This window comes from Juglans regia, chromosome 1, assembly GCF_001411555.2.
Source record: "Juglans regia cultivar Chandler chromosome 1, Walnut 2.0, whole genome shotgun sequence".
Lineage (NCBI taxonomy): Eukaryota > Viridiplantae > Streptophyta > Magnoliopsida > Fagales > Juglandaceae > Juglans > Juglans regia.
Window position 1 is genome coordinate 20,516,251 of NC_049901.1, and position 72,089 is coordinate 20,588,339.

The window sequence follows — 72,089 nt, forward strand, 5'->3', positions numbered from 1 at the left end:
TTGAAAACTATGTGATACCATGACAGACTGTAAGACCATCCAGTATAGTGGATTTCGGCCACAAATGACCCGCAGACATAAACTTTTATGACGAACTACGTAAATTTATGTGTCTCTCTTTTTCTTTATAATTTATATGTTTTATTTGCTATTTATGTCATAGATACGTGTGCAAGAATCGTGTCAATACCCAAGCCATCATCATATTGTTGGGCTCCAACCCTATTGGGAAAATGCCAATAAACACTATGCTTAATTCCTTCAAGTACATTACTCCTATATATCTACTTTATTCTTATTGTTGTTATGTGTGTAATTATGATTACTTTTTGTACTTAGTACTTAAAAAATGACATGAGTACTTTATGCATGTTATAAATGCTTACATGAAATTGGTAGATGACCATTTATATTCCATCACTTAGAATTCTGTCCATTCATGTATCAACTCTTGGAATTCTTAAATCATCAATATATCTCATTAATTCATATATCACCCTTTCATACTACTTATCATCTTATGCTTATAAAATGTTGTATTGAGTATTATTTGTACAACACAAAAAATTTGAATTAAATGATAGTTGAGCTCCTAGAGAGCAAGTTTTATATATTGTAATATTTCAATTCTCTTGCTACTTTTCTTTAATTGCACAACACATTATTAACGCGAGATTTTAGCCAACCATTATGTTCTTTCGATCTTTAGAAATATATTTGCTTAACATTTTCTAACCACTATAAGTTTCTCTTCTATAAATATTAATATCTACTTATTGTGGTATAAGTCATTTTATAAAATATTGGTACAATCTATATGATATTATATAGAGTAGAATATTATCATATCAATGTGATGAAGATTCTTATTTTCTATATGTCAGTTTGATTTTAAATACTTTCTTTATCATTCAATACATAATATCTTTGTTATAGATCTTGCCAAGTCTTACAAAACTTGAATTTTTGCCCACGATGTTTCTAACAACAATTATTTATCATGGATCATTGATACTGAGATTCATGTTGATGCAATCAATCCTGAAAATACTATTAAGACAGGAAATAAAGCATTCCTCCAAGATCGTGCTAAAGTAATTATTTTCTTTCACAACCATCTGCATGGAGTATTGAAAACTAAATACTTTACAATGGAAGATCCATTGATTTTACAGATAGTTTAAGGGAAAGATACGAGCACCAGATGACCATAATCCTCCCAAAAGTCGTTATGATTGGATGCACTTAAGGTTGCAAGATTTCAAGACTGTTAGTGGATATAACTCTCTACTTGTAAAAATTAGTTCACAATTGAAATAGTGTGGAGAAAAAGTCACTAATAAGAATCTGTTGGAAAAAACATATACTCCATTTTATGCCTCAAATGTGCTTCTACAACAGCAATATCGAGGGCGGTAGTTCACTAAGTATTCTGAACTAATATATTGTTTATTAGTGGTTGAACAAAATAACAAGTTATTAATAAAAAAATACCAATCTTGTTTGACTAGTTCTACTCCATTCCCTAAATCCAATGAAATCTTATTTAATCATAATAAAGGAAATTGTAGTCGTCCACGTGGATATGGTAGAAAAAACTATAAAAATCAGTGAAGCATACTCAAAGTTTTTCAAAAAGAAACACTACATACTACCATAAGTAGAACCACACAGTGACAAAGTAAGATGAAAATAAAGGCTTGTAGAATAAGCTTATAAAGAAATATGAAGTTAAATGTCATAGGTGCGGTACGAAAGAGAATTTGTCACTTATTTGTCATTCATCTAAACATTTGGTGAACTTATATCAAACATTTATAAAGGAAAAGAAAAAAATGTCAAAGTTAATTTTTCCGTCCACGAAAATTAGAAGATCATCTAAAATATGTTAGTAATCCAAATAGGATGAACTTAACTCATCTCGAGATTTCTGATTTCTTTATAAACCCTAAGGATGACAATAATCTTTTGATTAGTAACTCATACGACTATAACAATTAATTTTCTCTGTTTATAATGTAACCACATTATGTTCGAGTTCTTATGTTTTAATAAATCTTGTTAAACTTTATTTTTTATTGATCAATTCCAAGATGATTAGTGAAGATCTATATTTATTAGACAATCATACAACATACACAATTATTAAGGATAAGAAATATTTTCAATATTTAACATTAAACAGTGTCAACATCAATACAATATCTTGTTCATCAAACCTGATTAACGTTATGAAAATATCAATATTATGTTACTAAAAGAAACAAAATCTTGTATTGACAATGATTTGTATTCTTCGAAATCTAGTAGAAATTTACTCTATATTAAAGATATTTGACATAATGGTTATTAGGTTGAAACTACTAACGAAGACATTGATGAATATTTTTACATTATAGCAATAAAATTGGACTCGAGTTTCATATTAGAAAAATTGTCAGCTTTATCTTCTAAGTTATATTATATAACAATGAAAAAATTGAATAACATGTTGTAGTACACAAGAACTAGTCTGACTTAAATATCTTTATGCTTTGGTATGATCATTTTGGTCATCCAGGATCAATCATGATGCATCAAATAATTGAGAATTTAAATGGACATATCTTAAACAACCAAAAGATTCTTTTACCAAGTGATTATCCATGTGTAGCATGTTCCAAACGAAAGAAAATTATCAAGCCATCCCCTTCCAAGGTAATTATAGAATCTCTATCATATCTACAAAGAACCCATGGAGATATATGTGAACCTATACATCCAACATGTGGCCCATTTAGATATTTTATGATTTTAATAGATGCATCAACTAAATGGTCACTTGTCTACTCTACTCAAAATGCTGCATTTGATAGACTTCTTTAATAAATCATTAGATTACAGACTTAATTTTTTTATTATCCAATTTAATTTATTCAATTGGACACGCAAAAGAATTTACATCCAATTGGATTAATGTTGAACATCTTGTTGTATGTCATTTGGATTAATATTGAACATCTTGTTGCTCATACGCATACTCAAAATGGTTTATTTGAGTCATTTATTAAACATTTACAATTAATTGCTTGACTATTACTTTAGAAAACAAAACTACATATCTCTGTTCGGGGACATGCAATTTTATATGCTCCATCATTGATTCGACTAAGACCAACTGCCTATAATCAATATTCTCTAATGCAACTTGCATTTGGCCAATCACCAAGTATTTTTCATATTTGTACATTTGGTTGTACTATATATGTTTCGATTGCACCTCCCCAACGTATTAAGATATGTCTTCAAGGCATATTGTGAACATTGTCATTTTGTAAGGAACGGTCTTCCCATGATTAGGGCAGAAAAGTAGTCAAAAGCAGTAAAAATAAATAACATAGAACACTTTGATGTTATCTTATCTTCATCCTTGTACAAATAAATGTGAACTAGAAGTTTATATGACCATTCCTTTATAAGATATTGCAAATCAATTATCAAATGTCTTTACTAATAATAAGAATATAGTGAAGTTTCATATTTCGGCTGCCAACATTCTAGCGAAGATTGATGTTCATATAGGACAATCAAATAATACAACAGTTAATAAGTCTAAGACAAACCTAAAGTGTGGAAAACTTCTTGATGATAAGGATAAAACTCTACAAAAGAGAAAATTACAAATAAAAAAAATTGGTGCTCCTAAAGAGGCCATAGCTACAAAGCAGGCAACAAGAACATTAGATCAATCCGAAATTTCTGTACAAAATTCTTCAAGCATAGATTTCCTTGAAGCATAATCTCCTAAAAAGTTATCCCTTAAGGAGGACTAGGTACTTAAAAATAACGAGACCGTGATACATTATGTAAGTACGAGAGAATTATGTATTATAAATAAAATTGTTGACGACAATATATTTTTATATAAAGTTTATCTAAATATAACAAAAGTGATGATGAAAATTAACCAAAATCTGTTAAAGAATTGATTGGCCGAAATGGAAAGAAGCAATTCAAGCAGAATTAATGTCCTAGCAAGCTTGAAGTATTTGGCCCTGCAATTCAAACACATAAAGGTGTGATGACGCCTACTAGATATAAATGGATATTTGTATATAACCATAATGAAAAAAATGAGATTGTGAGATACAAAGCATGACTTGTTGTACAATGTTTCTCGCAAAAACATAGTGTTAATTATGAAGAAACATATTCCTTTATAGTGGATACAATTATATTCATGCTTTTGTAAGGACAAAAAATCATGCCGACCATCATTTTATGAGTGTAGAGCCAACACAATTGATCGACGAGGGGAGAGAGAACTGGCCGGTCCAGTTCTAGTTGATTCGGCAGTTTGGGCCACACATTTAGGTTTCAAACAATGTATTTCAAGCCTTTTGTTAAGGCTTAATTAAAATTTGGTATAATGACATTTTAATGGTCATTTTTAATATTAAGGTCTCATTTAAAAAATTTAAATCTATTTTTAATGTTTGGCTAACAAGAATAACAAATTAAAATAGTAAATACAAATTAGATAATAAAAATAAAATAAAAACAATTTCACAAGATGTGTAGTACAAATTACAAACCAAATTATTTTAAGCACCATACAAATAATACTAAATAAAAGCTTACAACTCTAAAATATAAGATAAATAAATATTCTTGATTCTTCACTCTTGATGCTTCAGTTTTCAACAGTTGTGGATCTTTGATCCCACTTATCATACCTATCATGTCTTTGTATCGCAATTACCATCATTTATGGTTGTAAATCTCAAAGGTGGCTCATGTTCTCAGTGAGTTGTGGTAAAACTAATTGTCACATTATACTCTGTATACAAATCCACTAATATTTGTCTCATACTCGATAGCAACTCTACAACTCAAGTCTCATAATGAATTTTCTTCCGAAAAACTAAGAAGCCTTAACTTGTTATGTGCATTAATCACAACTACAATGGATATCAACAAATTCAACCTATCTAATGACCCCCCAATATTTATCATATTTTCTTCCATCTCCTATGGTCATGTTCATTAAACAATAATTATTGCTTTGAATCAACCTAATCAACTCTTTTGAAAATTGGTATTGGTCGTGACATGCAAAGACTGAGAAAATTTCTTAGTTGCAATATAAAATATTTTTAAAAACCTTACAAACACACTCATACTATCTCCCACTCCTTTGCTTTTGAAAGCCTCGTGTGAATAAAGTAAAAGACAAAATTCAAATCCTCACTCTCCATTTGCTTAAACACCTTTTCAAACTTCTTAGTTGTTTCCAACATCATGAGAAAAGATTTTCTTACAATCAATATTCTTTTTTTTTGTATATCTCTTAAACTTATCTAATCATGTAGGAGATGAGTGCACATATCTAACTGTATTTCAAACTATTGTAATTGCATCATCACATTCTCTTAAACCTCCATTCACAATATGGTTCAAAATATGAAAATAGCATCTCATATCCATATATTTTTTCCCCCAACACATTCCCTGCCAAACGATTCAACATACCTCCCAATAATATCCTCTTGATGATTAGGAGTTGAATAAAAATTAATGCATTTTTTTTTTCTTTTTGCAAATTCCAATCTCTATCAATGAAATAGGCGGTGAAACACACGTTATTAGTATTTTTTACCAATGTTCTTATATTGATTGTCAATAAACACCTCATGCCAACAACTTTAAACAATTTTTTTAGCTTTCCTATTTTCAATACAAACAACTTCATACAATATCTTGCAACCATGATGTGATATGGCACTTTAAATCGAGGCCAAGAGACCATCACGCCTAAAACCCTTGCTCTTCAACAACTCTAAATTGAAATTCATCTATAATTATCATCTCTGCAATCGCTAACCTTACAACCTCTTCACTATAGTTATGGGATACAAGGGTTCTCATCATACTAACAACACTCTCTTCAACCCCTTATCAGTTGTTTCTTCACCCACCAAGTTATTTGATACCTATCCAATAGCCTATGTTTATGAGAAGTTTTAAGACATGCAGACATAGTTTTGCATGATTGAAGTCTTGTTTCTCTTTAAATGGCAAACACATATTTTGCTATAATAGTTACACTTAGCATTAGGCTAATCCACGAAACCACTCTTTACCATTTTAAAATGGTTCCAACAAACAACAGATCATCATTTGTTCATTTCTTAGAAAGTGGACAAGTACTATGACTAGGGGCACTGAAGGGTCATAATGTTTGAATCAATATCAATAGAAGTTGGCGAAGAATCTATTTAACATGTGAAAGAAAAAAAAATAATTATAAAACACATGTCCCAAACATGAACATAAGAACTACAATTACACAGAAGCTAGTTTTTAACATGAGAAATATCACAAGTCTAAAACTCTAAAATTTAGATTATTGTTCACTCATCTTTTCGAAATTCACATCAAAACAACATCACAACAAAACCACAACATATTCAATGAACAACATCACATTAAATTTTCTCATGCGAAAAAGTACACTAAAACGAACATGCAGATAACTTACATTGGGAAATAGGCTATCAGTTACTATCCATAGTCTCAAAAATTTGTTCTACAAGTTTCAAAATGCCTACACATATACATATAAAAAAGTTAGACATAAAATAATAGGAAAAATACATATCAGTTACGAAACACCACTAGGCAACTTGGAAGACAGGATGTGCGAGGAGAACCGACGAGCGACGACTTGCAAATTCTGGACCGTCGGTGGCCAGTTGGATCGAGTGGAGGGGGAGTCAGGAGCCATAGAAGCCTGTGTGTGTGTGTGAGAGAGAGAGAGAGAGAGAGAGAGAGAGAGAGAGAGAGAGAGAGAGAGAACAAGGTGAAGATTTATGAAGATGAAATTGAGGATAAAAGGGGAGCTCAGGTTAGGGCTTCAGTCCAAATCAAAATGATGCCGTTTGATTTATTAAACCAAATAACATCATTTCAATTATTTGTTTTTCTACATCATTCTAATGAAACAACGTCGTTTAACTTAAGTTAAATCGTTGTTTTATTCTAAATAAAATAAAAAATAAAAATACATATAATCGGTCGGCACATGTTCAAACCGAAACGAACGTACCAATGTCGGTATCTGCCACTTTGGACTGTTGACAGATCGGTTCTCTACTGATTTTGGTTGATTTCAGCATATGCCAGCTAGTTCTGGTCAGTTTAATCCTTTTTTCTCGATTGTTGTTCCTCTTAGATTTTTTGTTATCTTGATAGTCCAAAAAGTTTGGATATGCATTTAATAAATGTTGTTACAACATATTTATATAGATCACTGGATCATGATATAAATATATATATATATATATATAAATCCCTAAAGAATATAAAGTACTTAAAGTATATAATTCAAAATTTCAAATATTTTTTCTATCAAGCTACATAGATTTTTATATGGGTTAAAACAATCCAGACGCATGTAGTGTAATTGTCTTAGTGAATATCTAATAAAAACATATTTGAAAATAATCTAATTTACCTATGTGTTGTCATTAAAAATTTATATTCTAGATTTACTATTGTTGGGGTATATGTCAAAGATTTAAATCTTGTTGAAACTTCAGAAAAGCGCATAAAAACCGCAACTTATATAAAAAGTGGACTTGAAATGAAAGAACTTTGAAAATGAATATAATCTTGTCTTGGTTTTCAAATTGAGCACTTTTCAAATGTAATTTTTGTTGTTCAGTCAATATATATAGAAAAAGTCATGAAATACTTTTACATAGACCAAACTTATCATTTAAGCACTCCAATGAATGTTTGATCACTTTATGTGAAATATGATCAATTTCACCCTCAAGAAGATGGTGAATGAATTTTTAGTGAAATTAGTGTTTTAATGTATTTTGCAAATTGCACACAATTAGATATTACATTTCAGTCAACTTAATAGCAAGATATAGTTCTACAGTACCAACTTGAAGGCATTTGAATGTGGTCAAAAATTTTCTATACTACATATGTGGAACAGTTGAGATGAAAATTGTAAACTAAAGAATAATTTAAGTGTAATGTTTAATCAAATTCATATATATATATATATATATATTCACTCTTATTGATCTACTTTATGTCAGATTTATTTAGACAGTACTCACATGTGCATTCATAAGTTATATCTTCCTTCCATTATACGTTTTATAACGTAAAGCCAGAGACTACATATATATAATCTTCATTCAATTATATATTGTACAATATTTTATGCGGTGGGTATATATGCATGAGAATATTATTAATGAAATCAATATTAGACGATCGATGGTCACAATAACGATCGGTTATAAATATGGCAATATTATTGGGTCAAATCCACACGTTAATTAAGCTTTCGAATCGAATCAAATCTAGTGCTATATATATATATATATATATATATATATATATTATATGTGTGTGTGTATGGTGTACCTCAATTAAATGATATATGAATTAAGCATGCAATATTAATATTATGGTATCTCGATCATGTGCTTTACAGGACTGCATGGACGGTAAGGAGTCGTAGTACTTTCTTTAATCAACTTTTTCATGAGGTTCTTTGATAAGGATGGCAGCTTATAGTTGGCAAAAGTAGCATATATGCATCAGCATTTTGATTTTTCTTTTATTGGTTAGTTCAGAAGTTCAACGGTTTAATTAAGCTTTTATGAAATTTTTTAATTACTTAAATGGATGAATATATAATTCATTAATCCTTATAAAAATCGGTTAATAAAGCCGCTGATCTCCTTTATCATATACTTTGAATATTTGTTTTGAAACAAATAACTGACCTTACGAAATTATATATCTCTTTATATATATAAAGTGTCTATCTAATAAAAATTCTTGTTTTAACGATTTTTATTATTTTTCCGTTAAAGTTAACACCGTTTGGCCAACTAAAAATGTTTGCTGCCAATAAGTTTTGTTTTAATATCTGACCCTATGCATTAATTGAGGTTTTAGGGATCAGTATGTAGTCATCTAAATATTATTTCTAATTTATTATTATTATTATTATATGCCCAACAAGCCCATAAGATCACTTTTTAATACTGATTTGCATTAACATTAACAGTCCTATATACTTAATTAATAATGCTCAAATTATGAAGAAAACAAATAATAAAATAACTATATATCATGTATATATTGTCAATATTTATATATTGTATGTACATTATTTGATTTGTTTATGACTGATGATCTTATATATGTATATATATTATATACTTAATTAATAATGCTCAAATTATGAAGAAAAGAAATAATAATAAAAGAACTATATATCATGTATATATTATCAATATTTATATGTTGTACGTATAATATTTGATTTGTTTATTATTTTACTAAAATTTAGATTTTTTTTAATCTTTATTTTTTTTTTTATCTATTTTTAACCTTGTATTTCCTTTTCCTAGACAAATAAGTAGTTATCTAACAGAAAATCTTATTTTAACTATTTTTTATTATTTTTCTGTTAAAGTTAACGCCGTTCGTCTATATGTATATTATCAAAGTGCAGTAATTAATTATATAGGTTAAGAAAAGTGGGCTGCGGAGATAATCATTATGACTAGGACTAGGAATCCGAGTTTAGTTTTTGTGCCTCAAAAAGATCAAACTGCAACTCATCACGCGTATGTACATGTATGTATGTATATGATCATGATGAATTTCGTGTCCAATTAAGTTCTATCTATCTATCCTATAAGAAACGTACGTACGTCTGCAAGAACTATCTGATGTATTTGTCAGTGATTGTAATTAAAGCTCCAATTGGACTTCTTTAAAACTATCTGATGTACATGTCAGAATTATTTCCTACAAGTTGGCAGAATATGCCCTCCCAAACTTAAAATTACCTGTGAGTGATTGTAATTAAAGCTCTAATTGGACTTTTTAAAAATATCATAACGTGTAATTATTTATAAATTACATAAATATTATATTGTTATTTAATTAACCGAAAATATTACATTTTTATTAATAAAAAATTAGTTCTTAACAAAAAAAAATTTAAATATAAACTAAGTAAACGTGCATTACACGTTGCTTTCATCTAGTAATATATATATATATATATATATATATATATATATATATGTGTGTGTGTGTGTACGTGAACTAATCCATGCATCATAAATAATTATATTTCTATATATATAATATAACTTGCTGGAACCATAGATCATTCATGTACATGGCCAGATCCAGCTTCCTGCTACGTACACATGATATTTGTCTTCGAGCGGCCGACATTAGCTAGGGTTGAGAAGGGCTGGCCACCTCGAGCATGAGAGGGCGTGTGGGGGGTCCATTCATGAACTTTGAAACTTTACTTTCTCCATCAGTTTTCCAGCTCATGATCTTCCAAATCCAATCCACTGTCACTGTTCTTGTGTTGTTTATTTCTGATGATCTATCTTATGAATTAAAGTGGACGGTATACTAGTACTACTTGGGTATATTGCATGTTACCCATCTTTACATAAATACATGACAATCCGAGCAAACAAAACACTTTTGTCCTCTAATTATCATAATTCTATGAGAAAATTTTGTAAAATAAAAAAAAATTAAAATAATAAATAAAAAAGAGAAATTAAAATTTACATTTCATAAGCTCAAACTACAGAGTTTCCACGTTTAAATGGCAGGAAAAATGGAAAGGCTGTAATGCATATATATATATATATATATATATATATGTATGTGTGTGTGTGTGTACACGACAGTATATTAATGTCCAGACTGTAATGCATATAAATAGCTAGAGGCCGCTCAGAGCTGTCTGCATATATCAATGTACCATGGAAATTATAACTTACTAATTCTCAATTCTCGAGTCATACACACACAAATGATACATATAAACACACACACACACACATATATATATATAAACCACGTGCGTCTTTAGCAATTTTGAAATATTATTCGAAATTAATTTCCGTACCATAAATTCGTAACAGTTGTCTAACTTGGCAGTACTGTCCTACTGACTCATCTGGTGCATGCTACTTTCTTTTCCATTTTCCTTTCCTTAGTTTCCTCTAATTATAAAATGTTATTTCGTACGAGTCTTTTTTTTTCTTTTAATTTGTTAAATATAAAGATGAAATGGGATCGTACGAATATATAAGTCAGCTTTTTTGGCATTGGTGTAAATCGGTGGGCCAGATTTTTCTTGGTACGTACAAAATTGGAGGACTTGGTTTATAGTCTTGAGTGTGGATGACAGATTACGCCGTATTGGTATTCCTTTGGTATCAAAATGTAATTGCTGTAATCATGGTCATATTGAGGATATTAATCATGTGTTTTATGAGGAAGAATTTCCATTCATAGTGTGGTCTTTTTTTGGAAATCTTATTGGTATACCTCTTGGTAGAACTTGGAAACAGAATGTTGAGATTTGGTTTAGGAGGGCTAGCTCATCCTCACAGGTGGGCTTTATTGTTGGCATTATTCCCATTATAATTACTTGGCGCCTATGGAGAAGAAGGTGTCTTGCTCGAATGGAAGGTATTGTGGAATCGCATAATTCTGTTGTTCATTCTATATGTGTGTGGTTAGGGTCCATCTCACAGGCGGCTAAGCAAAATAATAATCTGTCTCGTCGAGATGGTATGATTCTGGATGCTTTGCGGATAGTTCCGGTGGTTCCGAAAGTTCAAAGTTGTAAAGTGGTGAGGTGGGATAAACCGCCGCTGGGGTGGTTTAAATTGAATACGGATGGTAGTAGTATGGGTAACCCGGGCTCTTGTGGTATTGGTGGGGTTATTCGGGATGCGACTGGTGGTATGGTTCAGGCTTATGCTTCTTATATTGGGTTTGGTTCTAATAATAAGGCGGAGCTTATGGCTCTCCTTTATGGGTTGAGAAGATGCAAAACGCTGAATATCTCAAATGTGATAGTTGAAATGGATTCTATGGTAGTTATTTCTTGGTGGAGTAAAGAGAGATGTGGAGTTTGGTATCTTGAGGATTTTTGGAAGGAAATTGTTGAGTTAGCTTGCACGGTTCATTGTCGGTTTCAGCATGTTTATCGTGAAGGTAATAGGGTGGCAGATTGGTTAGCAAAGGCAGGGGCCTTAGGATCTGAGTGGGATTTTTCGAGTAGTTATAATTTGCCTCGGGTTCTTAGAGGCTTGATCCGTTTGGATTCTTTGGGTTTTCCTTCTTTGAGATGTTAGTTTGTAAAAGTTGGGGTTATTTTGTAAGCCTTGGTTTTTGGGTTGTGGTGGGTTTTGTTTTAATAGTGGTCTTTTACTTTTGTTCTAGTTTGTTCTTGATTTTGGGCCTGTTTTCCATGGTCCTTTCTTGTAATCACAGTATTCCTCCGCCATAAGTGAGAGCTTTTTTAATAAAATTTGGGAGGGGTCAGTACTATTGGACATGTGACTTCCTGCTCTTCTAAAAAAAAAAAAAAAGAAAAAAGAAAAGCATCCATCGGATCAGGTACTATTGGGCACAGAGAAAGTAGTCCGTATAACTTGTAATACTTCCACAAAAATGTTTCAAATTCAGGAAGCAATTAACACTAGTACTGAATCACTGATCAGTGCAAGTTGAGGTAGCTAAGGTCACACGCAGACATGATCGCTCAACTTGATGCCAGCAAATTTGCATGCGGTTTAATGCACCCAGTTTTGTACCCATGCATGCTTGTTAAGTTGATGTTGGCCCCCCGCAGCTAGCTTGACTTTTCTGTCATTTTTACTACATAGAGCCAACGGTGGATTTTTGTTTCCAAGTCAAACTCAGCAGCTGGCGCCGCGCGCGCGCATTGAACTCGATAACACAATAATGCTATCTTCATTCGTCACGTCGCTGGTTCCCTTCTTCTTTCTTTATTAAAAAGGACCATTCTATAGAGTCTATACATGTGGAGATCGAGGGCTGTGGACCAATATTGCCTGTACGTACGTGTAGCATTAGATAGCTTGAATTCTCGGCCTTTTACGTTTTTTGGATTTTGTTTTTTTTGTTTTTAATACCACAAGGATATAATATTTTTAATAATTTTGTGCTACCATTGTTATCAATTTAACTTGAAGTAGAATGATAAGAAACCATGGGTGGAAAACCGATCGACTCTAATATTCGGGCAAATATTTGGGTAAGCTGGGAAATGCATATTGAACTGATCTACCGATGGTTTGACCGAGGCTTTTTTTTTTTTTTACTTAATGATTAAATAAATGAATAATTTATGTATTTTTTATAAAAGAAAATATTTAAAAATGTTAAAAAAATATTTGAAAGAAAAGAAAAAAAAAAAAAAAGAAGAGAAAATGCATGCACTGCATCGGTTCACCATCGGTTGGGACCATCGGTCCAGGCCAGTAGCATTATCCAACCAAGCACAGGCTCACTTCAATCAAATATTATCGAGAGGTGATATGACCCTTTTAAATTCATAAAAAAGGTGTTAAATTTATTAAAAAAATTAAAAAAAAAAAATTATAAATTAACGTGACTTAATACAATACATTACATTTATTTTATAATAAAAAGAATTTTATATTTAACATATTATATCAAACTATTTTAATACATTTATAAATCAAGTACTATTTCTCTTTCATTAAAAAAAAAAAAAAAATACGGCCACACACCAAACCTAACATATCAAGGTCCGATCAAACGCGATCAACCTGCCAATTAGTTAATTAGAGAAGCGATAGCGCAGAGGAATAGCTAGCATCGAGTGGTTCAAGCCCTCGACAGTCAAATACGCTCAATCATAGAGGAACTTGTGCATAGAGGCCATGCGTTGAGGGCTGGGGGTAGTTTAGATATGATTGAAGTGCGACTCTTGTCTCTGGATGTCGAAACGACGTTATTTCATTTTATCTTATCCCTATAATTTTTTTAAATTCTTATATAAAATATAATAAATAATTTAATTTTTTTAAATTTTAATATAATAATAATATTAAAAAAATAATATTTTTTTAATTTTTAATTTTAATCTAAAATTATTTCGTTTCATTTTAAATGAACTTAAATATTTTAGTAACACGTGTTGACAAAGGACTCGCATTGGCACAAAAGGAGCACATGTGTGGGCCATGCAGCAGTTCAGTCTCAGACTCTCACGTGTTGATTGTTCTGTGAAGCTTCTTAATAGAATTGAAAAGTCGTTAATTAGAAGGTTGAATACAAAAACACACGTGAGTCATAGGGAAGCTGGAAGAGGTGGCAACGTATGTCGTCTGATAGCTGTGTATCAATGATCTTCATGAGGTGGTAGCTCAATGCTTAAGCAAGTTAGCTCAATATTTCATTTTCTTTATTCGTTTTATTACATACGAAAATGGAAAATTAATTCGTACGGACTCGTTTAGAGAGTGTGATTATATAAAAATTTTATAAATAGTAATAAAATAGTTTGTAAATAATAAAAAAATAATTTGAGTTGAGTATTTTTTAGATTTTGAAAACGAAAAATTTTATATACCAAACTACCATTTCACTTTCATCTTATTAAGTAAGATGTGATATATTTATCATCATTAAATGATTATTTATTGCATACTTTTTTATCATCTAATAGTAATGAATATATTACATACTATTTAATATGATCAAAATAAAATAAGAGTGTAGTGTATAACATTACTCATTATTTTTATTTGAGAATATGAAAAAAATTGAATTGTTTTTTTATTTTTTATTTAAAAGTTTGATAAAGTTGTAATGATTAACTTGAAAATTTTATATTTAAATTATTTTTAAGAAGGAGATGTGATGAAATAAGATAAGAAATTGAAAATGAGATGTATTCACAAACAACCCATATCCGAAACTTTTTTGGAAGGTGCCTACGAAAACATAAATGATCACTTTGATCTCTCTGTTTGTTTCAATCGTAAGCTGTGCTTTGGAACCTTTTAAGGGTGCAGAGATTGAGAATTCTTAGGAGTCCCTGGTTGCTAGTGCACCTAGGTGTCTTGAACTGGCTCATTGCCGCCCCATTGCCTATGAAATGATCCAAAATCTTCTTGAATGTTCCTCTCTCCACAATGCAAAGCTCAAGTGGCCCAATTGAACTTGTTCTCCTGGAAACGACATACCCATAATCAACAAAAGAAGCATCCATTTCCCGACAACACTCCCCAAGAATACTTTCATCCACTTCTCCCTTAATCTCCCAGTAAATTACGTAGTGACCGGGCTGTTTAGCTATATTAGCATGGCTTGTAAAATCAACCAGCTCCGCTCCAGCCTGACTCAGCAGCTCAGATCCCCTCTCAACTACCAACTGAAGATCCTTTTCAGTGTTCTTGTCTATATTTACTGTCAAAATTAGCTTTCGCCTGCATATAAAGCTCAATTTAGGTGTTCCTCTGTGAAAACCAGCCACTTCCACCACATCCCCTAATCGGTACCTATATAGCCCTGTATACATGAATTACACAGATCATGATCATGATGATGATCAGTACGTACTCATCAACATTTATGTCATGATCATGTTGCATATTCTTGTAAGATTAAAATATCATATAATAAGAAAAGGAATTAAAATATAATGATATATATATATATATATATATTATGGCTTTAAAGTTATCCACGTACGTATTCTTTTGTCTAACTCTACTTTCTTCAATCGTATTGCTCTAACTTATCCACCTGTCGTTTTCTAAGAGCCATGACAATGATAGTAATGCTACATCTTTTGGCCTGTAATTGGTCGGCAAGTTCTATCCATGCCAAATCTTGTTGTAGCTAAGATAGTATACGCAGAAATAATTCACAAGCATATCCAATATTCACGGATGGGAAAGTAATAGCTAGGATAATATGTCATTTCATGATCCAGACCAGATGTCCGTAAAACATTCATTTGGGATAAAGCAGTTAGGAATTTACTCATGAATAAGATACATATATATATATATATATATTGAATGACGTAATTTATATATATATATATATAGTAGGTATTGATCATATCATGATGTACTCGATCCAAAGGTTTTATTTTTTTCAAAAAATAAAATAAATAAATAAAGGAAAAGTACTTATTAATGGGAGGGTATATTTAAAGAAATAAAGAAAAATGGCTCACCAGTAAAAGTAGTTAGTACAAGCTCATACTCCTGCCCAACCTTGACTTGGGAGAGTGGGACTGGTTCATCTTCAAACAAGTCATCAATCGCTGAAATGCAATCTTGCTTCCTTCTATAAAGTGGTATGAACTCGAAGTATGAAAAAGTTGGTATTACAGAGAACGTGACATTCTCTGGGGGTAAAGAGGGATCCACATTCACCCCAATCCAGCTCTCAGTTGACCCATAATCAGCACTCACTAGTGGCAACTCTCCAGCATAATGCCTCAGTTTTTTCAAGTACGGTTGCATCGACCCCGTCATGATTGAATAAACATACTTAGCATTTGGCCAAAGCTTTGGAATCAGACCGGACCAATTCAAGTTCTGCAACTCCTCGCAACTCGATTGGATTTTAGATGCCAAACATGGGTTCGGGGTAATGATTTTCAAGACAGCTTCTCGAACTTTGGGTGAAGTGATTCTTGGGCTAAGACTGCCTTGTTTGATGTCATTGCATGTATCTTTCCAGTGCTCTTCGAACCCTCTAAATGCCTGCACCATACTGTAGGCAAAGGTGGACGATATAAACTCTACTTCTTCAGAAAGGAAGAGGCCGAGGAGGAGATGGCAGTAACTGGATTGCTTGTAATCTCCACTTGAAATTACTTCTTCTGGGCTGCAAGTGAATGACTGTGTCATTTTCTGTTTGATCTTGAACTCTTCGCTTGCGAAGTAATGTGTTGTGGCTGTTCCAACTGCTAACCCTCCCTTTGTTTTGAACTGTTTGCCGCTGTAAATGAATTCAAGGATCCTCCCTCCTTCCCTTATTGGATAAACCCTATAATTAAAAAATATTCTTGAAAATAATACATAACGGAATAGAGTTGGTACTACTGCTATACACATACATCTACTGCTATACACATACATAGGCAAGTATAGGACTCATGATTATAATCAAGTTCGTGATCAAAGAAAATAGATACAAATATTAGGGAGAGACTAGAGAGAGATGAAGCTAGACCTTGATCTGTAGGCTGCTGCCAGCCTAAAAATCTGAAGAGTGGTCTGGGCACTATGGCGTGTAAAAGGCACGTACTTTTGCTTCCCTTCTGTTGTTCCGGAACTATTAAAACCATGACCATAAATAACGTTAATTTCGTCAGGAAGTTGGGAACGCAGAATTATTTTTCACGAACTTCTTTATAAAGTGAAAAAAAAAAAAAAAATAAAAAAAGCTAGTGGCTATCACTCAAAGGGAAGTGATAGAACTTTGAGATATGCCATAAAATCAACAGAGACTGGAACGAAAGGGAAGACCCAATTAGAACCCATCACTTAAAATCGATATACATACAAAATATATTCTGATTCTTTTCCTCACTCGACAATCCTAAAAAGATAGGATAAAAAAAGAAAGAAAGAAAGAAAGAAATAGAAGGTACATATTTACCTTAGAGAGAGAGTGGTTATTGGTTGTTGACTGAGTGAAGGACCTGTATCCCCATCTGCGATTCTCTGAATATAAGGCTCAAAATCTGCATGTGAGGCAAGAGGCACCACGGATGTGAAAAGTGATTCCAATGCACATGCATCCATGTCATGGATGTTGATATCTCCCAACCATTTTCTGAGATATTCCACACCATAGTTGAGCTCAAGAATCCGGCGAAGAGTTTGCGTTTGAACATGACCGGCGTTCTCAGAGACACTCTCAAACCAGTCGATGATGTCATGGTCGTACTTGCCATTGCTCTTGTTACTGTTACTCATAGCTGTTTCCTTAAGGGATTCGGGAGCTATCGGTACCCAGAAAATGCAGAAATGAGAAAACAAAGAAGTTAGTGGGGGTGGGGAGGAACGTACACTGGCTGGCCACCGTCTGTCTGTCTGTCTGTCTGTCTCTCTCTCTCTCTCTCTGTGATATATGGAGGAAGAATCGGGGAGCCCACAAATTGATCTATGCTTCTCTTGAGTTATGGTTATCCATCGAGAGAGCTTTGTCTCTCATCGAAAAGCTCAACCAGAGCCTCTTAACATTTTTTCAGAAGCCACTTGTGATGGTACGAAAGTTTATGCACCACAAGAATATAAATATTTCAAGGAAAATGTTCCTTCTACCCGTATCTTGGACAACTTTGTAAATTCAATTAAAATTAATTATGTTACACACACACACATATTCGGAATGCAATCCTTTTCATTCGAGGGAGAAGAAGGAGATTCTTCTTTGGAAAGATACGTAGGGAAATGTGGCCCCCAGGGGACCAAAACCCACTGGCTTTGACAGCTTAGCATCAAGAAAAATTTTCCCTCCAATTTATGTGCATCAATTTTGATACTGATGGGTGTTGGTTTTATTCTACTCTTGTCTCGTATATAATTCTAATTCTATCTGTCAGTTTCATTTCAATGGAACGGGAATGGCTATGTAGTGCTTGGTTAGACACATATACATAATGTTATTATAATTGTTATTATTCTATGATCCATGATATTTTATCAATTTTGATATGTATGTTTGCTAGCTTTTTGTTGAATAAGTTATATGTATCTTTTTTTTCTTTTTTTTTTAATCAAACATAACTTTGTATTTTCATCATAAGCCAGTGCTATCAATACTTCTATTTTCCTTCTCAGCACTTAGTTTAATATAATCTGGTATCTCTTCTATCCATACTAATTCAAAATCTATGTGTAAAGCTTCCTTAGCTAGCTACTTCATTTGAGTTTCTATACACAAATTGCACCTTCCAGCTATTTCTACCGGTTAACAGTCTCTTTGCATCTTCTATGGCATTCCCATAAAAAGAAAGTTATTCTTTATCTTCATTTACAACATTAACAAAGGCTTGAGCATTACCTTCAAAAATTTCTCTACTAAAGTTGAGATCCTTGCACACTTCCATTGTTCTCCAAAGAGCAAAGCTTTCTGCTACAGTTGCTTGATTAACAAACCTTCTTTGACCACAGATGGCAGCCAACACTTGCACTTCCCCTTCCTCAGCTTTGATTATTATCCCTAATTCCATCTTCCTTTCCTTCTGGTCTATGGTAGCATCCCAATTGGCCTTCACATAACTCTCCATCGGCTTCTTCCACTTCATATTCCTTGTAACTACAGTACTCCTTTGATTTCTCATTAACAGTTTTTGAGCCAACTAGAATTCTTTTAACTCTTCCCTTGCAATACTGATAACTTGACAAGGCTTTTTAAACCTACCTTGAAAAAAAAAGCTCATTTCTTCTTGTCCATAAAACCCTCGTAATAGTGGTTATTTCCTCCATACCAGACTTCGATAACTTCAACATAAACTTTTCCTATAAAGCCAACAAATTATCTTCTGCAGTTCCCCATTTCTAAACTCTATTTGAAGTCTCAAGCCATACATTCAATTCCCACGTCTTTCCATTTGTTTTCAACTTCTCTTTCTCTAAGGTTTCCCCTTTGATGAATTTTTTCCTGTCCACTTTCACATAATAGACACTTTTGACTAAAAAAACCCCTTCTTAGAAGGGCCCCCACACAACTTTTTTTTCAACAACCATTTTACTCAAAGGAATGCTTAAAATTTGTGCAACTTCCTCTCCATTAAACATTCTTCTGATAAGTTCCTCATTCCCTTCCCCACTGTCTAGCAATATGAGTTCCCTAACCTTTGCCTTATTATCCAAAATCAAAACAAGTGACTGTACTGAAAAAAAAATTAGGAGAAGACAACCATTTATAGCCCCATATCTTTATATTTTTTCCATTCTCCATTCTCCACCCTCCATCTCAACCCCTTTTTTAAGAGTTCTATAGCATGCTACACACTTCTCCAAATTAGAGAAGGTCTGAAGCCCAACTTAGCATCCAATAGAGATGAAGACCTAAAATATTTTTCTTTATAGATCAAAGCAGCTAAGTTGTTGGTATTTTGCATGAATCACCACCCCTGCTTAGCCAGCAAAGCCACATTAAAACTCTCCACATCTCTGAATTAGAGAATCCTGTCCCTTTTTGCTTCCCCATCTTCTCCCAACAATTCCATTGCATACCACTATTTTTCTAATGATTATCCCACCAGAACTTAGCAAACATTACATTTAATTCTTTGCAAAGCTTTTTTGGTAGCTGAAACACACTCATTATGTATGTTGGCACAACTTGAAGAACTGCTTTGATTAAAACTCATTCTCTGCAGAAGACAAAAAGGTATTTTTCCAGTTATTAATCGTGTTCCATACTCTCTTTTATGCTTTTGAAAGTATAATACTTCAATCTTCCCACTACTAATGGTTTTTCCACATCTCATAGCTTCCTTCCATCATTGCCCCTCCTGCTTCCCTGACCTTTTCTTTGTCAACCTCACTTATGTTTGAACTAAAGAAGATTACATATTTTTCCTTATTCAAGACTTGGCCAGAAGCTTTTTCATACTTCAATAACAAAGCATGTACTCTGAACCATTCCTCCACATTGGCTCTACCAAACAAAACACAATCATATGTAAATAGCAAATAATTCACTCTAATTCCCCCTTAGCCACTGTAACCCCCTTATTTCACCTAGGGGTGGGCTTCGACTCCGACGGAGTCGGACTTGTCGTTTCCGACCTTCGACTCTGACAAAAGTAGGAGCCGAATTGCCCCTCCGACTCTGACTCCGAACTAAGTCAGAGTTCGGAGCTCCGACCTCCGATCGGAACTTCAAACGGAGGTCGGAGCTCTAAACTCCGAACTCCGATCGAAACTCCGAACGGTGGTCGAAGGGAGTTCCGAACGGAGGTCGGAGCTCCGACTCTGAATTAAATTTCCGAACTCCGTTCAGAAATAAATTTCTAGTTGTTGTTTTCTGTTCTTTTTTTTATTATTTAAATTTTGTTGTTCAATTTCGTTTCAGATAGTGAGCAACATATATTTTTTTTTAAAAGTGAACCATCTACAAATATTTGGTTTATTCAAGAGTTTTCAATAATTTAAATATTCCTTCTGATTTTGTTACTGAATTTTGATTATATCTTTAATTTGTTTTATGTCCGCCTGAAATTTAGTATTAAAAGTGCTCATGACTCATGAGTCTAAAATTACACAAATTTAAAATTTTATAGAGAAGAATGATGGTACAAATTTGTATAATTCGATTAATTTCAGTTGGATAATAAATTATAAACGTTTGAGAGAGGATGGATAAATACTAATAGAATATTAGAAATTATAGAATAAAGAGTACTTATCCCACGTCTTTGCTCGGGATATAACTACATAAATATAACTATATAAATAGTTTAAAAAGTAAATAACATGTATGATATAGCCATAAGTTATAACAGTCTCATTTATAAAGTAATAACAATATGACTCAGCCTTGAAATATAACTACATAAAAATTAAATACGGATTTCACTCAAATGCTTTTTGTTCCATTGGTCATGCCTGAAATGAAGATAGAAAGTTGCAATCAATAGATGAAAAAAAATTGATAATAAAAAATTGAACACGGTAAAAGAATAATTTGATTCTTACCAAGAAAGTGGGTTCTCTCAACTCCATCCCAACTCTCAAGTGGCGTCTGTTCCAGACTCTCAATCATCGGTAATTATGTTAGGGTTCATAATTAAATCTATAAAATCATAAAAAGTAGAAGTTAGAAACATTAAAAATAATTAAATCATCATTTAAAAGCATATAAACTTACCCGATTCAAGCCTATAGCTCTCGGCATCAACGCCAACGGTATCTAGTCCAATGGGCGTTTCACTTATCCAATTCTGTGTGCAAACGAGGGCCTGCACGGTTGACGGTGGCAATGAACTCCGATAAGCATCCAACACGCGACCTTTAGTGCTAAATGTCGACTCTGAGGCAACCGTAGTGACAGGAATGGCTAGCACATCTCAGGCCACACAGGAAATGACTGGATACTTGGTGGAATTAACTTTCCACCAAGTTAATAACTGAAATACATCACTAGGTGCCTCGACAGCTTCCATAAAATATCATTCAACCTCAGATGTACAATGCATAATATTCCTTGTTGACATGAGTTGATGATACTGCCGTATAATACGATGGCCTCTAACCCCTACAGATGGGTCAGTATCACCTGAGGAAACTGTTGATCCTGTCGGCCTCGAATGTGAGGAGCTACCAGCTACGGATGAAGGCTGAGCACTAGTACTGTAGTGATTATATAAGTCATCAACATCACTTCTTAGCAATCTAATAAACTCTGCAGCCTTCACTACCCCAAGGACGGAATTTACCCAAAATTCTAGAACGGTCAACTTAACTCGAGGGTCAAGGATCACAGCCACAAATAGCAATCTATTTATCTTCTCAATATTCTCCCAATATTTATCATATTTGATCTTCATCCTCGTAGCCATAGCAGATAACAATCCAGCAGAGTTAGTACAACTATTTTCCAACTAGAAGTGAAACTCCGAGAGCTCGCTGAAAAATGAGTTTGCAGTCGTATATTTGGATCCAGATTAGCCGCATGGTTATCTCATAAAAAGTTCTTAAAAATTCAACAAAATAAGTCACACTAGTCCAATCATGTGCGTCCGGCGCACCAAGCCCCTATCTTGTTGGCTCCAACAAAGCATACCTCAGGCCCCCATCCTCGACCTCCATCCGCTCGAATACTTTTTGGTACTTCTGTGCCACATCCAACATCATGTATGTAGAATTCTATCGAGTTGAAACGTCCAAGCATAGCATACTAGAACATTCAATCTTCAGATCTTCTGCTATTGCCTTAAACTTGGCAAGGCTTTGAGGGGAACCCCTCACATATCGTACAATGTTGCAGACTCGGGTTATGGAATCATCAACCTCTTTTAATCCCTCAACAACTATGAGGTTAATGATATGAGCACAACATCGAATGTGAATAAACTCGTGGGCCTGAATGACATCATCTCTCACCGTCGTGTTCCGCTTAAATCAATCAATTGATGTTTCATTCACACTGGCATTGTCAACTGTAATACACAGCACTTTTCGAATTCCCCAGTCCTTTAAACAATCATCCATCTTCACCCCAATGGATGCACCTTTATGATCCACAATTTCTTTAAAACCAATAATTTTTTTATGCAAAATCCACTCATTGTCAATGTAGTGTGTTGTGATTAGGGGTGTAACCGGTCCGGTCCGGTCCGGTTTAGGATAAAATCTAGGACCGAATCTGTATGTACCGGTTTTATATTTTTCAAAACCGATTACGCACCGGTTACCCTCCTAAACCGGTACTTCCGGTTTTACCGGTTTCCGGTCCGGTCCGGTCCGGTTTTCCGGTTTTTTAAAAATATAAATTTCACAATTTGTCATTAAAAATTTGTTTATAAAAAAAAAAAATTGATTTAAAAAAAACTGTTTTATACTTTTATTAATATATTAGACTATATAATAGTATTAATATTAGACTATTGGTATAGTTATAAGTTATATATTAGTATTAGTTATAAACTTTTAGTGATTTAGTATTAACATTTTATGTAATAATTTATAAATTATAATAAGAAATTATTTCATATATGAATATATATGTTATATATAAAATTTCACATAAACATTTATAATTATACATTATATATAAAACTTATATATATTAATATTTAATATATATAAAATATTTTGTATAAAACTTATATATAAAAATATTATTTTTTATTTTTTTTAATCAACCGGTCCGGTCCGGTCCGGTCCAAAAAATTCTGGAACCGGCCGGTTTTTACGTTTTAAAAACCGGTTCCGGACCGGACCGGTTCAAAACCGGTAAAACCGGTTCGGTTCGGTCCGGTCCGGTCCAGTTTTCCGGTTTTCCGGTTTGAGTTTACACCCCTAGCTGTGATACACATGTAGCAGACGTTCTGTATGGAAGTCCATGTGTCAGTCGTAAACGACACTCTCTGGCCAGTGGTAATAAACATCTTCCTCATCTCCTCCTTGTCCTTCGCATGCATCTTCATACAATCTTGCATCACTGTATACCGTGATGGAATTGGAAATCGTGGCTCAACAAAATTTAGAAACTTTTGAAAGCCTCTTTTCTCGACTGTGGTAAATGGCATCTCATCAGTAATTATCATCTCTGCAAGCATGTCCCTCAACATTTTCTCAGTGTATTGAGGGATGACCAATTTCTTAGTCTGTGTACCATTAGTGGCTGTAGAAATTTGGTAACTGAGGTTGGTCTGATCAGTGGCTTGCAATCCATTCGCTATCTTATATCGTTGGCAACCATTTAGATGTGCTATTAACACACTGGTACCTTGCTTTTTCAAATGGCATCCACAAAGTGATCCACAGTAATGGCATCTTGCTACCGGGTTCGCAATATCACCAGGAATTTTGATGAAATGCTCCTATATCCACGACCTCTTTTTAAAAAGCTGTGGTGGTTGATCTTGCTCAATGGACATCTCCTCCTCTTCGTTGAACATATCCTCATCCTCTATATCAACTGGGAGTGGGAGTCGACTACTCGCACAAGATATAGCTGCTCTAGATGTAGTTGCCCTAGATGTGGCTCTAGGGGTGGAAGTACCCACCGGTGTAGGAGTTGTTGCATTGGCATCCACCACATCCCCATGTGGACGATCATCTCCACTATGTCTAGGATCCATATCACAATCAATGAAGCTGAAAAAATTAAATTAGAAGCAAAAAATTAGTTTAAAAATAAACTAGGCTATTGTATTATTGTATAGGACATGTATTATTGTATCATAATGTATTATTGTATCGATGTATTATTACATCGAGGTTCGGTTGACGTGCGCTCGACTCAGTGGAACCCATCCAGAGAGGTTCGCTTGACGTGCGCTCAAAGTGGCGCTCGAGCAGAACCCATCCAAAGAGGTTCGCTCGACGTGGCGCTCGAGCAGAACCCATCCAGAGAGGTTCGCTCAAAGTGCGCAAGACGGCTTCACTGGATGGGTGAGATGCGAGAGAGAAGGGAGAAGGAAGAAGGAAGTAGAAGAACGAAGAAGAAGGAAGAAGAACTAAAGAAGGAAGAAGAAGGGGGGTGACGCGTTTTGGACCCCCTTTTTTAATATGAAACGACGCTGTACGTCGTTTTACAGCTGGGTTTTATAAAAAAAATTTTGGAGTCGGAGTCGAAGCTACTTGTAGCTCTGATTCCGACTCTGACTTCGAATAGTTATTCAGAGCTACTCCGAATTCCGACAACTCCGACTCCACCGGAGTCGGCGTCGGAGTGGAAGTCGGACGAAGTCGGAATTTTCAGAATTTTGCACACCCCTAATTTCACCCTTCATGCCTGAATTATTAAGAAGGGAGGTTAAGCCTTCTACACAGAGAATAAAAAGGTGGGAGTCTCCCTGTCTCAACCTTCTTGAAGGGAGTATCTTTGATCCTAGGTTGCCATTAATCAAAATAGAATATGTAACTGATGACACACATTTCATAATCAACTCAGTCCATTTACTGTGAAAATCCAGCTTCTTCATAACTGCTTCTAGATAAGGTCACTCAATTATGTCATAAGCCTTGGACATGTCAAGCTTAATGGCCATATTCCCTTTTCTGCCTTTCTTTCTTGCCTTCATTGTGTGCAAAATCTCATATGCCACCATAATGTTATCTGATATTAATCTCTCTGGTATGAATGCACTTTGGTTGGGGGAAATAATAACAGAGATTACTTTTTTCAACCTATTAGCCAACACTTTTGACATTATCTTATAAGCCACATTGCATAGATTTATAGGTCTATACTCACTGACCAACCTAGGATTCTTTACTTTTGGTATGAGTACAATATAAGTAAAGTTTACAAAGGGGTAAAAGAAATTACCATTCAACCAAGACAACACAGCACTACTGACTTCATCTCCAATAATATGCCAGTGATTTTGATAAAAACAAGCCTTAAACCCATCTATTCAAGGTGATTTCAAAGGGGCCATCTGCTTTATTGCTTCCTCTATCTCCATTATGGTAAAATTCTTTCAAAGAGCTTCATTCATCTCATTTGAAGTCCGAGCTTCCATGTTCTTCACAAAATCATCCAAATCATATTGGTTGGGTTTAGAGGAAGTGAATAACCTCACAAAAAATTCATTAAAAGCCCCTTCCAAGCTTGTCTGTTCGAAGATCCCCCCTCTTTCATACTCTTTACCCATACCCATACCTCATCATAGTCTTCTTCCAAAGCCTAGTTGACTTAAAACCGTTCCACCTTGAATTGGCCACTGCTCTATCAAGTCTCTCCTTAGTGAATGTCTCATCCTAATGCTTATTACTCCAGATGAATTTGTCACCTCACCACCCCAAGTCAAACAAACCCCCCCCCCCCTCCCAACACTTTTATGAAACTTGTCATTTGCCTTTCTTGTCTCTGTCTCCCACCCATCTTCTCATCATGAGTCACTATTTCAATGAAATCACCAACCACACACCAACCATAATTATCTGTAGGCTTCAGTGAGGCAAGTACCAAGCTTCTTCCCTTATGCTAGTTTCTAGTTGCCCATAATAACCTGTCAACAACCATTTCTCATTTCCATCATCATTTGTGATCCAAACACTAATGTGTCTTTGTGAATAATTCACCAATTCTGGTTTCACATTGTGATCCCATAACATGATCAAGCCCCCTCTTGCCAACGGGTTCAACCACAAAAAAACCATCACAGTTGAGCATTTTCTGATTCTATCCCAGTTCCCTTTCTTCAGCTTGGTTTCCATCAAGAAATTTACATTGGACTTATTGTCCTTTACCATTTGGTAAAGATTTTGATGTGTTCAAGGGTTCCCAAGCCCTTAGCAATTCCAACTTAGTATTTTCATTGTGTTTGGTGGGGTTGTTTAACAACCTCCACCAATTCATTTGTTTTTCCATCCATCCCTTCACAGCCCTGCTTTTTGAGTTTCTTCTTTTCCCTCACCTCCCCCTTCCCCTCTAGCTCTTTACCCAAGCTTTTTTTTTTTTTTTTTTTTTACTGTGTTAAGAAAGAAGATTGTTCTAATTTCTAACCTTTATCTCTAGCTCCTCTTCCATGCTCCTATCACCTTTCCTTTGTTGAATGTGTAACCATTGGTTAGGGAACTTAGAGTTATATCCCCCACTTCCTTCTCTATCTCTTCTTTTCCTTTTCCATATTGAACTTCTCCCATAATTTTATTACAGCTCCTCCATTCATTATCTCTACAATATTTTCCTCCTCTTCCTCATCAACTCTCATTTTGGTCCCCATCCCATTCCCTTCTACTACATCTTCTACCCTCAGATCTTCCAACTCCTTCACCATAGAGTCATTTGTTTTTTTAGTCTCTCCCTCCTCGCCTCTCATCCCAGCTAAAATTATTTTATTATCCCAATTCAACTTTCTAAGATCATCTCTTTTTTTTACTCTTGGTCCTGCTCTTAACCATACACCAAACTGTTCATCAGCCTCCCATTTTCCCTACACGTTGAATCCCCATGAATAATACAACCACATTTAAAGTAGAAATGTGGTAATTTCTCATACCTTAGAGTGATCTAGTGAGCCTTCCCTTTGACAGTGATGGTTCTTCCTCCTGCTAGTTGTTTTATCAAGTCAATAAGGACCAAGACCCTTAGAAAGCTTCCCCATCCACTCCCATCTACCAATCATAGCACTATTGAGTTCTCCTCTTGCTCTGTTCATACACACCAAAGGTAAATCATGTATCTGGACCCAGATTCTTTCTTGCTTGAAATACATCCTCTGAGGTGGAGTATAACCATCGAATTGCAATATAACAAGCAGGTGGTTGTCTAAAAGCCATGGTCTACCATCCATCACCCTCTGCTTATCGGCTTGGTTAGCGAACATTATCACATAAGTGTTCAAACCCAATTCTTGGAATTTAGCTCTCTTACTAATCCTTCAAACTTCGGCCATTGTCGCTTCGATCATTGCAGGGCTTATATTTCTCTCCACCCATGCCTTCCCTACTAAGCTTCGATCTCCTCTGTATTTTAGCTCCTCTGATATCTCATCTCCAACCTCTATATTCAAAGCTTCCTCCTTCATGAGCCTCAACTTCTCCTACATTTCTTCTATCTCGTTAATCTTTCACCCTCCGTATGCCTCTGCAAATTTTTCCATCTCCACCTCTATTCAGTTAACTGCTAGAGCCACTGCACCACTATCGCAACCCCACAATTCCTCAACCACCTTTAGATTCCGTTAGAATATTTGTGGACCCCACCCTTCACCTCATCCTTCCCAAAGAGAGAAGACTTACAAGAAGAACCTCTAAGTTATATGCATTTGCATAAATTTTTTTAAGGCTCAAGTTTCATAATTAAGATAAGGCATTTTATATTTTAAAAAAATTATAAATATCTTTCAGCATAAAATATTAAGATTTGAATATAAAATCACTCTTGATTGGTAGTTCACTTGTTAGTTATTCAATTGAATCTTTTTTTATTCATTATTAACAACATTTTTAAAGCTTCTCAATCTAATTTTTTTTTTCCAAACATTTCTTAACCATTTCATTCTCTGAAAATTGGGGAGACAAAAACCTATATTATTGAAGATATATGTTAACAATGTAAATTCAAAGGTAGCGAGAACCATAGCCTAGTCTTCAACCATAGACAAAGACCTTTGTCAGAACGACGAATGAAGAGGGTCGGCGAGAAACCATATAGGTTAATTTTCCAAACCAAGAGTGAGGGGCTTGCTTAAGACCACAGAGAGCATGGCGAAGGCAATAGACCATGGCTGGTGGATGAGAGAGACCAGGCGGAGGTTGCATATAGACCTCTTCACACAAATCACCATTTAAGAAGGCATCTTTGACATTCATCTAAAAGACTTCCACTTACGAGAGGCCGCAACAACCAAGAAAGTGCGAACAGAGGAGAAATGGGCAACTAAGGAAAAAGTCTCCTTATAGTCAATGTCATATTCCTGTGTGAAACCTTTGGCAACAAGATGAGCTTCATACCTCTCAATAGAACCATCTGAGAGAGTCTTGATCTTAGAGATCCAGTCACAACCAATCATAGACTTTCCAGGAGGCAAATCTACCAGACCCCATGTATGGTTCTTAAATAATGCGTCAAGTTTCTTAGTTATTGCATCTTGCCATAAGGATTAGTGGATGCCTTACAATATGAGTGAGGCTCATGCAAAGTAGCAAGGGCAATATAATAATGAAATCATGTAGATGAATAGAAAGAGACCTTACTCGAGAAGAATAGTGAAGGGAAAGGTCGGTTGTGTGATCCGCAAGCGAGGAAGGTTTAGGGACTACAGCCAGAGAGGGAGTCAGCTCAAGAGACAGAGATCCTAGCCTTGGAGTGTCCAAAGAGTGAGTAGGTGGAATGCATGGAACATCGAATACGGACACGGGCGGAGAATGATTGGATTGCTCATATGGAAAAAGCTCTAATGCAGAGGATTGAGAAATAGAGGGACTAAAAGAATATACCTCAATAAATAGGTGTAGACGCAAAAGTTTGGCTAGAACTATGTGACTAAGTTGATAAGTTTTGAAAGGATTAGGTGACTAAAATGATAGAGTTTATCCTTAAGTTGAAAATTTTGGATGAATGTAAATTATTTAATGACTTTATCTATAACAATATTAAGTTTATCTAAGAGGTATTAGAGGTTGTTTAGATAAGTCATAAGTGGAAAAATCAAGTCCCAATGAATCTGCACTTATCTAGAGAGGAGGTTGATCTGAAATCTGTTACTGCAGTGAAGAGTTATCACAAAATGTCAGCATTCCGTTAAGAGACGACTTTGTGACCGTCAGCAAAGTCCTACTGCAGATCAAATTCCTACCAGACTCATTTCATCAGCAGAGTTCTATTGCAAATCAAACTCCTAACAGATTTTTTCCATCAGCAAAATCCTACTGCAATTGGAATTGATTTTCAGAATGTTTATTTAAAGGATCATATTGATTAGGATCTGTAGAGATTCAAATCTATATATTTTCTAAAGCACTTTTCAGAGAATATTTTGGTGAGAAAGTTCATTGGAGAATTTTCATATTATTTCTCTCAAAGAGTGTGATCGTCCTCCATGTTGGAGATTTGATTGGTTGAGTTTCAATCATTGGAGTTCTAGGAGAAAAGCCAATGTTTGAAGATCGTCAGAGGTTTTGGCTGCTACTACAGTAGAAGACAAATGGGTCATTTGTCTTGTCAAGTAAGAGTGTCAATTGATAAAAGTTTTGTAATTGAGCTTTACTTGTAAATTGATATTCAAATAATAAAATTGACTTTTCTAGGTTTGGCTGTCTTGTAGGGTTTTACTTTTAAAGAGTTCTTTAAAGGGTTTCCCTTCGATACCAATCTTGGTGTTATGCAATTTATTTACTTTACGTTATTGCTTAATTATTAAATAATTGCATGATTAACGACTAACCAATTTGTTAAGTGAATTGGTAGATATTTTCACTGCGTTGCAGGGGTACTTGAATAATTTCAATTGACATCAGAGCGTGGTTCACTCATTCGAGTGTGATCCGTTCCCCTGTTGACCATGTCATTATATGTCCCCCCACACTTTGATGGAAAAAACTATGCATATTGGAAAGTTCGTATGAGGGATTTCCTTAAGTCTTTGGATGAACATGTGTGGTGTACAGTTGAGCGAAGGTGGACTAAACCTGAGACAACTATTGATGCTTGGAAAAAAGATGAGATCACTAACTCTAATTGGAATAGCAAAGGATTTAATGCTATTTTCCTTGCTGTATCTCCCAATAAATTTAAAAGAATCTCAATGTGTGAGATTGCTAAAGAAGTATGAAATATTTTGGAGGTTACATATAAAGGCACAAGAATTGTAAAAAATTCAAAATTACAGTTGCTAACCTCTAAAGTTGAGGAGATTAAAACGCTAGAAGATGAGAGCTTTAATGATTTTTATGCTAGACATAATGATATTGTTAATTCCAGATTTAATCTCGGCGAAAAGATGGAGGATTCAAGGGTCGTGAGAAAGATTTTAAGGTCATTGCCTGAAAGATTTCGCCCAAAGGTTACAACCATAGAAGAAAGCAAGGATTTGGATACAATCAATGTTGAAGAACTAGTAGGTTCTCTACAAACCTATGAATCTTCTCTTCCTCAAACAAAAAAAGGTAAGTCCATTGCTTTAAAAATTATGAAAAGATCGAGATAATTTTTCTGATAAAGAAAATCTGAACAATGAGGATATAGATCTCATTTCAAGAAAATTCAGAAAATTCTGGTTTAACAAGAGAACAAATGGAAAAAAAAAAAAAAAAAGGGTAAGGAATTTCCTGCTAAAAAGAATGATTCTGAAAAATGGAATAAAGGTAAATCTGAGCAAAAAGATAAAGTCAAGTGCTGTGAATGCTCAGGTTATGGGCACAAAAGAATAGAGTATCCGAACTTTAAAAGAAACAAAGGAAAAGCTCTTAACATTACACTTAGTGACTGCTCTAATTCTGAAAATTCCAGTTCATCATCTGAGGATGAAACTTCATTTAAAGCTTTTTCTGTTGTTGTTAATGAATTTTCTGATTTTGATCTAACCAAATCTGAAAGTGACAGTGATGATAATGATTCGGAGGTTCTAGTTGTGATTGATCATGAACTAAGTTTATAAGAAGTCTATAATATTCTATGTGAAGGGGTGGTGAAGCTAAAAAAAATAAATAACAAGCTATATAACAAGCTCATAGCCGTGGAGAATGAAAAAAATAATATTTCCGAGCATTAAAAATTTCTGAACTTGAAGTATCAAGATTGAACACTCAAAAAGGAGTACTTGAGAAGGAATTGTAAAAAGTTCAAGAATACAAGAAAAAACTGCAACTCAGAAATTAGATGGGATGTTGAGCTCTCAAAAATTCAGTTGTGATCGCATGGGTTTGGGGTACATGACTTCCCAAAGTAAAGAACTCCAAGTCTCATCATCTGCTGCCACTTTACTAAAAGGTATTATTTTTGTTAAAGGAAGACAAGATGAGGAAACTCCAAAGAAGACCGTGTCTAAAACTCATGTTTCAAGAGCCTCACATGATAGATCAATGACAAAGAAGCCCAACCAAGGTAAGTCCAAAGATAAGTTTACTCCTATTTTTCATTTTTGTGGTATCATTGGTCATATAAGACCATATTGCTTTAACTTGAATAAAGTGAAGAAAACTACAGGTGAAAGAAAGTTAAAAAGGAAGGGAATTTCATGTCACATTAATTAATAGGACCACTTCCATGTTCTTGCATTCGTTGCATTTCATTTTATTAGTCTAGGACATGCATTTTATTTTTATTTTTTGAATTTAATTGTTTATGTTTTCAGTCTTTTAAATAAGAAAACTAATATAAAAATTTTCTGGTATGTTTCTAATTTTTTTGGAAGTGCATGCTTGATATGTCAAAGTTTTGAGCACATGTTCTCACAAAATAAATTTTTGAACTTATGCATCTCTCTACTTTGTATAGTTCACTTTGTGCATACTAACCCTATGGGTCATCTTGACAAAATTCATTTATAAAGCACTGTCAGGAATTTATATGCATGCAACTAATAATTAAAAAGTTATATTGATTAATTGAGATGCTCACCATAGAGGGAGTTCATGCCTTAAATTGACTAATATTAGTTGAACCTAGTATAATTATGAAAGAGATATTCCATTGCCAAACACAAATAATTGGTTCATATAGAAAAATTCGGTGTTGTCTCATTATGGAAAAGGACCAATAATATATACAGATCTACCCCTTAAAGTCCTTATAGAAAGAATCATGGCTCAAATCATTGTGGAAAGAGGTGAGCAACAAAAATGGACATGAAAGGGGTTGTGCAAAATAGTATTTTGAGAAGATACTCATGTATTTACGCTTAAACTTTGACTTTTGAGGTGAGTGACAATCTTTTGGGAGCATCTATAAGAAGAAAATACTCATGAATAATATTATCAAAAATATATTGAAGAGAAAAAAAAATAAAAAGTTACTGCTCTATATAAGTTTCCTCACTCGCACACTCACATGAATTTTGACATTGATGATCTTATGAGGTGTGAACATCCACAGTGATTATTGTAAAAAGGAGAGTGTACCCTATTGAATTTGTTTTGTGAATGACACTATGTTTGAACTAAGATGCATATGGACATGTTACTTGCCTCATTGTTATTATATGTTTAAAAAAAATTAAATTATTATTTTTTTTCATGTGGTTTTATATAAAATAAATATGAGAATATTAAATATATTTAATAGTGATGTATGAGTCAATGTTGGGCATTTGTGATTTTGAAGTTGAAGTCAAGGACTCGATTTCTGTTTTATTGGCATAAGTCCCAGTGGTGGGTCTTTGTTTTGTTTCTAAGTCCCAGTGGGACTCTAAGGCACAAAGCACGTGCACGGTCCTAGTCACTTAAGTGATTTAAGTGTTTTATCCCCACACAAGGCAAGCCCAGACTTCTCACCCGATATTTCCCTTTCACACTCACGACACTTTCATCTCAAGCTCTGGCCTATTTTCTACCTTATCACATTCGATTTACCTGTGAAAATGAATTGGTTCCGAGCTCCTCGATTCAAGGTTTCTCCATCACGGTAAGGTTCCTATTTTATTCAATTTCTTCTCACTCTCCAGTTCTAGATTTCGATGCATTTATGAAGATTGGGTGATTGATTTTAGTTATGTGAAGTTGGGTCTTGGATTTTGGTTGGGTTGAGTAGACATGTACACATATGATTACATATATCTATATTATGCATGTATTGAGGATTATTTCTGGTGGGTTATGGGGTTATTCATGTCGGTTTTAAGCTAATGTCCACCAAGTGTTTGTGTTTATGTCTCAACCAAGCTACTTTATTCATTTTGTCATGATTTTACTTGCATTCATGCTCATACATCAGGTAATCCATGAAAAGTTGAGATACATGGTACTTGTTCATCATGTCTTTCTTAGTGTCTTCATCTTGGCTCAGATAAGTGATATTTATTATCTTATGAGTCTTGTCAGATTAGTGACAAAAATGGAGAGATTTAAATATGTTGTTGAAGGGGAGTTGAACGAGTTGAGGGGGAGTTGAATGAATAAGTGAAGAAAGTGTATTGCTAAAAAAAGGTGAGAGATTCAGGGGGACCAGCAGAATATTGAGGGGAAGAACTATATACTTGAGGGAGAGCAGCAAAATATTGAGGGGTAGAACTAAGTACTGAACATGGTTATTGATGATGGCTATAACACTTTTAGTAGGTTTAGATTACATCTAAACTTTGATTTTGTTGAGACTAAGAGTCTTCTATGTCATTTCTTCTCATTACTGTATTAAGATTTTGTTCATGAAATCTTGGTCTGCTGGTTGTGTTTTGTCACCGGTACACACTACATTCATAAGTTGATTTTGTCACCAATCCACCATAAGGGGAGATTTTAGATGCAAGACATTCCTCAAGTTGACTTTGTCACCAATTCGCCAAAGGGGGAGATTGTAAATGTAAAAGTTTGGTTAGGACAATGTGTGACTAAGTTGATAAGTTTTGATAGGATTAGGTGACTAAAATGATAGAGTTTATCCTACCATTAAGTTGGTAATTTTAGATGAATGTAAATTATTTAATGACTATATCTATAACAATTTTAAGTTTATCTAAGAGATATTAGAGGTTGTTTAGATAAGTCATAAGTAGGAAAATCGAGTCCTAAGGAATCTGCAGTTATCCAGAGAAGAGGTTGATCTGAAATCTGTTACTGCAGTGAAGCATTATCACAAAATGTCAACATTTTGTCAGGAGATGACTTCGCGACAATTAGCAGATTCCAACTGCAGATCAAATTCTTACCAAACTCATTCTGTCAATAGAATCCTACTACAAATCAAACTCCTATTAGATTTGTTCAATGTGATCGTGCTCCATATTTGAGAATTGATTTGTCAAGTTTTAGTTACTGGAGTTTCAGGAGAAAAGTCAATGTTTGAAGATCATCAGAGGTTCTGGTTACTACTACGGTAGAAGACAAATGGGTCATTTGTCTGGTCAAATAAGAGTGTCAATTGACAAAGGTTTTGTAATTGAGCTTTACTTGTAAATTGATTTTCATTAACTTTAAAGAGTTCTTTAAAAGGTTTCCCTTCGATACCAATTTTAGTGTTATGCAATTTATTTATTTTACGTTATTGCTTAATTATTAAATAATTGCATGATTAACAACGACTAACCAATTTGTTAACTGAATTGGTACATATTTCCGCTGCGTTACAGAGGTACTTGTGTAATTTCAATAGGCGATGTTCCCAAAACACAACGTGATGGAAAATGCAGAGCCGATGAACAATAGGATTATAACACCGATAGCCCTTCTGAGTCTCATTGTAGCCAAGAAAGCAACAAAGGTGAGAACATGGCTCCAACTTTGTATGTTCATGAGACAGAAGAAGGACAAAACAAGCAGAACTAATGGAAAAGAGGTGTTGATAGTCAAGGGATCTCCAAACATATGCTCATATGGAGACTGATTTGAAATGACTAGACTTGAAAGGTGGTTATTGATATGAACTACAGTAAGGGTAGCTTCCCCCTAGAATGGGGTGGGGACTTTAGTGGAGAGAAGAGTCCAAACTATGTCAAGGATATGACGAAGTTTTCGTTCGGCTCGTCCATTCCGTTAAGAGGTGCCTGGACAGGAGGTTTGATTTATAGTGCCATATGCTTACAAGATACTTTGAAAAGTAGATTGTTTGTATTCAAGTGTATTGTTAGATCAAAAAAAATTGATACGTTTAGAAAACTGGATTTCAATCATTTTTACCAGCTTACAATAAATTTGCAATAGTTCTGAATGGGAGTGCATGAGATAGACCCAACTGTAACGAGTGAAATCAACAATAAATACAACAAAGTAATCAGATCCACCGATCCTAGTTACAGGGGAAAATCCCCAAACATTAGAGTATATCAAATCAAAAATACTAGTAGACAATGACTCACTACCATGAAAAGGCAAAGCAGGTTATTTGCCAAATTGACAAGAAACACAATCAAAGGTATCTTGGGACAGAGAAACTAAAAGACCTCTAGAAACTAGCTTTTGTATTTGGAAAGAGGATGCATGACCAAGTCAAGAGTGCCAGAGGGCGAAGGAATGAGAAACAGATGTGACAGCAAAAACACCAACGAGTGGACCAGGAGAAATTGAGGGAAGATGCAAAATGCTCATTGGAAACATATGCTCCACTCTAGGGCCAATCCAGTCTGTGGATCCTGTACAGTATAACCAGAGTAGTAAAAAGTAACACAGTAGCCAAGTTGAGCCAATTGTCCCCACAGACATCAAATTATAAGAGAGTTTAGGAACATGAAGCACTTCAAAAATGGAAATGTTGGATGTAGATATAGAGCCTATACTAGGAGCAAGCATAGTACCCATTGGCAGTGTGTATATTTTTAATTGGAACCTATTTACTTTGGATATTTTTCTGTTCATATGAGAAAACTGGGTTGTCTTGTTGAATATCTTTATTTTTCTGGTCATGTGGTTTTCATTTTGTTGTGGAGATCGGCTACTCTATGAATTAGAGCTAGTTCTCAATCTATAATATATCCGAAAAGTAAATATCCTTCCCTTTTGTTCCAAAAAATAAATGTCTTCTCCTAAATCCTTTGGTAGTTATTGGCAGCTTATAAATAGTGTCTATTTGTAAGATTATGGGTCTTACTCAGGGTTGTTGTAATCCTTGTTAACAATGTGAATAAGGTGACTAGCTGCCATTTTGGTCAAACTTATCATATGGTTGAATTGAGAATAATCAATTATGTATACCACTTTTTGTCATGTTCTTTAACGTTTATAAAAGAGACGTTGTATTTTTATCTGGAAAGCTATAAAAAATTTCCTAGCTACCAAAAAAAATCTCTTCCTGAGGAAAATAACAGACTGTCCTTTATGTCCCATATGCAAGCTAGATGAGGAGACTATCATGCATGTGGTTTGGCAATGCCCCGCAGCTAGTGATGTTTGGTCAGAATCTTCAAGTATTTTGCAGAAAATGAAGAGGGAAGAACATGATTTGCTGGCCTTGTGGGAAAAACTCACGGGCAAGCTGAGTGAATCAGAATTAGAGGAGGTTGTTGTGGTGATGAGGGGCCCGTGGGTGAGAAGAAATGAGAGCATCTTTGAAGATAAATTCAAATTCCCAAATCAAGTTATCAGTATTGCTATTAATGATTTGAAAGAGTACAAGCAGGCTCTACAAATGAATAAGGCAGCACTGAGGAGTAATGAGGAGGGTGGAAGCAGAACCTTGAGGTGGGAAAAGCCAAGGACAGGTTTTGTTAAAGCCAATTGGGATGTATCAATAGAAAGGAAGCAAAGGAAGGTGGGAATTGGGGTAGTAATCCGTGATGAAGATGGGGAACTTTTAGTTGCTATTGAAGGTCAGAAGTTCAATACAGATCAACCTGCTGTGGCTGAAGCTCAGGCTCTGTGGAAGGCAATGGTTATATGCAGAGATCTTAGATTGGAAAATGTGATTTTCGAGGGAGATGCACAGGTGATTGTCAAAGCTGTCAACAACGCAAGTGAAGACTATTCCGTTTATGGAAGTTTAATTGAACGTATAAAACAATTGTTAAAAGGGAGGACAAACTGGATAGTAGAATATACACACAGGTCTAACAATGTAGCAGCACATACCTTAGCTAAGGAAAGCTTATTTTTACAGACTGAATTAGTTTGGATAGAAGATATACCTGATAGTATTCAAAGAATTGTAGAGAGGGAGTGTTATTGTATTGAGTGACATTCTAATTTCAATGAAGATGATTGTTTCTTTCAAAAAAAAAAAAGATGCTTTTGCACGAGTGGATGTTTGCTAAGATTGACTAGATTCTTTCAAATATGAGCCTCACATAGTCCTTGTTTTTCTATGTTTGGCCCGAAATTGTCCTTATGAGTTAAACTATTATGCTAGTGAAACTCTAATATTTGAGAGCCGACCTTAAACTATAATTTTGACATTCTTGTGATAGTAATCTATCTTTTTTTTCTATTATTGAAATGGCATCGATGGGTTGGTGCCTAATAGTTTATGCCAAATTTTCTTAGAGAGAAACTGACATTTGATTTGTATATTGCCGCAGACACTGAGAGGTATTATATTGAAGTTTAGGAAATTATACTTGCTAGGTATATATAATAAATCTTTTGACTAGTTAGGAAAACTGCTTAGTTTTTGCCAGCTATTTCCTGTGAAAATTATTATTTCTTGCTAAAAAGAGTCTGATTTTATCCCAAATGGTCATTCTCGTCGCAAATAAACTGTCCCAAATGGTCAATCAAATCTTTTTTCTTGTGTCCTTGGAGAACAAACTTCTTTTTGGACTTAAAAGATTTGTTTGATTTATCAGTTGTAGAAGAGGAAGCAGCTTTTACCATTTGTTTAGTAGTAGTGGCTTGGACAAGTGGATATCCAGGCAATGTCGATTGTTGATTAACAACATGAAATGTCTCAATAGTTTTGAGATTTGGTGAAGTCTGGGGACAGTCTCTGGTAACGTTATCAATGACATTTTGCATGTGTGGGTATCTATCCCACCACTTGAGAAACCAATAACAGACATGTCACCGTTCCGTCCATAATTCCATTTCAAAATCCAAGGAACCTTGTATCTTTTGCAGAAATGGAGGCAGTGTAACACCCCGTATTTTAGTGTATATTTAATTGAAGGATTATTTTTATTAAATTAAATATTAGTTCTCTTATTTTAAGTTTATCAGACTTTTACATGGTTTATTTTTATGATTTTTAATTTGTGAAAATTATTTTGATATGCTTTCTTAATATTAATTATTGTTATGCATTTAAATTGCTCTTTATTTTAAATTAGTTTATTGTTGGGTCTAATTATTTTATTTTCATTTAATCACTACGTTTAAATTATTTTATTTGACTTGTTGTTTTGAAATTTTTTTCGTTGGATCATTTTTGTGACCCAAGATGTGAGGATTGGACCTCATTTCTTTTCCTCACTTTTTCTTTTTCCCTTTTTCTTTTCTTCTCATTTTCGTTTTCCCCCCATTTCTTTTTCTCCCCTCTCTCTCTTCTTTCCCACGCGCGAGGCCTCCCTTCTTCCGTCTGTGCGTCGTTCTCCACCCTGCGCCGCCATGTATCTCTCTTGTTCATCACCGCCCCTACCCTTTGCTTCCTCTCCGACCAACGACCTCACCCTCCGATTTACAGCCCCTCTCGCGCTGCCGTGAGCCCCCACGCATGGCATCAAGCCACAACCTTCTTTGTGTTCTCGCACCGCCGTCGTACCACCTCCGGCCACCATCTTTTCACCACATCTTCCTTGACCTCCTAGCAACCTAAATCATCCAACCCCAGCTCCGATCCGCCACCGGTGAAGCTCCACCATTCACATTTTCGTTTTGGGCTTTTTGGTCTTCAACTTCCCTCTATGTTGCCACCCACCTAAGCCATTCCCTAGTAATCTCAAGTTTTAGTCTGTCCTTGTTCAAAAGTGGGTTTTTGAGACCCACGGCCCAATGCATTTTGCACTGTTCTGTTGTTGTGCCGACATCTCTTACACCTCTGTGATCCTTCGAAAATTATAATATAGCACTGAGAGTATTTTCTCAAAAAACTTTCGTGATTTAAATGTATTTTGCACTAACTCATTTTTATTGTGATCTGGTTGGTTGTGCCGGACTGAGACTGAGGAGTAAGGGGGTCAGATGGATTGGAGGATGAAGTTGTTTGTGTGTTTGGATTGTGTTGTGAATTGTTGGTTGTTGGATAATGTGTCGTTCCATGTACATGGCATATTTGCATGCATGATCATATTTGTAAATGAAAACTGGGTTTTCGTGTAATTGCATTCATGTTCATGTGTTTATTGAAAACTGGTTTTTCATGTGAGAAATGATTTTTGGGTGCGTGTATCACGACCCCAAGCCGAGATGGGGGCATTATCTCAGTGGAGCTCCTATGGTCACTCGAGAGCAGAATATACTGAGTGACATCCCCTGGGTTGTCGCTGGACAACAACGGGATCGGACGAGATGGTAACGCTCTCGTGCCTACTCCGTGGCCCCTCTACTGGCGGGGGCTAGAGGATACTTGGCCACGAACGCGGTGGGTGCGGAACTGGGCATCGCTCGTTACGAACTCACACGCACGGTCGTTACCCGTGGTGTGGCGAAGGGAGCCAGGGTGTGCGGATGGTCCCTAGGGGAGATCATGGTGCATACGGTAAAATTGGTTCATGGGCCATTTTCTGGAAAAATGGCGAGTTCTTGGATAAATGGATTATTGGGCTATTTTCTGGGAAAATAACGTGTATTGGATAAAAGGATTTGTGTGAATCATTTTTTGGAAAAATGATGGATTATTGATTTGTGTCATTTTTTGGAAAAATTGCGGGAAAATGTTTTTATGGAAATATTTTGTGCCAAACGGAATTTTGGCGTGCGTTGAAAAATATTCATTTTCAGGGAAAATGATATTTTGGACATAATGCATATTTCGTCATATGCATGCATAATTGTTGGTTGCATTAATGCATTTTTATTCTCGATGGTTGTTTGGATTATACTTACTTGCGGTACCGTTTATGGTAACGCAGATTTTGATGTAGACGATGCCGAGGGTGAGCCTGAGGGTTTGGCTCCGCCAGAGGAGTGATATGAGATAGCTCATATTTGTATTTTAGATTTGAATTATATTTTATTTTGGGATAACTGTATAACTTTTTTTAAACATTTTACCTATGTAAATTTCTACTAAAAATTCTGGTACTTAGTTGACTTATTTTAATTATCCGTTGCGTTGTTTATTGTATACTGTTACATGAACACACACTTGGCACTATCGTTGGGATGCGTGACTGTGTTGTCATCATCTCAACGTCACGATTTCTGCATTTCCGTACAAGAGGGTTGGGGAGTCATAGGTGGTATCAGAGCAGTTCGGCTTTGGGTAAATCCACATGTCCCTTAGGTGAGGTATCAGAAATATTATTTTTAAAAAGTAAATTGAAATTTTTTAATTTAAAGTATGTTGTTTTTATTGGTTTTATTTATTTTGTTGTATACTACTTTGTTTGTTTATTTATTTTATTGTATGTTATTTTATTTTATTTTTTTTATTATATGGTAGGTTATTTAATTTGTTTTAATTATTTTATTGTGTATTACTTCATTTGTTTTACTCATTCTGTCGTATGTTATTTATTTATGGAATTTTATTTTGTTTTTATTTTTATTTACTTTGTTTGTTTTGTTCGTAGTTGAAAAGTGGGTTAAGGGTTGTGCTATGGCAAGAAGATGGTACGACTATGAATGCCATTGTTTGGCTTGAACATTTAGTGTAGTAGGCCTGAACTCTTAGTGATTGGTTTGTTTTTAATATTGAGGCTCAAACAACATGGTATGGGTGAACTCTTTGGAGTAGGAACTCAAGTCGCAACTGAGGAGGGGAATAGTTTTAAATTGCTTAGGATAATTGAGGTCTTAGGTACCGTAGAATTTGTGTAATGAGTCTATGGGGTAGGAGGTTGTAAGTTCAACGAACTTCAAGGTTAGATTTATCAGAAGTTCATCTAAGGTTTGAGGCCCCATAATTTTTAGGAAATAAGTTTATTGGATTTAAGGTGGTGGGTTCAACAAGCATTTGAGGGATTACTTAGATTAGAAGTTTTCGTTCTTGTCGACTTTGATAAGCAGTTTGATAACATTTGGGACTTTAGAATTTACAAGCTTTTTAAGGTGAATGTTTTAGATTTAAGGTTATCGATCTTGAGGATTTCGGGAAATGATTCTTATCTGGTTTAAGGTTTTAGAATTGCAGAGTTGAAGTGCTGAATTATAATTAGATTTGAGTTCTTAGTTTTGTAGACTTCGTACGCTAGCTTGATCTATTCTAGCGATTGATTAGTCGGTAACTATTAAAATTGGATTGATCAGAGTTGAGTTACTGATATGAGAATTTTTTAGGAGAGAATTTCTTTGGAGATGGAAGGTAATGATCTAGTTTGTGTATTTTCTGAGGATTGAAGATGTTGATCTAGTTCGGAAAATGATTTTTTTTAGCTCGAGGTTACAGTGACAGGTTAAGGATTTAATCTATATCAATTTTAAGAATAATAGATGGTGCAGATTTAGGAAATGATTTTTGTTGATTTCGGGGATATAGGTCCAAATGATGGAAATGGTAGTGATGGATCACTTGCACGTTTGGAGGATTATTGGTTTTGGCTAAGGGCGCATGAGATCAATGCGTAGTAATGGTGAGTGTGTATGCATTTCAGAGAGTATAGGTCCTAGTCTCATTTTTTTTGGCTTGGAAGAAGTGGCTTTGGTAGGTGTCGAAGAGGAGTAAGTACAATAGTATTAGATTTAAGAGATTTTGACTTGGAGTTTTTTTTGGTGAGTCGATTGGAGTGTGCAGTCAAAGCAGGTTACTCAATGGAATGATGGTTGGCTATAATTGTTGTGATTATCTACAGGAATTAATTATGACTTGAGGTTACCTAGGAATTTAAATTTTGAGGCTATACTTTCCTTTGGAGATTGAGCATCCCGTTGGTTGAATTAAGGACATTGTTATTTAACTTGAAGAGAGATTGATGGGTCGTCATGTTTGGTGTATGATAAGATCTTGGAATTTGAAGCTTAGGCATCAACGATGGATAATATGATCAAGTATGTGAGTTAAAAAAAAAAAAAAAAAGCATTCGGATCCATGGGTGTTTTGCAATGGCTTTTGGTGGATTGAAGATTTGAGCAGCATGGCTTGCCTTGAGGTTTAATAGTAATGTGCTATGGAAGGAACTAGTTGCGCTAATACTAGCTTATAGGAGTAGAAGCAGGTGGGCGAGTTACCAAGAAGGTTTTGATAATGTTTTGGTGAAGTCAATGGTGGTTCGTAGTGAGTTTAGTCACCGCTAGATTAGATGTTATTCAGAATGTAGGTGATGAGCTTTTAGGTTTAGGTTGTCAAGTAGAAGTTTATAAGCGCTCTTATTGGTTGGCCGGGTTGGAATCGAGCCTTTTAGGGTATGTTTCTTATCTTAGATGAGATGGGTGTATTTTGGGGTGATGTTACTTGTTTTCAATTTGGGATGTTGAGGTTGATTGATTCTGGGTTTCTCTCTATGATAATGGATGTATTTTGGGGAATACTGATTTGATCAAGGTAGCATGAGTAATTGAGGAATATAAGAGATAACTCTTGGTTTTGGGAAAGAGAATATTTTCTAAAAAAATGTGGTAAGATTTTTTTGGTTAGTAGGTATGAAGCCACCTTGTACTCGATGGTGTCTTTTTTTATGACGACATAAAGTTTATGCATGTGGCAAATATCAGAGTGCGCAGCAGAAGCGTGATATTTTTTGTTGTAGTTAGGAGTTCAGATTTTATGCTGATTTTGAGGAATTAGTGGTGACTTGAAATTTTGAGACGATTCTTATAATTGGAGATTAATCATATGGTTGTGCAAAAATTTGTTATTGATGGTTAACTTTGGAAGTGGCCATTAGGTTACCAAAGGTAGAATTCAATGGAGGTTCTGAAGTTATAGCATAGGAGTCAATTGAGGTTAGCACATATTATTGTATGGAGCTACTAATCATTGGAATTTACTGGATGTTGTATTAAGGTTCTTGTGGAAAAAAGAGATTTTAGATAACATAGCCACCCTAGGAATACTGGGCGTGATGTGCCACTAGGGGACTAACGCGAGTATGATATCGCAATGTTTATTGAGAAATGTGACGTGCCATCAAGTTAAGGCTGAGCATCAGAGATTTGCTGGGAAACTTCAACCTCTCCCTATTCCTGAGTGGAATTGGGATGACTTTTCTATGGATTTTATAGTGAGTTTGTCGAGGATCCCAAGTGGAAAGAACTCAGTTTGGGTTATTGCTGATCGGTTGACCAAGAGTGTCCATTTCTTGCCTATCAATAATACCGACTATTTGGGAAAGCTTACTCGGTTGTATGTCAAAGAGATAGTGCGTTTGCACAGAGTATCCAAGAGTACCGTGTCAGATTGGGACCCGCGATTCACGTCCCATTTTTGGAAGAGTTTGCATACAGCTTTAGGCACTAAGTTGAAGTTTAGTACTGCATATCACCCTCAAACTGACTGTCAATCAGAGCGCACTATTCAGACTTTTGAGGATATGTTGCGAGCTTGTATCATGGAATTTCAGGGGAGTTGGGAGAATCATCTGCCGCTAATAGAGTTTGCTTATAATAACAATTTTCATGCCTCCTTTCAGATGCCCCCGTATGAAGCTTTGCATGGAAGGAAGTGTCGATCACCTTTGTGTTGGGATGAAGTTGGCGATAGTAAATTAATTAGGCCTGAGATAATTCAGGAAATGAAAGAAGAGTTTTGGACGACAAGAGTCATGTGTTGTTGACCCTGAACGCATTCAACTTCAGCCTAACCTTACTTATGAAGTTGCCCCAACGCAGATCGTGGATTGGAAAGAGTAAAGGTTAAGGTCCAAGACAATACCTTTGTGTCACAGGGCGATCCGTTGGCTCAAGATTTCTCTTGGGAGAGAGAGGCCGACATGAGGGAGCAATATCCGTACTTGTTTGATTCACCCTGGCGGTATGTTTCTTAAGTCTGCTCTTAGTCGAATCTTATTCCTGTCCTAGCTTTAATGTTTGACCTTGCCAATTTCGAGGATGAAATTTTATTTAAGGGGGGAGGATGTAACACCCCGTATTTTAGTATATTTTTAATTGAAGGATTATTTTTATTAAATTAAATATTAGTTCTCTTGTTTTAAGTTTATCAGATTTTTAGATGGTTTATTTTTATGATTTTTAATTTGTGAAAATTATTTTGATATGCTTTATTAATATTAATTATTGTTATGCATTTAAATTGCTCTTTATTTTAAATTAGTTTATTGTTGGGTTTAATTATTTTATTTTCACTTAATCACAACGTTTAAATTATTTTATTTGACTTGCTGTTTTGAAATATTTTTCGTTGGATCATTTTTGTGACCCAAGATGTGAGGATTGGATCTCATTTCTTTCCCTCACTTTTTCTTTTTCTTTTTCCCTTTTTCTTTTATTCTCCTTTTCTTTTTCCACCCATTTCTTTTTCTCCCCTCTCTCTGTTCTCTCCCGCGTGCGAGGCCTCCCTTCTTCTGTCCTTGCGTCGTTCTCCACCCTGCACCGCCATGCACCGCTCGTGTTCATCACCGCCCCTACCATTTGCTTCCTCAACGGCCGGCAACCTTATCCTCCGATTTCCAGCCCCTCTCACGCCACCATGAGCCCCCACGCATGGCATCAAGCAGTGGCCTTCTTTTTGTTCCCGCGCCGCCGTTGCACCACCTCCGACCACCATATTTTCACCACATCTTCCTTGACCTCCTAACAACCTAAACCACCCAACCCCAGCTCCGATCTGCCACCGATGAAGCTCCGCCATTCACATTTTTGTTTTGGGCGTTTTGGTCTTCAGCTGCCCTCTATGCCGCCACCCACGACCAACCACTACTTGTCCCTATTCCCTAAGCCATTCCCTAGTAATCTCGAGTATTAGTTTGTCCCTATTCAAAAGTGGGTGTTTAAGACCCACGGCCAATTGCATTTTGCACTGTTCTGTTGTTGTGCCGCCACCTCTTGCACCTCTGTGATCCTTTGAAAATTATAATATAGCATTATAAGTATTTTCTCAAAAAACTTTCGTGATTTAAATATATTTTTGCACTAACTCATTTTTATTGTGATATGGTCAGTTGTGCCTGACTGAGTCTAAGGAGTAAGGAGGTAAGACGGATTGGAGGATTAAGTTGTTTGTGTGTTTAGATCGTGTTGTGAATTGTTGGTTGTTGGATAATGTGTCGTTTCATGTACATGGCATATTTGCACGCATGATCATGTTTGTAAATGAAAACTGGGTTTTCGTTGCATTCGTGTTCATGTGTTTATTGAAATCTAGGTTTTCATGTGAGAAAGGATTTTTGGATGCGTGTGTATCACGATCCCAAGTCGAGATGGGGCATTATCACGGTGGAGCTCCTCTGGTCACTCGAGAGCAGAATATACTGAGTGACGTCCCCTGAGTTGTCGCTGGGAGACAACGGGATCGGACGGGATGGTAACGCTCTCGTGCCGACTCCATGGCCCCTCTGCTGGCGGGGGTTAGAGGATGTTTGGCCACGAACGCGCTTGGCGCGGAACTGGGCATCACTCGCACCGAAGTCACACGCACGGTCGTTACCCATGGTGTGGTGAAGGGAGCCAGGGTGTGTGGATGGTCCCTAGGGAAGATCATGGTGCATACGGTAAAATTGGTTAATGGACCATTTTCTAGGAAAATGGCGACTTCTTGCGTAAATGTATTATTGGGCTACTTTCTCAGAAAATAGCATGTATTGGATAAAAGAATTTGTGTGAATCATTTTCTGGGAAAATAATGTATGATTGATTTGGGCCATTTTCTAGAAAAATGGTGGGAAAATGTTTTTATAGAAATATTTTGGGCCAAATGTGATTTTGGAGTGCGTTGAAAAATATTCATTTTCGAGAAAAATGATGTTTTGGGCATAATGCATATTTCGTCATATGCATGCATAATTGTTGGTTGCATTAATGCATTTTTATTCTCGAGGGTTGTTTGGATTATACTTACCTGCGGTACCTATGGAAACGCAGATTTTTATGTAAATGATGTTGAGGGCGAGCCTGAGGATTCGGCTCCGCTAGAGGAGTGATATGGGATCACTCGTATTTGTATTTTGGACCTGAATTATATTTTATTTTGGGATAACTGTATAACTCTTTTTAAACATTTTAACTATGTAAATTTGTATTAAAAATTCTGGTACTTAGTTGACTTATTTTAATTATCCGCTGCGTTGTTTATTGTACACTGTTGCATGTACACACACTTGACACTATTGTTGGGATGCGTAACCGTGTTATCATCATCCGGACGTCACAATTCCCGTGTTTCCGTACGAGGGGGTCGGGGCGTCATAGGCAGTAATGTGTCATTTTGGGGTAATAACATTAGTGAAACATTTAATGGCTTTTTGAAGTTATTTTGGGAAAACTTCAAGAATATGACCAAACTAGTTCCACCATCTCAAAAACCAAAGCGGGGAACTAGTCTTGAATTTTTTTTTTTATCAAAATTCAAAAATCAGGAATGTGGCTATTCGTTGGTTTGAAACAACATGAACTTAGACTAGGCATCAATATAATCAAAATAGTAATAGACAATATCAGAATGTGGAAGTTTTTTTGAAGTATAGGGACGAGCTCCCCAATCTTCATTAGAAATATAATATCTAGAATGTAAGCACTATGATAGATCAGTTTGGTTTTGTCGGTCTTATCATAGATAGGTTTAACAATGAGGGATTCTGTTTGGAGCAAAATACTAGAGTAATATTGAGGGTTTTTTGCGGGATTCTCAGGGATCCAGTGAAAACCAGGGGGAAAATATTCAGAAACAATTTTGAAGGGATCTATATACATGGACTGACCTATTTGGTTAAATGTAGAACAAGTTTTGAGAATTATTTTTTTTTAATATAATCAGATTTGGAAGCAGGGAAATATTGAGCAGGCGTAGCAGAATTAATAGGCTTGGCATAAGGGTCATAAGGAGTACTAACTGCAGATGAAAATGAAACAAGTTTAATAGAAGGGATACTACCAAGAGTAGTAAACCTGTTAGCAATATCCAAGGGAGTATCAAGTTCATGTTTAACAAGTTTGGTGTCAGAAATCCGGAGAGGAGTGACAATCTTCTTCCTTTTGTCTTTCTTGCTCATGTTTTCTGTAGAAATTCATGAGTAAGAAAATCAGAAATAGAATTAACTGATCCCTTAATATGCTCAATATCAAAATCAAATACACTTAAAATAGTTTGTTATCAGGCAAAAATATGTTTTGGTGCAATATTTTCAACATCTTTTTCTAAAATATATTTAGCACTTTTACCATCAATACGTAATAAAAATTTCTTGTTTAATAAATCACTTTGAAATTTAGAAATACATAATACTATGGATAGTATTTCTTTTTTAATAGTACTATAAATAGTCTGTGCAATATTCCAGATTCCATAGTGAAAATGAACAACTTGTTCATATGAATCTGGTGAAACAGTATGTTTCAGAATGTCGTTATAACCAATGTAAGAAGAATCAATTTCAACAATTTTGAAAAAATCAGAAGTAGGAATATCAAGACATGAAAGGGTTTTGACATCTATCTTGATTTATTTAACAAGATTAGTATGAATTTCAGACCAAGGAGGAGAATATGCATGTAATCGTTCAAAGAGTGGGCGAAATTGTTTCCTCATATCCTTGTAGAATTCTGCAACATAGTTGAGTGAACCAAGAAATCTCTGGAACTGAGCTTTATCAAGAATAATATCAGGAAACTTGTCAACAAATTCAATGGCCCAGTTAATAGGCGAATTTTTCCTTCAGAGATCATAACAAGGAATCTAATATTAGTTTGGAACAATTTAATCTTTTCAGCAGAAACAGCAAGACCATTTTGTCTAATGATACCTAGAAACGACTGCAAATATTTCCAGTGTTCATCAATAGACTTTGAAAATATAAGAACATCATCAATGTAAACAACGGCGAAATGGGTGAATGAGTTGAAGATACCATTCATAATATTTTGAAACTCACTATGGGCATTTTTTAGGCCAAAATGCATCACATTCCACTCATAGTGTCCAAATGGTAACGGCAGTCTTGTACCTTATCTAACTCACTAATCTAGATTTGCCAAAATCCTGATTTCAAATTTGAAAAAGAAAACTGCATCACATAATCTATGAATTAAGTCGTTTTTATTGGAGATAGTGTATCTAATCCACTCTAAAACTTTATTCAAAGGTTTGTATTTAATCACTAGTCGGGATGTTCCTCTCTCAATCTCTACATTTTTCTGGACATAAGAAGCAGCATAAGACCAGAGAGACGTACTATGCCTAATAATTTTCCTATCAAGCAAATCATGGATTTCATTTTTGCAAAATTCTAAAGTCTCACTATTTATTTGAATAGGCCAAGTTTTAGTTGGAATATTTTTTAAAAAAAAATACTTAATATAAAGCAGAGAAACAACATATTTCTTCCTAGGCCATAATGCATTTGGAAGATCAGAACAAACAATATCAGCCATTTTATTGTTAAATCACTGATTTTATATTGAAGTAAGGTACTAGATAGTTGTTCTAAAATCTTTTTGAATTTGATTTCCTATTGTATGAAATTCAAATGCTTTGTTTTTGCATAAAGCAAAGATTTCAAACTTTTGTCAATTTCAATTTCAAACTTTGAGGCAAAATTAAACTTGACTTTCTGTCCAAAAGGATAAGTAGTAATACCAGCCTATGCAAAAAGAAATGGACACAAAGAAGAAATAAAAAGAATTCCTAATATGACTTTATCAGTCATATTTTTAACAAGCACAGAAGGAATTTTAAAACAAACATTATTCTAGCAAACATGAGCAGTATTAAGCCCATACTTGATCTTCATTTGAGATCCATTTGTCGAGAATAATCTCTCATTAGATTTCTCATAATATTTACTAGAAATTATTCATTCCTGGATGCACTTCATATCCAATCAGGAGTCAGTCAAAGTAATCACAGAAAATTGAAATTCATGGCAAACAATAATATAAACTCTAGAGAACCATTTAGGATGAATAGTATGATGAATTAAACAGATCTGATTCTCAGAAGATTTATCTTCTTTTTTACTGGAATCATAATCATTTGTTTGCTCATTATCAAAAATAATTTCTTAATCAAATTGCTTATCAATTTTTAAACACACTAATTCTTGTTTAAAAGAATCATTTTCAAATTTGAGATTCTTGATCTCAGCTTTGAGTTCAATAATTTCTTTTTTAATAAAACCAACTTCACGTTGCAAATCATTTGTAGAAATATCTTTGGATTTTTTCTTTTCAAATATTCTCAAAGTTTCTTGAAATTTAATTTTTTGTTTAGAAGTCTTGGGTTCTTGACGAACCATCGTCTTCTTGAGCTTTTGAAGATATTCTTCTTTAAACTCAGGATTAGTAATTTGGGAAATGAAGCTTAACAAAAGATTTTCCTATTCTTCTGTCTTGGTTAAAACATTGATTGTTTTACCCAAATATTTACAATAAGAATTATTACAACCAAGTTTAATATTGGGAGAATAAGATGATCCAGTTTCTGAGTGATACTCAAAATCACTAGATTTTGTTTCTAGGAGACGAAACAGATCTTCTTGATCATTGGCATTAATATTCAACTGGTTAAGCTTGTTTTTAAATTTATTGGGTTCTTGGTGCATTTATTAGCAAAATGCCTAGATTTGCCACAATTAAAACATTTCCCTTTTGGAGGGGTTTGAAGTTCCTTCTCCTTTTCCCACCATGAGGTTTGGTAAATTTACTAGAATATTTTTTTTCAGTAAGTTCACCCTTTTATTTGTGAGCAAATAAATGAGATAATTCATCAATAAATTTTTCTTTCCAGTAAGGCTTATGACTAGCGTCTCTAAGTATTACTCTAGACATGAAAACATCTTGATACCATCTATAATCAGACATTTGACGACATCTCAAATTATTCAAATAATCACTAATACGGTTAGTAATGTTGGAGGAAGTTCCAACAAAATGTTTAACAATAGTGTAGATCAAAGTATTAGCATCATCAGGAATTCTCATTCCTATGGTTTCATAAAAAATTGGCAACCCTTTGTCATTATGCTTAATAGCATTCTGAATGGTTTCCTTTGCTTATGCTGTGAGATGTTTATCCTACCAGTGTCAAAGCATTCCAGAAAAATCGGAAGTTAAAATAATAATAATCTCAGGTTGTCTGAAATTGTTGTTAATATAAGCATTTGAAACCATAGACATTTTACTCATGGTATTGAGGATCACTTGTTCTGATAATCCATAAATATTCCATTTGTAAATTTTTGTCAGCAAAATAAGAGGATTATGTTTGAAACATTCTTTCTTCAAACTGTAAATCAGAAGGTGTTGGTCTGGGATATCAATTCTTTGTCAAACTCATTGGTTTAGGTTCTTTTGAAGAAAATTTGGCGATCTCAGGTTTTAAATCAATATCTTGAAAATTCTTTTCAATTAAAGCTATATCTTTAATAGTATATGAATCATTGTTAGATGATTCTTCAGTGGTTTCAATAATAACAATTTTTCTGTCATTGCTATTTAAAGCATTGGTAGAGGGATGTTCTTTCTTAATATCAACAAACATTTGATTGATTTTATCAAGAGTTTTGGCATGTTTGTTTTTGAAATAAAGTTTTGGCCTATCTTCTGGTTAAATAATCGAAGGTTTTTCAACAGTTTTTAATTTTGTTTTTGAAGAAGGATAAGAAACAAGTTTTTCTACATTTTCTTCAATACGATCTAACTGTTATCCTATAACATAAAGAGTTTGGTTAACAAAATTGTTTTGTTCAATAATAATTTTTGTCTCTATTGTAATAGTAGCATTTGGATCAATATTAGGTATCTTAAGAGGAGAAGCTTTTACATCAGTTCCTTTATGAGAAATAATAATTGTCTCCAAAGGAGGGTAGCTAGATTTAACAACTACCTTGCCTTCTTCTTTGACAAATCTAGTTTTAACAACATTTAAACTATATTTAGAAACATAATGATTTTCAAGAAAATCAAAGAAAAGTATATGCTTTTGAAAAGCATAGATTTTTTCTTTCCATTTTCTTTTAACACGTAATTTTTCAGAATTAGAAAAATTAGCATGATAAGTTTTTTTCTTATCACAGTTTTCAATATAACTGTATTCTTCAAACAAAGAAATTAAATCAATTTTGAAAGATCTATTTATCACAGTAAGCTAGCTGTGATGAATACGCTAACCTTATCTGAAACTGTAGGAGATAGAGATGAAGCATCTTCTTCTTCTTTATCCGTTTCTTCCATTACGACTTTACCTTTAGATGTTTTGGCATCCTTGGTAGTATAATAACTAGAAGTAACTTGAGAGGAGGTGGAAAGACATTTTTGTTTTAAATCAGGGTTAATAGGATGGGCTATTTTTACAGAATCTTCTAGAAAGTTTTTGAGATTTTGGTCTCTTCTTTTTGGATTTTCTGAAACAGAACCAAGAAAAGAGGATCTAGTTCTAGCGAAAAAATTTCTTCTTTCATTGTTTACTAGAGGTTGGTCAAAATTAATTTTAACAATGTCATCCAAATATGGCTGAATATAATCAAGATTAAGTTCATCAGTTGAAACTCTACTAGGAGGAACTTAATGGTCTAAAGTCCATTCATTGAGAAGAGAAATATATTTACAATAGATAATTTTTGGAACTTGAATATTAGCATCAAGAGTAGAATTCTGGATTAACAAAATTTTATTTCCTGAAGTTTTCAAAATAGCTTTAGGATTCAAATAAGTTTTTAAAATCCTATAATAAATGCAGTAAACAATGGCAAGAGGTTTGCTACCTTCTTCCATTTCATAACTAGAAGTTAAAATATTCAAAATCAAAGCTTTCAAACTATTAGGATCATCCAAAGTAAGTTCAATCAAGAAAGCAATCAAAGTGGACAGGACTACTGAACAGAGAAGATTGGATCATGGCAAGGATGCTAGTTTCAAATTTCTTGAATCTAGCATCATGTAAACAAAGAAATACCGAAGCATTGATATATTTCCTCGTTAGAGGCTTAACAGCAACTTGAACAGAACCGATATGCAAAAATTTGTAACCTTTTACCAGAAAATCTTGAATCTATTTTCTGTTAAACAAGCAACATTTTTCATGAGTTTTTGAAATAGCATAGGTTTGTTCAACGATTTTAAATTTGAACTCAGTCTTGAAAGCAGACTGAACCCAAGTGGTTTTCAATCTTTGGAATACTCCAACGATTGAAATCAACAAAGTCAGTTTCTTCAACAGAAAAATATTCTTCATTAATAATATCATGTGGTATACTAGACCTGGAACTAATAGGCGAATTAGATCTAAACATTCTATTCATTATGGAACCAACCAAAACAAAACTCAGCACTCACTAAACCTATCCTCACTCAGGGTTCCATTGCATTTCGTAACACATACCCTTGGTCCAACCTTGTACCCTCTCCTGCCCTACAAGCTCTCCTGGCAAAATGGGTCTTATAGACACGGTTCTAGGAAGTCAATTACAGATGGGGTGGCGCCAACTGAAACAATAATTAAGTAGGAATGAGTAAGCATGAAGTAGAGATTTGGAGATAACACAATAAGCATAATGAAGAGAAATAATCAATCTATCAGAAGCCACTTGGCTCTGATAACAACAGGGGTGTGTACTAGTCTCTGAAAGCAAAGATGATTGGAAGAAAACAATAGAAGCTGCTCGATTCTTTTGTTGAAGAGACTGGGATCAAACTCTCTCATTGTTGAGGATTTTATTGTAGAAAGAGAGGCCATGCTGCAGAAGTTGTTTCCAAATAGCAACATCATGCCATGTTTTTTTTTTTTTATTGGATGTTTTAAGTTGCCTTCTTAGACTATATTAGTCCTGGTTTACACTTTTTATGTTTTCTAACCTCTCACAATGGGATTCTATTCTTCATTTTTCTAATATCAAAGGATTTTGGGCAATGATCAAATTACCCCTCATTTCATAGCACTTGATATATTGTTCTCTTGACCTCTTACCATGTGATTGGTTTGATTCCTTCACGGATTGTACTTATCTAAAATTGTGTCAATTAGGCTTTTGCATTACCTATGTGCATTATAATTTGCTATATGATTCTAGTTTGAGGCATCACGGTTTTATTACTCTTTTGGGTAAGATGAACGTCCCTTGTCTTAATTGCTCATGTAATGTTTTTATCAATATCAATATTATTAATTATTTGCATATTGTCTATGTTGGATTCATTTTCAATTATTGTACCACATGAATCAGTCTTTTATTACATGTTTGAATAGATGATGAACCATATCCCTAATATGTGATATTGTATTCCCCTATGTAAAGGCTCGTTTGGTTCTTTAACTACACTCAGCTCAACTGAGTTCGGTTCAGATTTAGACCTCTTTTAATATCCAAACACTAAACTCTCAAATCACTAAACTCATCTCAACTTAAAACCTTCTTACACGTGAGACCCACAACCTTCAACTCTAACACCTCTTTACACGTGAGACCCACAACCTTTTTCAACTTTCCATAAATATATCTAAACTCATCTGAACATTCAAACACATCTAAACTCATCTTAGGTGGGCTCCACAAAACTCATTCTACTATTTCAACTCACTAGTATTCATAAAGAAATCAACTCAGCTCAACATCCAAACGCAGCCTAAGACTATTTGTAGCAAAATACATTCCTTGCAATGAAATTTACATTTATTGCAAATAAACATATTTAGTTGCAACCAATGGCAAATTAACATTTTTAATTGCAAGGAAGAGTAATGCTACTCATCATCCCAATTTTCACTATCCTTCCATCATCCTATGATGTGACATTAGACGATTGTAGACTATTTATTATATTTCACTTATGAACCTATTATCTAATGACACATCATAGAATGATAAGATGATGATGAGAAAATAAATAATGAATAGATTTTTTCTGAAAGGAATCTCCATTTCATTGCAAATAAACACTCTTTCGCAACAAAATCTAATAAATATATTTAATCGCAACAAACGTATATTTCATTGCAAATAAACACTCTTTTGCAACAAACGTACATTTCGTTGTAAATAAACATATATTTTGCAGTAAAGACATTAGCAACAACGATAAACTGATTTGCAACGATAAACTTTCGTGGCGAAAAGTGGTTATTTGCAACGAAAAAAACTCGTTGGGATATACTTTTCCCATGGCTACCCTTGCTAGAGTAGGGCAACGAAAAGTCATCGTTGCCAATACTTTTCTGCAACGAGAAATTGACTTTTTGCAACGATTATTTTCAATGCAAAAGTGAGTTTTCTTGTAGATATATAATTACTTGATATAAGATAGCTTGAGTTCGACTTGACTAATATCTACTTGCACTTGATTCCTAATGAGCCCGTTTGTGAACTTGAGATTATGATTGTTTTATTAACTTGATCCAATTAATGGTTGCAAATAAGCTTGTATGAAGATCGTCAAACTCAACTGATCATCATAAGTTACTCATAAATCCACTCATATTATAGATATAGTAATATGAGTGATCTTACGATCGAGTAGGGTATATGTTGTATATTTCATTTATGAACGCTAATGTAGATCATGCATAGGAAAGAAGATTTTTTTAAAAAAATCAGGATGAGTTCTTTCCACTCATGACTTTGGTTATAGTAAAACCAATATTCCTGAGGTTATGCATGAATACATTTTTCATTTCACTTATATGTATTTATGCTTGATTTTCTTACAAACAATCAAAGGAAAATATTAAAACTAATTGCATTGTTCATTTAAGATCCAATGGTTTACTAACTAAGACGATTAATTTCACCAAATTGAAGCATGCATGCATGCATGTAGCTCATCTAAATATATCAAAATAATCTTTCCATTATACCAAACTAATTAATTAGTATAAAACTTATATACTATTTCAACATCAATTATATTTTCGTACAAACACCAAACATGGAAAACGTGCTAACAATCCTCTTAAAAGTTAACAGCTTATCGTGTTCAATATCTAATCTGTTTAAGAGAATATTTCACCTCCTGAAATCAAGCCGCTGCACATACGAGATTAACGTACATCAATAATGTAACAAATATCAGCCTTTTCAATCTAGCTAATTTACTTCCAAGTTTATTGTTAAGAACTTGAATGAGGGAAATAATTCTCTTGTTTATTCATGGATTTCATACACATATATATGCTTGAGTGAAATAAAATATACATGGAAAGAATTTGCTGTACAAAGCATGTGTAACGGCTACGGCTAATTAGCTAAAAATATGGGATTGCGGGAATTGTGGAATCTTGCGGGGATGAAGGAAATTTGATTTGGTAATACTCTCCCTCAAGTTGGCGCATGAAGATCCGTAATGTCCAACTTGCAAGATAGATGATGAAAAAGATCACTACCCAAAGCTTTGGTGAAGATGTCGCCGAGTTGCTCGGAATAGGGTAAGTGAGCGGTGGTGAGATGACCAAAGCGAAGTTTGTCACGAACAATATGGCAATCGATCTCAATACGTTTGGTGCGTTCATGGAAGACAGGGTAGTGAGCAATGTAGAGAGCAGATTGGTTGTCGCAGTAGAGAGTCATGGGACCTTTGTGTGAGATGCCGAGATCATGGAGGAGTTGTTGCAACCATACTAGTTCACAGGTGGTGACAGCCATGGCATGGTATTCCGCTTCTGTAGAGGAACGAGCAACTGTAGTCTGTTTCTTGGTGCACAATGAAATAGAACTAGAGCCAAGAGTGATAAAAAAAACCAATGGTAGAGCGTCGGGTGGTGGGGCAGCTGGCCCAATCAGAATCTGTGTAGGCGCGAACATGAAGATCATTTGAGGAGGAGAAAAAAATTCCTTGGCCTAGAGTGCCTTTGATGTAGCGGAGAACGTGGGCAGTGAAGGAGTAGAGGAGGAGATAGGTTCGGGAATAGGTAAAGATAAAATTTGGGATGGGTTGGGTTGGGAAGTAACAGAGTGTTGAAAAGGAAACTGATTTTCATGAAAAGTAACTTCACACGAATAAATAATAGAGTTAGTGTCAAGGTTGTATAATTTGTAAGTTCTACGGTTGCTAGGATAACCAATAAAGCTACAACGATGCTCAGGGAGAAAATTTGTCGCAATGAGCATTGAGGGTCTGAGCATAACAAAGACACATAGATGATAGTAGGTGGGTGCAGTATTGAGAAGGAGTTGAAAAGGAGTTTTATTTTGAAGAGACCGACTAGGAGTCCTATTGATGAGATAAGCAACAGTAAGAACACATTCTCCCCAAAATCTGATGGGTAAATGAGCTTAAAAACGAAGACTCCAAGCAACATTCAAGAGGTGCCTGTGTTTACATTCCGCAACACCGTTTTGTTGAGGAGTTTCAACACAGGTACGTTCATGAAGGATACCATGGTCATGGAAGTAGGTTTGAAGATTTTTGGAAAGAAATTCTTGACCATTATTGGTACGAATAATTTTAACCATGGAGTTATATTTTGTTTTGACAATAGCAAAGAAATGCATTAAATGACTAAAAATTTTCGATTTAAAACGCATTAAATAAATCCATGTAGTGCGAAAAAAATCGTCAACAATAGTCAAAAAATAATGAGCACCGCAAATATCACAATGTAATCGATGAAAAGGAATTAAACTTTTATTCGCATGAACTAGAAAAGGTAAACGGGTGTGCTTAGAATGAGCACAAGTATCACAAGAAGAAAGAATACATGGACTATCAAAAATAGTAAGAATAGTAAAGCTTGAAGGATGACCTAGACAGCAATGCCAAAGGGTCTTATTATCAATGTTTTGAACATACAAAGCAGTGCACTTTTTGGGCCGAAAAATGTAGAGTCCATTGCAAGCTTCACCAGCTTCTCAGCCTCTTCAACTGAAGGTCCTAAAAAAAAATAATGAAAAGATGAGAATATAGCAACGCAAGATAAGTGGGTGGTGAGATTAGGGATAGAGAGGAGATTAAAACATAAAGTATGGACATATAAGACATTGTGGAGAGTGAGGGTTTCGGAGAGAAAAACAGAGCCAATCCCTTCAACGGGGATGGTCTATCACGGCGGTAACCAAATGGAGCGATCCATGGGTGGCGGCTTGAGGTGCGAGAAGATGGATCGGCAAGACTCATGTGGTCGGTTAGAAACCGAGGTGAAGGAGTTACCCACGAACTGCTCGGTCAAAGATGGAGGTTGAAGAAGAGCCATGAGCTACTAGTAGTTTTCTGATGAGAGGCCTGGGATCGGACTGGAGCTAGCCCCCGCAAAATTGATAGCAACAAGCAGCTTCCCAAGAAGAGAAGGTGTGCTATTGTTGCTGGGTTCACGTCCAGGAGGATAGCCAATGATATGCCAGCAACGGTGACGAGGATGTCCTTCTTTGCCACACTCGGTGCATTTGAGAGAGGGTTTATTGGGATGGGGATGAGAAGCCCGAGCAGCAAGGGCTATATTTTCATGTGGCTGATGGGTGATATGTAGGAGGCGTTGTTTTTCTTCTTGAAAAATGATGGAAAAAACTTTGTTGAGAGGAGGAAGGGGATCAGTGGCGAGGATTTGAGTGCAGAGGGCAGCGGAGGAGTCATTGAGGCCCAGTATAAACTAGAACACAAGCTCATCCTCAGCCCTATTTTCTAAGGTATTTGCATCAGTGGGGGTTTGAAGGCTGCCGAGCTCATCCCATAACTGTTTGATGTGCTATTATAGTAGTTGGGGGATGGAATGTTGATTTTGGTGAAGACTAGAGATTTCTCGTTTGAGATGGAAGAGACGGGCGTTGTTTCCATGACAAAAACGCCACTCAAGGTCGAGCCAAATAGCACGAGGATCATCATGGTAGTCTAGGGAGTTGGCAAGGGAAGGATTGATGGTGTTGAGAATCCAAGTGAGGACCATGTCTTTGGTCCTATTCCATTGAGCATATTCTGTGCAGGTGGTAGTTGTTGGTTTGAGAGTGCCATCAACAAAACAAAGTTTGTTTTTGGCATTGAGGGCACGGCGAAGAGCACGTTGCCATTTGGGAAAATTGTCACCAGTGAGATGACCAAAAATAAGAACAAGGCTGGGAGAATTAGAAGGATGAAGAAGATATGGGGAAGGAGAAGAAGAAGAAGAATCAGCAAAAGGGGAACTCACGATAGGTATTTCTAAAGCCATGGAAGGTATGAAAAAAAAACTCAAGGTCGATATTTGGCTGATACCATGTTAAGAAACTGAATGAGGGAAATAATTCTCTTGTTTATTCATGGATTTCATACATGTATATATGGTTGAGTGAAATAAAATATACATGGAAAGAATCTGCTGTACAAAGAATGTGTAACGGCTACGGCTAATTAGCTAAAAATATGGGATTGCGGGAATTGTGGAATCTTGCGAGGATGAAGGAAATTTGATTTGGTAATATTTATCTTAACAAATGCTTCCAATCATACATGTTATGCCATCATGTGTTACAAAATATAATAAAAGCTAAAGTTAAAAATATATAAGTAATAATTAAAAAAAAAAAAAAAAGAGGTTATGTGAGAATTCCCTTCAAACCATGTTTTTATCAGTTGATGACCATCGTCGAGAAAAAAAACGCAGCAAAAGCATGTATTTGTAGTAGTGCACCCACCATTGTGTGTACATGGTCATTAGAACTGGTAAAACTCCAAGACGGCACAGATGATCTTCCTCACATTTATGTGGAGGAGGGAATGATATATGAAAAATGCTAGAATGCATGTTGGGAGTGTAACAGACAAAGCAAATCATCCAAAATAATCTCCACAATTCTAGCACTTGTATCTTGTATGGAATGTAATTATACTCTAGAGATTAGCCAGCTTGCTGTATAGTGTAATTACCTCCTTCATTTCCGTCTTTGTATAGCATATATATTGTACTAACATGTAATGAAAGGCAAGTGAATATTTCATCTTCATTCTGAGTGTAAACCCTTACATGGTATCAAGAGCCTCACTCTCCAGCGAGACAAACTCTGTTTTCTATGGCTTCCCCTGCAAACACTCCCACACAAACTCCAATCTCCATTAACGCCGCAGGACAACTACTCCATAAATTAACTCGTCCCAATTTTCCCTCATGGAGTGCAACCCTTTCCTCTTTACTTCTCAGCTATGATCTTATGGGATTTTTGGATGGCACTCATCCATGTCCCCCTAGCGCACTCCTCCTGCTGAAAATGCAGCCATTGTTGCCTACTCCAACTAGTTTCGGCAAGACCAACTCCTTCTCAATGGCATACTTGCCTCTATTATTGAAAGCCATCGATACTATGTCATTTTTATCGACCATTTCACAAGATATTGTTGGTTCTTTCCCATGCATAACAAATCTGATGTGTCGACTATTTTTCTCCAACTTCGCTCTCTTTTAGAAAAACAATTTGGTTGTCCCATAAAAAATATATACACGGACAATGGCAATGAATATGTTAAACTTCGTTCATATCTTGCCTCCAATGGCATCGTCCATCTTACCACTCCCCCTCACACCACAATTAAATGGCATCTCCAAATGACGACATCGTCAAATAGTAGAAACAGGCATGACTTTACTCACTCAATCGCATATGCCCATAAAATATTGGCATCTTGCATTTCAAACAGCCATATACCTTATGAATCGGCTCCCCACTCCCATTTTACAAAATAAATCTCCCTTTGAGAGCTTATTTGGCACATCGCCAAATTATCTCAAATTACGCATTTTCAGTTGCTTGTGTTTTCCCTAGCTTAAACCATACAATTCTTACAAACTTGAACCAAAATCTTCATCGTGCGTTTTTATTGGGTACTCCACATCTCAAAATGCGTATAAGTGCCTCAATATTAACACTAATAGAACCTATGTGTCTCGCCATGTCCAATTTGTTGAAAATCAATTTCCCTTTCACACTCAACCTGTAGCTACACACCTTCCCACCCAAACCGAGACACATACACAGCCCCCTCTACAATTGCTCTGCCCCACCAGTCCTCCAGCCTCACACTCGAAACTTGCACCTCCATCCGCAAACCACACTCCAAGCCCCGTATCACAAAGTCCTCCAAAAGTTGAACTTGCGCCTCCTCCTTCGGTCACTACAAGTGAGCACACCATTATTTATGTTGCTTCACTCTCTGGCAGGACTCACAGCATGACAACTAGAGCCATGAATGACATTCACAAGCCCAAGCAATTTTACATGGTAACCAAGCATCCACTTCCAGAATCTATAGAGCCTCACAATGACACTCAGGCTCTCAAGGATACTCAATGGCACTGGGCCATGAGTGAAAAATTCACAGCTTTGCTCTGCCACAGCACCTGGGAGCTAGTCCCCCCTTCCACTCACATTAAACCTGTTGGATGCAAGTGGATCTTTCGAGTCAAGCGCAAGCTTGATGGTAGTATTGATGACTACAAAGCCCGCTTGGTGGCTAAAGGTTTTCATCAACAATATGGGTTCAATTATAAAGAGACATTCTCTCCCGTGGTCAAACCTGCCACAATACAAGTAATTCTTTCACATGCTTTAACCAAGGGGTGGTCCCTACGACAGCTTAATGTTAATAATGTCTTTCTTCACGTCACCCTCACTGAAGATGTTTACATGAAACAACTTGTTGGCTCAATTTCCATCACACATTTGCAAGCTTCGTCAATCCTTATATGGGTTAAAACAGGCTCCCCATGCATGGTACACAGCACTCAGCACTTATCTCACTCATATGGGCTTCTCTCAGTCCAAAGCCGACCCCTCTCTATTTATCTACAACAAAGACTTGGTCTAGGCATACTTATTGGTCTTTGTCGATGATCTCATATTAACAAGCAACTCTTTTGTGTTTGATCAGCAGGTTATTCATCAACTTGGTACAAATTTTTCACTCAAGGATCTTGGTTCCCTCTATTATTTTCTTGGTGTTGAAGTCATCCCCAATGCAAATGGCTTATTTCTTACTCAGCAAAAATACATTCGGGATCTTTTAACCAAGAATCACCTTGATGGAGCAAAAGCTGTCCAGACGCCACTCTCCACCTCAGAAAATCTCAAACTCAACGACGGCACTCCAGCAGCAGACAACACCATCTATCAACAAATCATTGGTGCTCTCCAATACCTCTCTCTCACCAGACCTGATGTGGCCTATTCGGTGAATAAGTTAGCTCAGTTTATGCATAGACCCACTCAAACACACTGGACTGCCCTCAAACATCGACTATGCTATTTGAAAGGGACCATCAACTTCGGGTTGCAGTTCCGTCACTTCCCCAACCTGCAAGTCTCTGCATACTCTCTTGCCGACTGGGCGCACAATGCTAATGATCAAACTTCAACCAGCGCCTATGTAGTCTTCTTAGGCAGCAACCCGATCTCCTGGTGCACCAAAAAGCAATGTGCAGTTGCCCGCTCCTCAACTGAAGCGGAATATCAAGCTCTCGCCACTACCACTTCAGAGATTGCATGGCTTATGGGGTTATTCAACAAATTGGGCCTTCAACAGACCACTCCTCCAAAGATTTTCTGTGACAACATTGGCTCTACACAGCTAAGTGTAAATCCCGTGCACCACAATCGCATGAAATACATTGCTATTGATCTCCATTTTTTTCGAGATTATGTGAACAAAGGGCTTCTTACAGTTAATCATGTATCCATGCATGATCAATTAGCAGACGCTCTCACCAAACCTCTTGCACGATCGCAGTTTCAAACTTTACGCTCCAAGATCGGCGTTACCGACGGCACCGCCATCTTGCGGGGCCGTGTAACGGACAAAGCAAATCATCCAGAATAATCTCCACGATTCTAGCACTTGTATCTTGTATGGAATGTAATTCTACTCAAGAGATTAGCCAACTTGCTGTATAGCATAATTACCTCCTTCATTTCCGTCATTGTATAGCATATATATTGTACTGACATGTGATGAAAGGCAAGTGAATATTTCATCTTCATTCTGAGTGTAAACCCTTATAGGGAGGAGGGCATGAAACACACACCCTCCGGCCTCCATGTCATCAATATTGAAATGTCCATATTGCCCTTAATTGAATCATTGGCTTTCCTGCTCTATCGTTCTCTAATCTTATATGCATTTCATTCATTACGTTCTTTCTCCATTTCACCACAACAAAACGCAGCGCGATACCCAGCTGTGCAAGAAGGAGCTGAAATGTGTTCAATGGAAATCGTTCTAGAAAGAAAGCAGCTCGATGGAAAACCCCAAGAGGTGCTCCATAACCTCTTGGCACATTTCGACTTCTCCACAACTTTTCAGTTCTGGGTCTTCTTTACTACCAAAAAATGCCAATGTATGAAGATATAGATTGAAGCTTTTCTCTTTCTGTCAGCATGTGATGTTAGGGACACCCAATTTCTGTTATTTTTGGCAACCATTGGAAAACATTGAAGGTTTGTATGGAGATCTTTACGGGGTAGATCTAGATTCACTATTAGACCCATGGAAGTTCCATGCGCAAGGGCTCTTGAAAGCCTTGGAATATGAGAGATTAGCCATTCCTTTTTAGGGTTTCAAAGTCCTTCCAAAAGTCCCAAAACAACTTGGATTAGAGTTTATTTCACAGTTTTCTAAGTATCTTCTGATTTCAATTTCTTGAATTTACTTGGATTAGAGAATCTGTAACGCTCACTACCAACCTGTTCTACATGCATTAACTCCTCCACCAGCCATTTGTCACTCCAATTTTGTACTTCAGCCTTGCATTCACTTATAACAAGCATTCATGGCAGTGCATGCCCAGTACTCTATTTTCGTAAAAGGGTTTTCCCTCTTTCTTTCAGGACCCCGTTTCTTCTAATTCCATGGCTATAAAAATCACTAATGTTTTCTCAATGAGGCACTTGTTCTTTGCTTTTGTTGGGGGAGGAGGGCAATGGGAATGCAGAGAAAAATTTAGAAAGCTTCTTGGGAAGGATAGTGATTGGGGGAATGCAAATGAAAAATAGCTTTTGTGTTTTACAGTTTTAACCCCACTTATCCACGTGTGATTTCATGCATTTCGTAAGCCTTAGAGCATCCTCATTAGTTTGGTCAAATGCATCTTCAAAATTTAGTTAATATTACACTTTTTTGCATTTGCTCATTCCATTTAAATTCAATCCCCACATTGGATTAGCCATTCACTCTATATATAATAATACAATATTATTAAATTAATAATTTTTTTATTTAATTTATTTGTATCATATTTTATAATTCTACCAATTTAATATTAATAATAATTATATTCTAATTAAATTAATATTAAAAAAATAATATTTTCAAAGGTCATTAATGCTAATAACCAAAAATTGAGATTAAACTTATCTAAAATTTTATCTAAATTTCTTATTCACTAACCAAATATCTAGCAACATACCCATTTCAATGTCAATAAAAAATCTACACCTACATAAACACCTACAAGTGGTTGAGTGAGAAATTAGTATTTTAATATTTGGTGAATCAATTGTAGTTCTCCATCTTTGGCCAACCATTGTAGCAGAAGTCCAAATTATTTTAAAGATGTCAAATCCAATGTGGGGACTTTTTAACACAGATTATCTAAATTTTAGTCATCCGTCAACTTTGGCCAAGCCAATAAAGATGCTCTTAGGGGGCTTCCATGTAGCACATCTGATGATATATTCCTTACAAAAGGTGAATGGAACTTTTCTTCTGTAACGTATCGTCCTTGAGGGTCTGGAGAGTTAACTCATGTGACCTGATAATCAACTCCAACATTGCTAATATACTTCCAAAAGTTCTAAATCAAACGTAAACACTTCAAATTTAATTAACTACACAAACTCATATATCAAATCCTTAATACAGTAACCCAAAAAAAAATATTAACTTCTCTACATGTCACTTAAACTCACATTTCAACAATATAATTAACAAAAATACCAATACTCATCGAAAACTTTCTATTCTTAATTCATTATTCTCAAGTCATCTCACCCAATACTTCATAGTCTTGATTCTCAGCTGAAAAATTCAAAATCATCTGAAAATATTGTGAAGATAAAGGGGGTGAGTTATCAACAACTCAGTAAGCATAAAACATATACTAGTATACAAACATGAGCATTTACAGATTTTAGAATGTAGAACAAAACACTTTTTATTTTCAGAATGCAGAGTCAAAACATGTTATCAAAAATATCAGAGCGAAAGTTCAAAAATATTCTGATTCAAAATTTTCTTGGCACAGCATAACTGAAACATCACATCAGAACAGAATTCCATGTTTAACCCCTGTGGTAGGGTTGTGCAAATCTCGGCGGCCAATCGAGTAAAAACAGAATGTGAATCTTCCCCTTATCATTCTCGAAGCCCGAGTGTGCACATAGGAAAGACCACGCAGGAAACCATTTTGTTTCCAAAGTGAGTGCACCAGAAACAGAAAAGTTGGTACCAACCCAAACAGAAGCCACAGTTTTACACCCGTGGTAAGGTCAAAACAGAATAGAAATAGAATGTCATGCCAGAGGTATCAAAAATCATATCCTATCACATCAGAGTACAGAACATTTTCAGAACAGAACAGAATCAGATCACAAAAATATAATTTATGCACAATTTTTTTCATATTCACTCTCTTTTGCATAGTTTAGAAACAGAATGTCAAAACTTGCACATGTCTACATTAGTCATGACAGAAAGTACTTTATTCTTATATAGAAGTTCATGAGTCATGCAAAACAAATAACTCAGGTCGTTTCAAATTTATTTTCATAACAAAACATGCCTATTTTTCCAAGTATTCAACCTCAACCCATTTTATTTTTTTTTATGCAAAGTCTAGCATAGGAACCCCGCTTACCTGGACTTCTTAGTTTTTCAGAATTTTCCTAAAAAATGTTGAGTCGACTATAAATCGTCACCTATAAAAATAATTACGTAATTTTCGTAAGTTTCCAACCAATCACGTATTTCGATATTTAAGTCTAAGCTTATAAAATAACCTATTTTAATTCCTCAAAGTTTAAAACCCTCATAATTCTAAAATATATCATCACTTTCTAAAATGATCAACATCTAACATAACCAACATCAAAACTCAAAACACCAATATTTAAATCCGAAACAGCCAACAAATCTCAGTATAAACCAATCACACAAACAACTCTATCATCAAATCCAACCGACCCCACTTACTCCTCGGATTCAGTCCGGCACAACAAATCAAATCACAGTAAATATGTGTTAGAGAAGAAATACACTTAAATCTCAAAATTTATTTGGGAAAATACATACAGCGCTATAACATACTTTTTTGAACACTTAAATCTCACGGAGGTGCAAGAGGTGACGACACAGCAACGGAATAGTGTAAAATGCACCAGGCCGTGGGTCTCAAAAACCCATTTTTGAACAAGAACAAACTAAGACTCAAGTCGAGATTACTAGGAAAAGATTTAGCATTGTCGGTGAAGTTAATGGTGGTGGTGGTTAGCCGTGGGTGGCGGTGTGGGAGGTGTTTGGAGGTCAAAAATGCTCAAATCAGAAAAGTAGATGGTGGAGCTTCACCGGTGGCAGATCGGAGCTGGGGATGGATGGTTTAGGTTGCTGGGAGATCGAGAGTGATGTGGTGAAAAGATGGTGGCCAGTGGTGGTGCGACGGCGGTGCTGGAACACAAAGAAGGCCGCGAGATAGAGTAACGCGTGGGGACAAACGCCGACAAGAGGGGAGATGAAATTGGAGTGGGGTGGTCGCCAGCCAGAGGCGAAGAGAAGGAGACGGGCGGTGACGGCAATGGGTGGCGCACAGTGACGCTGAGGGAGGAAGAAGAAAACGCATGGAGAGAGGGAGAGAGGGGCTCATGCGCGAGGGAGGAAGCAGGGGAGGAAGGAAGAAAAAGAAGAAAAAGAAAGAAGAAAAAGAGGAAAGAGAAAAAGAAATGAGGAAAAGGAAAAATGGAGGGAAAGAAATGAGGTCCAATCCTCACAACTTGGATAACAAAATGATCTAACGAAAATTATTTCAAAATAATAAATTTAAATAAAATAATTTAAACACAAAGACTAAGTAAAATAAAATAATTAAATCCAATAACACAATAATTCTAAAACCCACAAAAAACTAATTTAAATTAAAGAACAAGTTAAATGCAAAACAATAATTTATATTAAGAGAGCATGTCAAAATAATTTTACAACTTAAAAAAAATCATAAAAATAAACTAATGAGAACTCCAATAATTTTAAAACAAGGGAACCAATATTTAAACTAATTAAAATAATCCTTCAATGAAAATATACTAAACATTCGGGGTAACACATCTTCTAACCCTCATTGCCCAGCTATACAACATGCATGAGACATGGGGAGGGAACTCCACTACAAAAAACTTTGATTTTTAGGGACGAAATCTTTTAGGGACGAATAAAATTTCGTCACTAAAAGTAATTATTTAAGAAAAAAAAAGTTTCGTCCCAAAACATAGAAGCGATTTTTTACGCATTCAAACAGACAAATACTTGTTCAAACTAAAGCTTCTGGGATGAAATATAGAGTCTCAAAAAAGAAAATCGTTCCCAAACTCGTTCGAATGGTATAGTATTTCACATTCGAATTTTAATATAACGGTTCGAACAATATTCATAGCTGGAAATTATACACAATTGTGGCGGGGAGGGTTAGAGATCGTTCGAGCATACGATTATCATTCGAATAGTGTTTGAGACCGTTCAACGGTATGGAATTTTCGATTCGAATGTAGAGCCAATCATTCGAACGATTTTTTTATGGGAAATTATAGATAAATCTAGTAGGGGATGCTTCCTATCTTGTTCGTACAGTAATTTTACATTTGTACGGATTTATAAACCGTTCACATGGTCATAAGATTGGTTTGAACTGTGACGTAGATAATCGAAGTAAATTTAGTTATAGAAATTTATTGAAAGACATTCAAATATTTTAAAACTAATTATTATTTGAGTTTATTAATTATCATTTTTAAAAGATGAAAAATCTACCAATACGTATTTATTATTTGTGGTAAATTAAAACGTATCGCATATGTCTTCATAGAACATTTATATAATTAATTTAAAAATTAATTGACTAGTTTTTTAAAAATTTAATTAACATTTTTTTATGGTAAATAAAAGTTTGCAATTAAAAAAAAAAATCCTATAGGGAAAGTCGTTTTTTATATTGCCAAATGGTAAGTAAAATAAGAAAAATGATTTTTGATAACAAACAAGCTAGCTATATATCAAAAAATAAAAACGATATAGAAATTAAAGGAACATGTTCAATACAAAACAATAAGACCTGTACAAAATAACACTATTGTGTATGATTATCCAGGTCCAAGCATCATAGTAATCCATCTCTTGTAGTCGAACCATGATGGGAGCAGCGATCCCCTCCACGATCCTCTCCATTTCCTGGACTAAAAGTGCATGGTACTCCTCGAGTAGGGATCGCATCTCCTTTAGTAGTCCCTGCAGCCTTTGTACCAGCACCGACATTCGTAAAAGCTGGATCATGCTCTGTGCCAATATCGCTATGTCATTAGCATTTTCAACCCCCAAACTAACTAGGAGGTTAGATAGAGAGACGCTTTTGCCCCTGTTCTAAAAACTTGCTCTATTAGGGTTTCCTTGTGATCGCAGGGCATTTCATTTGGTCGTTGCTGCTTCAATGAGGCTGCATGGCAGCCACTGCTGGCCATCAGTCCTTCGCCAATCTAGCTACTGCGATTCCACAACCCCTTCCTGACATCACAGTCTCCCCTCATGCACCGAAGATCATGGACGGAGAAATATTTTTCTAGTTTTCAAAAGAAGAAATCACTCGTTCAGCTGAACCATTCCGTTTCTCAATTGTGCTCAAGTTCCTTCGACAAAGACCCTCCCTGGATGCTATATGTGCCTTTATTCATAGCCACTGGGGCCTGCCCTCTACCCCGGTGGTTTCTTCCATGAAACTCCCCCGCAACGTGTTCATAAGGCTAGCTACGGAGGCTGACTTTGCGAAAGCTCTGTCACTTGAGTCCTGCGAAATGAATGGAGTGGCTTACCATGTGTTTCATTAGTCTCCAGACTTCAATGAGGAGCACGAACCATCTAGCGTCCCCATGTGGATCTTGCTTCCTGGATTACCTCCTAACTTCTACCAAGAATCTTTCCTACGTATTTTCACTGCACCTATTGGTCAGTTTATACATAGCGACAATCCCACTCATTGTGCGACTAGGACTGATGGAGTTAGAATATGTTTGGAGATGGATGCTACCAAGGAACAATTCCTTACTTCTGGATAGGTACTCATGGACTACCAACTACTCGGAAGCAGGAGATTCTTTATGAGACTCTTCCAGCGTATTGTGGAAAATGTAAAGTGCAGAGGCAAAATACCAAGACTTGTCGTGTGGGGAAACTCATGCATGGTGAGAAAAATCGTGGCCGCAAGAAAGGTGAATCAAGTTCTGGTGGAACCAATACTGGTAACATGCAGGGTGGTGAGACGTCAAAACCTCGTAGCCCTTGAGAACGAGGCTGCTAAACCGGATGGTGCACCTTCTGAACAACCGACTACCAACGCATCACCGTCCCATGCCCAGGAGATTAATATTACGGATGCAGCAGTAACAGATGATGGGGGGTCCTCGCGCCTAATGAGGATGCAGGTAACCTTTTGAATCAAAATCAAATTTTTTCTTTCAGTTTTGCAAAGCCCACCCCTCTGATTTTGGAGGAACAAGTTAACATTGATCTAGAATCTACCCCCTGTTTGGAAGATGTACCTCTGAATGAGAACCCAGACCCTCTGCTAGATGATATAGTTTCAGAGCTCAATCCTGATATTCTTCCAGAAGTTCTCCCTCAGGATAAGGACTATCACTCTGACTCTGAAGGCAAAACTATTAAGAAAAAATATCAGAAGAAGAAGTTTGAGAAAGTGAGAAGTTCTATATAGGTCCTTACCCGTTCCTCTACCCCGTCTTTATGAGTGACTCCATCATTGTTTGGAATGTCCATGGCATTGGCACCTCTCGGCGTCATCTAAAAAAATTTAGTTTGTAAGTTCAAGCCTAAGATTGCAGCAGTTTTGGAACCATTCCAAACACTAGACAGAGCTCTCTAGTTGATGCATTCTTTACATTTTGATTCGTTTACCTCTAATGTAGCAGCTGGTGGTAAAATCTAGATTTTTTGGGACAATGCTCTTGATGTACAAGTGGTGTAGACAAGCTTGTAATTTATTTCCCTTCGTGTGAACATGGGGTCTTATCAATTTTTGTGTAACATTATCTATGCTAAGTGCAGCATGTATGAGAGGAAAAGCTTGTGGGAGGAGCTTAGCTCTGACTTTATGGGTTCGGAGCCTTGCCTCTTTGCTGGAGACTTTGATATTATTCGTAATAATTCGGAAAGAAGGGGCGGTAGTCCATTACCCAATTCTGCGATGGAGGATTTCAATGCTTGGGTCCACCAGGGTGGTTTGGTCGAAATGAAATCGAAGGGCAAAACATACTCCTGGTGCAATGGCCAGTCAGGTCATGCTCGGTCTTGGGCGAAGTTAGATCAGGTATTCATGGATGTTTCTTTGCCCTCTTCTTGGCTCAAATGTCTAAGTTAAAATGGCATATGGAAGGTGATCAAAACACAAAAAATTTTCCATGCTTGCCTTGCCAATAAACAACATAAAAGAGTGGTGGAAATGAGGTGTTCGAATGGGGTGGTTTTTAATTCGCTGGAGAGTCTTCATCAAGGGGTTGTCGATTTCTTTTCTAATTTTCTGCAAGGCATGCCAACTAGATCGCTACCTGATTTTTTGACTCTTATTTCACCTATTATTTCAGATTCTGATAGTTCTATTATGTGCTCAGTTTCTTCTATGAATGAGGTTTTCTCAGCTCTTAACTCTATCCCGTCTAATAGTGCTCTGGAACCTGATGGGTTTGGTTCTGATTTTTTCAAAAGTTGTTGGGAGGTGGTGAAAGAGGATGTCTTGGGAGCCATATCTGAATTTTTTTTGTTTCTAAAGAGCTTCCAAGATTTTTTACAGCTTCTTTTCTAGTCTTAATTCCAAAGGTGGATATACCTTCTGGTTTTGATAAGTTTAGGCCTATCAGTTTTTGCTCGGTGTTTTATAAAATCTGCTCCAAGATCATTGTTAATCTCTTGACAGGTCTCCTCTCACGAATGATATCGTGGGAACAAGGCGCTTTCATCCCTAGGAGAAGCATCTTTGAGAATATGAGTATCACGCAGGAAATGGTCCACTCCATTAATAAAAGGCCCATAGTGGTAATATCATGATTAAACTAGATATGGCTAAGGCTTATGATCGAGTGGATTGGTCTTTTCTTCTGGAGGTTCTTCGATGTTTTGGCTTCTCTCCTAATTTTTGTGATCTTATTAGAGTCTGCATCTCAACTCCTTGGTATTCTATTATGATGAATGGCACTTTTTTCAAGGTGGTCATGGTTTGCGTTAGGGTGACCCCCTCTCCCCCTATTTGTTTATTATTCTACAAGAAGTCCTCTCTCGATTGATTAAGCAAAGTGTAGAGGCTCAGAAATTTGGTCAATTCTCACAAGCCTGAGGCACACCTATAATTTCTCATTTTAAGTATGTTGATGATGTGATGCTTTTTTCTAATGGTAGCTCTAAAGCCCTTAGGAAGATTTTAGTTGTGCTTCATATAATGAAAGTTGGTCGGGACAATCCATTAATCACTCTAAATTTGCCATTTTCTGCTCTCAAAAAATCCCTTACTTCGTAAGAGCTTGTTATTAAGAAAGACTGGATATTCAAAAGGATTCTTCCCCTTCAAATATCTTGGCGTGCCTATTATCTTGGGTCAACTCAAACAGGTGCATTTGGAAGATATGGTGTCTAAATTTCAAAAGAAAATATCAAGGTGGAAAATAAAAATTCTTTCGACGGGTGGCAGACTTATTTTATTGCGGCATATTCTTTCTAGAATGGCCCCTTAATCTCTTTACAGTTTTACAGGTCCCGCAATCCACTATCAAAACCCTCCATCGTATGATGAACACTTTTTCTGGGGGGAAGTGAATGGTAAAGGTAAGAAAAAATGGATGGCCTGGAATTCTATCTGCCGTCCCATGAAGGAAGGTGGCTTGGCTCTAAGGAATCTTAATGATATGCAACAAGCCCTTCACACTCGTTTTGCTTGGAATTTATTCAAGGAAACTCTTTATGTGCCAATTTTTTTTAAGGATAAGTATGTGGGTACTAAACCTTAGACCCTAGTTGATCCAACTACGGGTACAAGGTTTTGAAAAATGATTGCTAAAACACTTCTTTTGGTTTTGGATAACTCTAAGTGGCGCCTAAAAG

The 72,089-nt window shown here is 35.7% G+C and overlaps 1 protein-coding gene across 1 annotated transcript; it reads right to left on the bottom strand.

The window, feature by feature from the left end:
• Window positions 1–14,772: 14,772 nt before the first annotated feature.
• Window positions 14,773–18,114, bottom strand: LOC108985579 (indole-3-acetic acid-amido synthetase GH3.10). The gene is made up of 4 exons (XM_018957927.2): window positions 17,530–18,114; window positions 17,101–17,202; window positions 16,094–16,914; window positions 14,773–15,417 (listed from the first exon to the last, which is right to left on the bottom strand). Exons 1-4 carry the CDS (start codon window positions 17,847–17,849, stop codon window positions 14,882–14,884), a joined length of 1,779 nt encoding a protein of 592 aa, XP_018813472.1. The 5' UTR covers window positions 17,850–18,114; the 3' UTR covers window positions 14,773–14,881.
• Window positions 18,115–72,089: the final 53,975 nt, after the last annotated feature.

Coding starts and splice junctions, on each gene's coding strand:
- LOC108985579 (XM_018957927.2), bottom strand. CDS start 17,849: ATGAGTAACAGTAACAAGAGCAATGGCAAGTACGACCATGACATCATC. Junction 16,915..17,100: donor GCAGCAGCCTACAGATCAAG/GTCTAGCTTCAT, acceptor TTTTAATTATAG/GGTTTATCCAATAAGGGAAG. Junction 15,418..16,093: donor TGTACTAACTACTTTTACTG/GTGAGCCATTTT, acceptor TCATGTATACAG/GGCTATATAGGTACCGATTA.